At 36.9% G+C, this 72089-nt stretch overlaps 2 protein-coding genes and 2 long non-coding RNA genes across 5 annotated transcripts; 1 reads left to right on the forward strand and 3 right to left on the reverse strand.

Moving 5' to 3' along the window:
• Positions 1 to 17574: 17574 nt before the first annotated feature.
• LOC147523857 (uncharacterized) lies at positions 17575 to 18312 on the reverse strand. The gene has a single exon (XM_086572713.1). It carries the CDS (start codon positions 18310 to 18312, stop codon positions 17575 to 17577), a length of 738 nt encoding a protein of 245 aa, XP_086428839.1.
• A 16458-nt stretch (positions 18313 to 34770) lies between these two features.
• LOC147523858 (uncharacterized) lies at positions 34771 to 36269 on the reverse strand. The gene is made up of 5 exons (XR_015196804.1): positions 36167 to 36269; positions 35960 to 36035; positions 35782 to 35888; positions 35283 to 35594; positions 34771 to 35166 (listed from the first exon to the last, which is right to left on the reverse strand). It is a non-coding gene; the product is annotated as an uncharacterized LOC147523858 (long non-coding RNA).
• A 279-nt stretch (positions 36270 to 36548) lies between these two features.
• LOC147523859 (uncharacterized) lies at positions 36549 to 39765 on the reverse strand. 2 transcript variants are annotated; one of them, XR_015196806.1, is made up of 5 exons: positions 39536 to 39765; positions 39067 to 39152; positions 38527 to 38571; positions 37679 to 37846; positions 36549 to 36833 (listed from the first exon to the last, which is right to left on the reverse strand). It is a non-coding gene; the product is annotated as an uncharacterized LOC147523859 (long non-coding RNA). The 2 variants fall into 2 exon arrangements; XR_015196805.1 differs by having other exon boundaries at positions 39067 to 39765.
• A 25794-nt stretch (positions 39766 to 65559) lies between these two features.
• On the forward strand, positions 65560 to 65976 carry LOC147523860 (uncharacterized). Its single transcript, XM_086572728.1, has one exon. The coding sequence runs from the start codon at positions 65560 to 65562 to the stop codon at positions 65974 to 65976; it is 417 nt and encodes a 138-aa protein (XP_086428854.1).
• The last annotated feature ends 6113 nt before the right edge of the window (positions 65977 to 72089 follow it).

Consider the following 72089-nt stretch of genomic DNA (forward strand, 5'->3'; position numbering starts at 1 on the left):
AACATATATACAATGAGTAATACTATGGGATGAACTAGTAGGTCCGTTTCTGAAACTCGGAATAGCGTCCTTAAGTAGGTCCTCACATAAATGTCAAGACAAAAACCACTCTGATTTTTCTGCTCAAGTTTAGCTACTCCAGTGTGCAGTGGGCACACTTTACCTTACAAACTCAATGACACACAAGGAATTCGGAGTCGATCAAACACATCTACCACTTACTATCACACTAACCTATTCCTAATTGAGTTAGGGGTCTTTATTAGGTGTTGCAGGGATTAGGAGATGGTTTAAGAAGGAAATAGATATTCAAAGAGGACAAGTATGAGATAATAGAGTCTTCATATTATGTAACTAGAGAAAACCTTGTTCTTTACTTTTGCTTCTACACTTTGTTTCCATCCTTAGCCATATTTTCTTTTTCTTTGGCTTTTGACTCATTTGATTCTGTTTTTAGAGTTCTATCTCTTTATTTATTTGTTTTTTATTTATTTCTTATTTTTTTTATTTGGATGGAAACTTTCTTTTTTTATTTAAAGCGACTAACAAATTCTTGATTTCAAAGGTCTTTCTCTTTTCTATTCTTCATCTCTATTATCAAACTCATTCAAAGAATGGGTATGCTTATTTTTATTTTATTTTGTTTTGTAAAAGGTTAAAGGATTTTCGGTTCATGAAAGGCTAAAGAAAGGCTCAGAGGGGCGACTAGCGGAAAATAATTCATAGGGTTGAATTTCTAGCTATATCGATCCAAAGAGGGCCTAAATTCTTGCTTAAGATATGGTATAGTGATCAAGCAAGTGGACATGTGATTTCTCTATCCGGATTTTACTTCTCCCTTGTGTCATTTCTCAACTATTTCACTCATATAAGGCTTTAGGCTATATTCTCACTGGATTTGTAGAATAAGTACTCTAGCCTAGATTTCAAAAACGTATTGCCAAACAATCATAGATACTCATGTAATATATTTATAGAAAGATGCAAAGATTATTACCTACATATTAACCTAAGTTTCTAAAAACTATTCTAATGCAAAAGCTAATGTGAGACTTCTAGATTATTAAAAGCATAGAGAAATGAAACAATACTAATATTCCTAAGTGTATAGCATAAACTTTTTATTTATATATATTTTTTTTGAATTTTTGAAATTTTTAATAGAAAATAAGTGCATATTCTACATATCTATATCCTAACAGATGCCTTAAATTACACGTGTTTCTATGCCACCCCCAAACAAAAAGCATGCTTTGTCCTCAAAGTATTGAAATAAAAATGGTAAAAAAATGAAAATGCGTCCAATTTGGAACATCTGCAAAACAAGGTTAAAACATACTAATATAGATAAAGAAAAATAGACGCAACTCTATATGAGTTCCACACGTTATGGGGTTACAAGAAGAAAATTGCTTGGGACGTAAGCAGACACGAACTGAAACTAAAAACTTACCTTAACTCCATCGTTTAAGTATCATCCTCCTCCTCATATGACTAAGGCTCTTTTGCGTCCTGCCACGCTACGATAACTTGCCAAGCCCTTCGCCGTGTGTTGTCCACTAGTAGATGCCGCCAACCTAACTGCAAGATCCTGTCGCAGAACCAACCTCCGTAGGCCTCGCTTCCCAATAAGTCTTCGAAAGACTGCTCAGGTATGACCGTAGAAGATGTCATCACAATAACTACTCTCTAGAAGAGCTGCAAATGACCAGAGAAAACTCTCAAAAAATCAGAAAATTTTATGGTTTATGGAGGTCAGGGCACGGGGCGCTCAGAATTAGTCTTGCTAGGGCGCTGGTCGCGCTCCGTGTGTGAAGAACAAGGTGCAGTGAAAATCAAGAGGAAAAATTGGAGGTTTAAGGTGAGAGATGAAAGTGAGATGTGTGGGTTTTGAGTGTAGAATGAAAGAAGTATATATAGGGTTTTAGTTTCTAAAACAAATCGACAAGTTGCCAAAAAAATTTAAGCCAATTGCCGGAAACAAAATATTTCCAAAACTTAAAACGGAAACAACTCATATTCATTATTCTAAAACAAACCTAATATTTTTTAGATTGAATTTAGAATAGCAATTTCTTAACTCATTGAAATTTCATCCTACCATAATATCTAATCATAGCCATGCCCATATCGGTAATATTCCCAACAATCATCAAAATATTACTTCTAAAATGGTGGATCATATCAAAACAATGCTAAAAGAAATAATACCACCCCCAAACAATTCGGAAAGGTGGGATTAACGCAAAAATCATCGCATGTGTTGAAAATAACCAAATTAAATTAAAATCGAAATTCAAATAACAATTAACTACCGAATTCAAATTTAGCTACTAAATTCAACAACTTAACATCTAAACTAATAAAAACAATAAAAACAACATCGAAACAACAAATGCTCCTAAACCACTAGCCATGAGATGAAGATGGGCCAGAGTCAGTCGTCCTTCTTCGACGACGCTCATGCCTCACAGACGCCTCCTCCTCAGAAGAACCCCCTGGGGTGGCAAGTGTTCTAGCATTTCTACTCGAAACTTGCGTTGTACCTCCATAAATGCTTTCATCTCTTCCCAACGCTCATCCTCCCGCTGGGCACGAGTCTCATAATTCTGATGTATGATAGTCTGCCGAGTCTGGAGATCTTCACAAATGGTATTAAGATAACACATGCCACGATGAAGCACTGACATGCGTTCTACATCAGAAGTAAACTTCTCTAAGGCATCGACATCAAAACATCCCGTGTCCTCCTCCTCATCCGAACTAACAACCTTATCAGCCGGCAACCTCCAAGTCTTCTGGATACATTGCGTGTAAGTACTTGCATTTGAATGTGAGTTCAGCATAATCCGATCAGATTTCGGAGTAGCTCTCAAACTCATCATGATCTTTGTTATCAACACAGGGAGAGGTGCAATACTCTTCCCAACTCCTCTAATCATATTTATCAAAAACTCGAGGATATATAATTCATACTTCATCTCCTGGAGTATCCATAGAGCGTGAAGACAATTCAAACTGATGTCACTAACTTTCTCCTTGCCAATGACATTCCTACCAATCCACTAAGCTACAGCCAGCTGGTTGGTTCGCAGAGACGACTGGCGAACACAATGCGAACTCGCATTGTAGTTTCCCTCCAAAACCGTCTCTTTCATCAAAGGCTCGATCCCACCAATTTGGGATTCCTGCAATGTGGCTACTAGATTGCGTCCTTCCTCCATGCCGAAAATACGAGCCAACAAATTTCTATCAACTTATTTCCTTATTTTATTCACCTTCACAAAAATTTTATTACCATCCAACTCCCTCGTCTTATAGAATTTTTGGACCAAATCATCGTGATAAAAGTCGTTCGTCGAATAACACTAATGCGTCCAATCCCTATGAATCATCTCGTCACTGTAAAATGGCGCAAAGTGGTCGGCAGTAAAAGCTTGTTCCGGCAAAATTCTTCGTCTTTGCACCATTGAAGGTTGTAATCGGTTTGTGGGCTTGAATGCAATGTGGGGATGGAGTTTGAATCAACCTAACTCAAAAATTGGGAGTGTGCGCAGTGGTCGCGGTGGTGGTTCAAATTATTATTATTATTATTTATTTTTTTTTATTTATTTTATTTATTTATTTTATTTTTTATTTTTTTTTTTTTTTATTTTTATTTTTTTTTATGTTGTGGTGGTGCAAACTGCTAGAAATGGTGATGGCAATGTTGTGGAGAAGTTTTGAAGTAGGGGAATCCTAATTGGCGTGGTGGGGTTTTTTTTTTTAAGGTTTAAAAATCGTTAATGGCGGAATTGGGATAGATGAACTCGCGGTCTGTTTTTGGTTGAGAAAGGAGACGCACGTGCAAGGAAATTTTTTTGCGTTCAAGCCCAATTCGATTTTTTACATTTTTCGATTTTATGCGCGCAACTTCAAACTAAAATTGTTGATTCGTTACCGGTCCGATTTTTACGAATGAGATATGGAAATGATCAGAATAGAATTTCCAATCCAATGATCTATAAAACACTCTATTCTAACCATGGGTGACATATACAATGATAGAAAATGCCTCGAAGTGCGTGAATGATGTAAGTTATGCGAAAAAATAAAATCTAAATTTATAGATAATGTCAACCCGAATCAAAATACGATTAAATGGCATACGCAACACAAAAAATGGAAAGTTGAACAATCAAGGACGGAAAGACAAACACCCCACCCCCAAACAAATTTGATAGAATAGGGTTTAGAAAATTTGTTTTAAACGTGGGTCTTTTAAAGTCAGATTCCCGAGACTTACTAGATTACTATTTTTTTTATTTTAAAATTTTTTTACTTTTTATGAATGATATTTACTATAAGAAAAATGAAAAGCAATAAAGACATAATTCACACCATAGAGGAACATGACTCAAAAACCGAGAAAACATGCAAGAGTGGAAAACATGAATTATGTTAAACGTGGACTTAGGATCTGGTACTTACAGCCACACACTCCATAGAGAGGGCTCGGTTACCTGAATGGTGCACTAACCACTATATGGAAGTGATGGAAGTACACCCACAACAAAGGTCAGTCCTCATAGACAGGGTCCTGTAAAAGGACTTCCTCCACATCAGGGGACATTAACTCGTGAAAATGTTTTAACCGTTGGTCATTGACTTGAAAGGTACTGTTGTCCTTGGGATTTACCAAGGTGATTGCCCAGTAAGGGGTGACTTTAGTAACCAGAAAAAGACCGGACCAACGGGTTTTTAATTTCCCTAGAAAAATATGTAGACGGGAGTTGTAAAGCAAGACCTTTTGACCTACCACAAACTCTTTGTGCAAGATTTGCTTATCATGAACACGTTTCATGTTAGCTTTATAATCCTTCGCGAGATCATAAGAATCGCTACGGATTTCTTCAAGCTCATTCAATTGCAACTTGCGCTTCACACCCACCTTATCAAAATTGAAGTTAAGGCTTTTTATAGCCAACATAGCACGGTGCTCCAATTCAACGGGCAAATGATAAGGTTTTCCCAATACAAGTCTAAAGGGAGACATACCTATAGGAGTTTTGAAAGCAGTCATATACGCCCATAAGGCATCAGTTAGACGCTTCGACCAATCTTTCCTATCAGGATTTATAGTTTTTTCTAAGATTTTTTTTATTTCCCTATTAGAAACTTCTACTTGTCCGCTAGTTTGTGGATGATAAGGAGTTGCTACCGTATGTGTAACTCCATACTTTTTACTAGAGATGCAACAACTCTGTTGCAAAAATGTGTTCCACCATCACTAATGATGGCTTTAGGAATGCCAAATCGACAGAAAATGTATTCCTTAACAAAAAATACAACTGTCTTATGGTCATTGCTACGGCAAGCCATGGCCTCTATCCATTTAGACACGTAGTCCACAACAACTAGAATATATATAAAACCATGAAAAACATGAAAAGGACCCATGAAATTATTGCCCCATACATCAAAAATTTCTACCACCATGATTGGGTTTAATGGCATCATATTACGCTTAGTGATTCGCCCAAATTGTTGGCAATGAACACATGTCTTGCAATGCACTTGGGCATTTTTAAAAAGAGTAGGCCAATAAAACCGACATTTAAGAATTTTAGCAGCTATTTTCATACCACTAAAATGGCCACCACACTCTTTGTCATGGAAGAATGAGAGAACCTCATTATATTCCCACTGGGGAATACAACGATGAATAATTTAATCCGCACAATACTTAAAAAGGTAGGGCTCATCCCAGTAGTATAGCTTAACTCTTATCAAGAACTTCTTACGTTCATTTTTTGACCAATCATCAGGAAGAATATCAGACGCTAAATAATTCACAATGTCAGCATACCATGGTGCAGAAAAAAGAGCATACAGATGCTCATCAGAAAAAGAGTCCGGTATGGACTCAGAATCACTATAATCGTCATTTGTTAGTCTAGATAAGTGGTCAGCAACTACATTTTCGACCCCTCATTTGTTCTTTATTTCTAATGTGAATTCTTGCAAGAGAAGAATCCATCAGATTAATCTCTGCTTAGCATCCTTCTTTGCGAGAAGGTACCTAAGGGCTGCATGGTTCGTGTAAACTAAAGTCTTAGAACCAACCAAATAAGGACGAAACTTATCTAAAGCATAAACGACAGCTAAGAATTCTTTTTTAGTAGTTGTATAATTCCTTTGAGCACCGTTTAAAGTTTTACTAGCATAGTAAATGACAGTGTACTTATTATCTAGTTTTTGTCCCAAGACAGCACCAACGGCATAATCACTAGCATCACGCATGAGTTCGGAAGGTTTAGACCAATCGGGAGGCTGTATAATGGGTGCAGATGTTAAGGCAGCTTTTAAAGTTTCAAAAGCCTATTTACAATTAAAATTAAAATCAAAGATGGCATCCTTTAAAAGCAAATTAGTTAAAGGCCTAGCTATTTTTGAAAAATCTTTAATAAAACGCCTATAAAAACCTGCATGGCCTAGAAAGGCTCTGATATCACGGACAATCTGTGGTATAGGTAGAGACGCTAACTTATCTAGTTTGGCCTTATCTACTTTGATGCCATCACTAGAGATAATGTGACCTAGGCCAATACCCTTTTTCACCATGAAACGACATTTTTCCCAATTTAAAACCAGACTCTTCTCTTCACACCATGTCAAAACCTTAGACAGGTTAGACAGGTAGTCAGTGAAAGAGTCTCCATAGATAGAAAAATCATCCATGAAAAATTCCATGAAGCGCTCTACCATGTCACTAAATATATGAAGCATACACCGCTAGAAGGTACCAAGAGCATTACAAAGGCCAAAAGGCATTCGTTTATAGGCATACGTTCCAAAAGGACATGTGAAGGTAGTCTTTTCTTGGTCATCAATATCAATAATAATTTGAAAATAGCCAGAGTAGTCATCTAAAAATCAATAAAAAGCATGACCAGCTAGACATTCGAGCATCTGATCTATAAATGGTAAAGGAAAATGATCCTTTCGTGTCATGGCATTTAAACGTCTGTAATCAATACAGATCCTCCATTTTATAGGGACTCATGTGGAAGCATATTCCCCATTAGCATTACGTACCATGGTAACCCCCGATTTCTTAGGAATTACATGAATGGGACTTACCCAGTCGCTATCGGAGATTGGGTATATGATACCCGCATCGAGTAACCATAATACTTTTTCCCTGACCATCTCTTTCATGGCAGGGTTCAAGCGATGCTGAGGTTCACGAGAAGGCTTTGTGTTATCCTCTAAATGAATACGATGAGTGCAAACATTAGGGTCAATCCCCTTAATGTGGTCTAGGGACCAACCAATCGTTGAACGATGTTCCCTAATTACCCTAATCAACCGTGCCTCTTCATCCGTAGACAACAGAGAAGATATAATTACCGGAAGACTACCATCCGGATCAAGTTGAATATACTTTAACTCCAAAGGAAGAGGTTTAAGCACAGGGGTGGAAGGAATGTCGATAAATGCTTATAGAGGGTCCTCATCTTAAGTAATGAAGATTTGTTTAAGTAGTAGGTCTTCAAACTCTGTAGATGGAGCAATAGAAAGGTCTAAGGTAGGTGTAGACTAGAAGATGGTGTTGACTTCCTCTAAGTAGGAGTCATCGGCGAAATCTGAACTTCCAAAAGAAAGGAATTTATGCATTTGGTTTTCTGGAACTGTGTTATTAAAATAGTCTTGAGCTAAGCTCTTGATCATGCTAACCCATCCATCTATGGATGAATCTGGTAACTGTTTCATCATTTTAAAAACATTTACTTCAACAGAAAGATGGCCAAAAGACAAGGACATCGAACCATCGTGGCAATTTATAAACGCATTGGCAGTTGCCAAGAAGGGACGCCCTAAGAGCAGAGTTGTTAACGACTTCAGTATCGAGGATAACAAAATTAGCAGGATAGTAGAAATCCTGAACTTTAACAAGCACGCACATTTTCAACCACACCCTTAGGATACTTAATAGATCGATCCGCTAATTGCAACGTCATTTTAGTAGGTTGCATCTCTTATAGACCTATTTGTTTGTATAGATAATACGGGAGTAAGTTAACACTTGCCCCCTAGTCTAATAGCGCGGTCGTCGTGTGAGAATCTCCTAAGGTGCATTGTACAGTAGGACGACCAGGGTCTTTCTACTTAACAATTCTATTATGTTCTGATAAAGTTGGAAACTGTTAAGTTAAAAAGGCGTCTTTCGGATATTTGTCTTACGCCTAGTAGTACACAACTCTTTAAGAAACTTAGCATGGTGAGATAACTTCTTAATCGCTTCAAGAAAGGGTAGGTTTATCGTTAGATTTTTGAAAACTTCCCTAATCTCATCGAAATTTGTATCTTTGTTTAACATTGCTAATCTCTGGGGAAACAGTGGTTTCTCTCTATATTTAGCATATGGATCAACAGGATGTCTAACCTTGGCTTTCTATTTCTTAGGTTGTGGTTTAACTGGTATCCTCAATTTCTATTTCGGTATCTAGTTCAATATCCGGTGTAGGGACTACTAGTGGGGTAACTATAGGCATAGTTATGGCGTTATCAACCACTCTGCCAGAACGGAGAGTGGTGATGGCATTTAGCTCACGTACGTTTGCATTGTCCTTACTAGTATTACCGTTTACCTCAAAAGCTGTGTTTGTTGTTTTAGGATTAGGTATCGCTTGACCTGGAAACACACCTTTGGGTTGTACTTTCTCTAAGGCTAACTACTGTTGGGAAAATTAGATGGCTTGTAAAATCTGTTGTTAGGTTTGCATAAAGGCGTCGAAACAATCTGGTTGTGAATGAGTGTTTGATACAGGTTATGTGACAGGAACTATATCACATTGATTATTAACAGGTGGGTTGTGATAGTTATGATTAACCGAAACGATACCTCTATTAGCATTATAATTATTATTATTATAATTATTATAATTACCCTGACCTTGTCCTTGTCGTGGTGGAGCTTGGTTGTAATTGTTTGTTGGCCTAACATTTTGATTATTATACCCTTGAGGTGTAACTTGTTGATTATTTCTCCAACTGAAGTTGGGATGTTGTCTCCAAGGGGCGTTAGGAATAGCATAGCTATTAATAGAGCAAACATTATCTTGTTGTGATGTTTGTTGTTCATATGCGAGAGGACAATAGGAGTCGGGATGCTCAGGACTCAAACATAAATTACATGGATTAAAGTTGACATTCATGACGGGGATAAGCTTTTGTTTAACAGAAATAGCTTCTACCTTTTTAGTTAGAGATTTGATTAAAGTTTTAAGTTCAAGATCGGGTATAATCTCAAACATACCGGTGGCCTTAACTGTTGTAGAAGAACTAGCAGAGCGGGAGATATCGTCACTACCCCCCAGTTATTATTACGCTTTGTTTGAACTTCTAAAAATTTATAAGCCTCTGAGGCTCCTTTACTGAGGAAACAACCCCCATTCATTATGTCAAGGACCTCTTTATGGTAGTGTAACAGTCCCTTGAAAAAGGCACAAACTAACGTGTCTTTCGCAAGGTTATAATGTGGACACTCTATAAGAAGGTTAGTGAAACGATTCCAAGCCTCTGAAAAGGATTCATGAGGATTCTATCGAAAAAAATGAATCTTGGAAAGCATTTCATCTGTCTTCAGTGGTGGGTAAAAATGTTCCATAAATAGTTGAACAAGTTTGGCCCATGAGTCCACAGAATTAGGCGCTTGGGCAATTAACCAAGACGCCACCTTGTCGGCTAGGGTAAAAGAAAACACCTTCAGTTTAATGTGTTCACATTGAGGACACACCGTCAAATCAGCTTCAGTCTTATAATATAGCATACAATTATTTTCACATGCATCTATGCACTCAGCTTTCATTCCCAGATCTTTCAACATTGCCTTCATTGCAGGATACTTAGAAGGCAAAGTGTTTCCATCTGGCAACCACGTTTTCAACATAGACAAAAGTGCGGTCACACTATTTCCCGACCAATTATACTGGTTCTTCAAGTTATGGAGGTCCACAGCTGCTGAAAGGGTTGTGACAGGAACCTCACATAAGGGGTATAATTTTTCTTCTGCTTTTTTCTTATATTCATTGTACCTCTTACCCAAATCAGGTTCTAGAACAATAGGTGGTTCAACATCTTCGGCTTGACTTCCACCGCCTCCACTCAAATCACCCACTAATTCTTCATGCATGCCATAAGCAACATCAACAAAATTCCCTATCCCTAGTCCTTCTTCACTATTTTCTTCTTCAACTCGGTTTACCATTCGATCCTTATATGGGTTCTCACCATGTAAAACCCATACATGATATGTTGATTCTATACCATTATGAATCAAATGTTTTCCAACTATATCATACGCAAACCTTTTCCTATTTCGACATTTGTTACATGGGCAAGGACACGTGGTCGACGTTTTGTCTTTGCCACTAGCGAATAGAATAAAATTGGAAACCCCCTGCCTATACACACTCCCAAGTCTGTCATTTTCATTCATCCAATCTTTTGGAATCGGTTGAGACATTCTGCAAGTAGCACATCAAGTAAACACAAGGAACAAGTGATAGGGTCAATGCCATTTCCTACTAGCCCGGCTTTTAGCACTATCTGTTTATGAAAATTTGATGCATAACGTTCTATAAATATTGAACTATCTCGGTAAACAAGCTAAACGGTGCCTACATTTTAACCATTAAATTGCTAAACATGATCAGATATACTTCAATTGGTAAACATAATTAGATACGAACTACTTGGCACTACAAGGATTAAGTGTGGACTGATTTCAAACGCTTTACTTTGAAGTAGGGGTGGGCAATGGGCCGGGTCGGGCTAACCCGGCCCTAAACATTTAAAGCCCTTCAAATATTAGGGCCGGGTCAGCCTGGCCCTAAAGTCAGCATAGGGTCGGGTAGGGCCGGGTCACAAATCTAAACCTCAAGCCCTTACCCTACCCTAAGCCCTCTTTAAAGGCTTTAGGGCCGGGCTTTAGGGCCGGGCCTATATATTTTTTTTTTTTTTACTACATCAGTTTTAAAACTCATTTATATTACAAAAATGTACAATAATCTACAAACTCAAAGTCCAACCAATCTAGTAATAATCCCGTATAAGTCCAAAAATTTAAAATCGCATCCACAATCTAATGAACTCAAGTACATCGAGAGTTCGAATTTGTTCTTCCTTGTACTCAAACCTCACTAAAATTACATTTTAAATTGAAATACATAGACAAATAATTATATTATCATTTTAAAGGAAGAAGTAATAGATATAAAGAAGAAACATAATAGTTACGGTTAAGGGTCATGGAAGTTGTTAAACTATTTGTAATATCATAAATTATTTCTATAATAGATTCAAACAAATATAATATTACCTTTCTTCTAATTTAAAAGTGATTCAAGCTTTGTATATGGAAATGAAAATATTGGCTTTTGAACAAGTGATGGAGAAAGGTTTGAGATTACAAATGTCATTTTTCTGACAAAGGTTGTTTTTTGGTTTCTATGTTACAAATGTCTGCTCTGTATTTTGCTTTTATGGTGTGGAAGGAAATCTTTAGTTTTAGACTTGGCTTGGATGTGAATAAAAATATAATTTATAAGAAATAAGTGAGAAAAGAAATTGAGAATAATAAGTTATGGACTTTGACTTGATGATCAAAGGAATAAAGTCTTATTTTTTATTAGGCTAGTGCTCATTGTTCTTCATGGCTGTTAAGTTGACAAGTTTTTGTTATATAAGACAAGTTATTGGAAGTACCCTTGGGTGTAAGTGATAAATTACAAAAGACAATGTTATTTTAATTGAAAATATTTAACAAAGAGTTGGACAATTATGGTATGTGTATTTATAGTGAAAGTGTGAAACAGGGGCTGTTAGGGCTTGGTTAGGGTTGGGCTAATGAGGGCTGAATTAGGGTCGGGCCTATGTTTTAGAATCTTAGCCCTAGCCCTGCCCTAGAAGGCATTAGGGCCGGCCCGGCCCGGCCCTAAACTCTGTGAGGGCTTTAGTTGTGAGGGCTTTATAGGGCTTAGGGTCGGGTCTGTCAGGGCCGGGTTAGGGTCGTTAGGGCCAAATTCCCACCCCTACTTTGAAGGCATTATAACATATAAGCACATAATGCAAGACAAAATAAAAGACTTCTCATTCCCCCCAACACGCGCACACTCTACTCAAGATAATTACCTGAAATTCAGTCTTAAAAAAATATAAATATATACTATCGGTTTGCACATATATACAAACTCATGTAGTTCATTGTGGATTTTATTCCAAAGGCTCGACCAATAGGATGCGGACTGTCAAATCACTTCGATACAAGTTTGAAAATTTTGAACCTGCTTCAAATATGAGTATGAATTTCAAAAAGAGATACTTTGTGTGCTAGTTCAGATTTTATCTATTAAAACCCACAGTTACCAGAAACAAGACATGGGTTATTCTTTGTTTAAATATTTCAACCCATTCCAGCATGAACTCTAGAAAACCCTATCCACGCTATCTAACTAAAAAAAAGGGAGTTAGATACTACTAACAATCTAACAATCCACAAACCAATGCTGACAATGGGTAGCTTTAATCATGTTATGTGGGATGATAACTGGACGGTTGTTACATCAGATGGGAGTCTGTCATCTCAGTTCGAGCATACCTTGTTAATCACTCAAGACAGAGCTGAGATATTGACCCAGTGTTAGAATCATTCAACCAATGAAAGGGGAGGACACTAACAGATGATTCCCTTTTATTCAAAAATTTGTCATCAACAGGACTGGTGGCCTGATAAAGTACCCTGTCTAACAGGCACCAGTGGTGTTCATTGTTGAATTCAGTGGCTCACTTGGGATTTAAAATATACATATAGATTTATTGTTATGTCTGTGAAATAGCTGTCATGAAATTATTTTGACGACTTAAAAAAAACTAAATAAGAAAAGAAAATATTGAAGGACTGCCGTTGTGCCTTTTCATATTTGATCGTGTCCTTGATGAGACTTTGGGAGTACAAAAACCATACAGACCGTGTGTGTGTTTGCTAGCATGAATATTAATCTAACAATCCACAAACCAGGAAAAATATAAATCATAACATAACTAAAATAAGTAATTACTAATTACATATAGAAGAGCAAAATCAAACCACAAAAATCGAATTTTTTAATGAATAACACAAGTAATAAAAATTGCACCTTTGGTTATAACTGTAGCCAACTAACACCCAAGTTAATTTCAGTTGTGATATCACCTAGTAGTAGTGTGAAAAATTGAAAAAGAGATATGAGATGATGAAAAATAGAAAACCATAGAAGAAGAAGGCGAAGGAAGGACGTTACCTAATAGCAGCGACCGGTGCTGACTCCCAAAAGTTGTGGAACAATGAAAAATATGAGAGAGGAGATGATATAAGAGAGAGGCGATGAAAAGAGCATACAATATAAAGTTGTTCATTAGTAATCTTAAATAGGAAAGAAGAGTGCAATAATTTTGGTCTTTCCCTCTCACCGAAAATTCTTATGTAGAAATCTTAAATTCTAATTTAGCTATTATTTTAATATTATATTTAACATTCACAATTTATTTACGCTTTCTGGTCCAAGCAAACAATTTAAAAACGTGACAAATTAATTCTCAGATCTGGCAAAATTAACGTAACACTTTATATATAATTGTAACGCTTATAAAACGTTAGGAACCTAGTTACACTTTAAAACCGTTACTAAGTAAAAAACTAGAGCGTTACTAATATCCTGTTTTGGTGTAGTGTAAGGACTTGTTCAATCGTACGCATGTGCTGATAAGGTTTTTTATGGTCTAACCTATAAAAAACGGGTAACAAATTAAATATATTTGGGGGGATTCGGAAATCCCCCACTAGGTCTGCAAGAACGATGCAAGATTTCGGGCTATCGTTCAAGGCTTTGTAAAAGTCAAAGAGATGAGACTCTCTTTCTTTAGCCATTACATCAGGTGTAGTGTGTGGTATACTAGCTAGAGGTGTAGTGAGTGGTATACTAGATAGGCGTGTTTGTTGACGTTGACGTTTGATTACGTTAGGCATTTTTTTTTTACCTGACCTTAATCTCATACAAGGCTAAGACCAATCTTAACTAAACACGACAACTGTCAAAATAATCCTGATATGCTAGTATAAACCTCTAACAAGAGATGCGAGGAGTGGAAGAAAAAAGTACCTGAATGCCTCCTTGCTTCGCTTATGAATAACGTCTTGTATACACGAGCTCAGTGTGTGTAACAAGTTAGAAACACTGAATAACTTGAAGTAATGGAAGTTTGTACTAACCGAGAAAATTGGGCAGTTCAGAAGAGGGCGCGGGTCGCGCTCAGGGAAAACTTGAGTTCCAGGCGCTTCAGCGCCGGCGGCGCTCGAAATTTGCCTTGATAAGGCGCGGGTCGCGCTCAGGGCCAACTCAAGTTCCAGGCGCTTTAACGCTGGGGGCGCTCAAACTTAGCCTTGGACGGGCGCAGGGCGCGCTCAGGCTTGTTCTTGGATTTTTTTTTTTTTAACCAAACAATCACTGTTAGAACCAAACAAGGGTGGGTGGGTTTAATGGGACATTGGGAAGACTAACAATACTAATGAAAACAATTCTAAACGGAACTAAGATGGCAGCGACACCATTTGATAAAATGTAAAATGATAGTTTTACTTACGCCTCAACAACGAGACTCAACCGCAAGTAAAACTTAAACTGATTTACACTTAATATTATCAAAGTTTTCTACTCTCGATGCTATTGCAATATAGTTGGAATAGAAAATTCGTTCCACTCCTATTTCTTTAGAATTCAATGTTAACTACGATAATCAGTTCTACCAAAGTCAATGATAGTAATGGAATTAAATTTTAACTACTATGATGAATCAACAATCAAGATGATATGAATCAAACTACAGAAATACTAACTTGACAATATGAGGAGGAATTAGGGGAATTTGATTTCACCTTAACTCGACTTAATTTACTAACGAAGAATTGTCGTAATCCAAATTGTAATGCTTCCGCATAACAACTGGGTGTTTCTAATCTCTAATTGTTCATGGTAATCTCTACCAACTAATAACTAGCATGTGAAGCAATCAAACCCATTCTCATGGTAAAATAATTACTTTCTAGCATAGAATAAAATATTACGAACTACTCTACAGTAATCGAAATCAAATTTCATCAAGGCTTCATCAAACCCCTCTAGTAACTTTGAATCATTATACTATCATTTCTTAAACAAGAACAAATATAACAACTTATTATTGAATAAATGATTGAACTTTATAATCTAATTTAACAATAGTCTAAGATTCAAAATGGATTAAACTGAATTTAAAACTAATTTAGAACTAAGATTATGAATACTAATTATCAAATTAAAACAAACTAATTATGAATTTAAGACAACTAAATCTAAATAAGAATTGAATCAATAAACTAAATTGAAATGAAAAACTAATACTTTATTATAAAACTAAATATGATTCTAAATAATAATCTACTTTGTTCTAAAACTAATTAATTGAATGTAAAAACTAGATCTAAACAAATTATTGGATAATAGCTAACTAAAAACACTAGATGCTTCAGAGCTAAGTCTTGTGTCTTCAAATGGAGGAGACAAGATCCACTTTTTCGTGCATGGGTTGAGGAGCCATGTTTTGGGCCAAAAAATCGAGCCCAAAACCCAATTTCTTCAGTCCACAGAGGCCTTTTCAGCTGGATTTGACTTCAATAGCCTTTTTGTCCACTTCTGCTCCTTGGATTGAGTCAAGTCTTAGACTATTAGAAAGCTCTTTCCGAGCCGGTCATTTTGAAATAAGGTAGGCCCAATTCCGAGGTCTGAGTCCAAAGATACGGCTTCTAGAAGTTCAACTGACTTTTGTGCGCTATTTCTGCCCGCGTTGACTTTGACTTTTCAGCTTTGACCGGGCTTTAAAAAGGCTTTTTCTCCTTGAATCTTGGTCTTTAATCACAGAACTTCTTAGCAACCAGCCTTTGCTCCATTATCTCGCAAAAGGGGCGCATTTCTACACATATTCGACTCCAATGCCTGAAATACATAAGAACACGATAACAGTACTAACTCTTACTTATTAATCACATAATTGGTCAAAAAGCAATATTGTTAAAGGGTTAAAACTACAGTTTTGGGCTCTTATCAGGTCACTGGAGCAAAGCTCGACGGTTCCACAAACCTTAACAGACAACACTACAGCTGGCCTGGTCACCTTACATGCAAGTGAACATGAAGAGCTCCACACAATTCATTATTGACTGTTACTGGACAGCACCACCAGTGCTAATCAAGGTTAGCTAATACAAATGGTTGTGCCATGGGCAACCCTGGAAATGCTGGTTAGGCCGTTGGGGTGCCTTGTTAAAAACTCATATAGGAGATTTTGTAGAAACATGCATTGGAGGGCAAGGAATCATTATAGATTATGTCACGGGACCATTGCTATAGTGGAGGGCATATGCAAGGCCATCGAGCTAGGCTGGACTGCCATCTGGATAGAATCTGATCCATGACAAGCATTTCAGATTTTTGACTGAAAATGTTCATTGGAAAGCTAAGGAAGCTTGGAACAGGGTTAAGACTAAAACCAGATATATCTTCACTAGCACATCATGGCGAGAAGCCAATTTTGGTGCAGATTTATGCCCCAACAGAGGAGCAGCATTCGGGGCCGGCTCAAGGGTGGATGTGGCCTTAGACGATGATCCAAAGTGAGGCCTTTTTTTCTAAGCTCATTGACAAGTTTTTTTTTTTTTTTATTCCAACATTTCATATCCAATTCGTGCAAACACCATAAATCAATCATAATAAGTTGATTTCACAGTCTCAATACATTCACAAATAATTCCAATAAAAGACAAATATTGATGAGCAATAGCTTGAAAGAATGAAGCAGCAACGAGCTCAGCTAGACATATGCTTCATATTTCTGACAATCAGAGCACATTAAAACAACAAACTACCTCCTTGATCTCGTCTAGCCCATCATCCTACATGTCAGAGGTCCACAAAGTGAGGTTATCTCTTAGGAACTGCATAATTAAAGTGTTGTCCTTGTATGACTCCTCCCCTAAGGTATCCAGCTCTGCAATTGCTTCTTTACGTTCAACACCAGTTTTAAACTCAGCGAGATAACGATGGTAATCACCCTTCATTTTGAGATAAAAGACCTTCGAATCATTTAAAGTCTACTGAACATACAACAACACAACTGCAAAATGGGAAAAAAAAACATATCATAGCACTAGTAGCAAAACAGAAAAGGGAAATAAATATGAACCAACCCAAGCAAATCAAGGCATCATTTAAAGTTTATTTTTTTCACCTTTTGAGCTGCAAAGACATCAATTAAATTATCATAGTCAAGTTTTTCCAACATATTCTTTTCAATAGATAACATAGCTAAACCATTAAGTTTTTCTTGTGACATAGTGGATCTCAAGTAAAATTTTATCAATTTTAGTTTTGAAAAGCTCCTTTCACCAGAAGCAACAATTACAGGTATCGTCAATAATATTCTATATGTTGTGCAAGCATTCGGAAAACAATTAATTCTTTAGAAAAAACTTAAAGCCTCAATAGGCAAATTATTTTTAGTTTGTAAAACCTCTTTCGCAATGTATAACTCATGAAACAAATCTAGGCCATTAATATCAGAAACCATGTCATGTCTTAAAGAACTTTCAAGATTTAGACAATATTTTTTCAAACAAGTCTCATCCAATGCTTTCCACTTCTTTAAATCATACAAAAAACTAAATACATCTTCATGCCTAGTTTTAATGGAAGAAAGAGCTCGATCAACTATATATAGAAAAAAAAAAATAATTCTAAAAGCTTTTTCTGCTGATTTTGTTGCCTCGCCATTGTCATTTTCATCAAATTGTTTTTTCCTACGAATCTTACGCTTTTCACGAAATACAGGTTCTACTTCCATTTCAAGTGCAATCTTTTTAGCTGAAATCAGAGCAGAAGTAAAACCATTTTCCCTATATTTTTCAAAAAATAAAATAAGACCCTTTAACTGAGCTATAGCAATATCAATTTGCATGTCTTTAGATTGCAAGTTTTTCGAAACAGAATTAACAGCAAATAATATATCATACCAAATGATCATAACCAATAAAAACTCAAAGTTTTCAAGTTCATAAGTTGCTAGACACTCAGCTTCACTCTTTGTTTTAAGATCTTCACTAGTTTTTGCTAATTGCAATAAAACATTTCTTAGCTGAGAAGCTTGGTATTTTATTGCCTTAACACTGTTAACATGACTTAAGTGTGAAGCCTGGTACATTGTCTTTTCCTAAATTTTCTTCTAAGATTTTCCAACGCTTTGTCGAAGAAGAGAAAATTGTGTAAATACGTTGCACAACTCTGAAAAATGAAATTGCTTTTGGACAAGAGTTACCCATATCACAAAGCACTAGATTAAGACTGTGACAACCACAAGGCATATACAATGTTCTAGGATTTACTTCTAATAGTCTTTTTTATACTCCTCGTTCTTTCCCCTTCATATTAGCTTCATTATCATAGCCTTGCCCTCTTACATCATTAATATCGAGCTCAAGATTCTTTATTGCATTTGTAAGTTCATCAAAAAGTCATTTCCCTGATGTATCATCTACTACTAAAAATTCTAAAATGTGTTCTTCAACTTTTATTGGGATTGATGAAATATCCACACACAGTAGCACAAGAGACATCTATTCTTGATGGCTTACATCAGGAGTACAATCAAGGATTACTGAAAAGTACTTTGTTTCCTTAATTTTTTTAACTATCATAGTTTTAACCTCAAGTGCCAATGGACTTATCAATTCATTTTGTATATTGTGACCAAGATAATGAGTATGAATTTCACCATGTTGAAAACGACGAATATGTTCTTTTATTACACGATAAAACTCTACAATCATTTTAATCATGCTTAAAAAAGTTCCATTATTTTCTTCATAGAGCTTCTCATTTGTACCACGGAAAGCCAAGTTGTTTGTTGCAAGAGTTTTCACTAAGGCAATAATTCTCAATAGCACACCTCTCCAATGCTACCTCTCTATCTCAATTTGCTCTTGTACCTTTTTATCAATTGTTTTACCTTTTTTTCAATCTCTCTTTTAAATCTGCCCAAGCAATCATACAGTTAACGTGTTCCGTATTTAACTCATGTCTTTGGAGACTACTACTAATATTTTTCCAATCTTTACTTCCTTTACTAGCTAATTGACTCATGCTACTGTTAGAACTAAACAATTTGCAACAAAAACAAAACACTCTATCTAAGTCTTTTGAGTAGACAAGCCATGTCCTCTCAGGCGTGCCTCGACTATTTGGTTTTTAAGTATAATGTACTGCGGAAAAATGCCTAGCATTCTCATCTTTAGGATAATAAAACCAGACTCCTCCCTAATTGAAGCTCTTTCAACCAAAAAATCTCTCAAGTTTGTACTAACATTTTCCCAGTGCTTTGGATCATATATATTTGAAGGTCCAAATTCTGGATTGTCATTAAGACCTTCATTTTCTTCAGAAATATGTGAACTATGCAATTCATTATCGATAATAATATTTTCATCTCCATCAATTTGTTTCGGTCTTTCGTTATTTTCTAATTGTGTTAAATTGCTTGGTGGCTCATTTACTAACTCTTCAGTAGAACTAGTTGTCACGTTTTCTTTAGTTTTAGTGACATACTTAAGAAGAGCCCCTTTTTGCGATTGAATCAATTCTTCCTCTTTTCTCTTTCTTTTGAGTTTGGTATATCCATAATCAAATTTTCTTGACATACTTACAATAAAAGGACATCAAAAAAGTTGAACAAGAGAAAAGAACAAAATCACCTGATTTTTATGAGAAAATTAGCGCCCTTTTAATTTCTTTAGTGTGTAACTCTGCCAATAAGCGCCAAAATGCAAAGAATTTCTGACATTGACAACAGAGAATAATATGTAAATAATAGATTCATATCAAAAAAGAAAATTATCAATTTCACATAAAATAGTATAAATTGATTACCTTCCAAATACAAAAGTATTAAATACTAATTTGTGAGATTTTGAGAATGTGATTTTAAGATATCAATGGTTGGGAGTGAAACATGGAAGTAGTGAGAGAGAGAGAGAGAGAGAGAGAGAGAGAGAGAAGTTGAGAAAGAGATAATTGATATAGAAATTGGTAAATTTGTCTTTAATTAACTTAAGAAGAAGTGAGAAAGGAGCCATAGAATGTGGAGATTTTGCATCAACCGTGGGATTTTCCATTTTCATTTATTCTTTCCAGTTAAGAGGTCTAACTAGATGAGGACACTCCCACTAAAAATAAGACTACTATGTGTTTGTAGCCATTAGATTTGTCATATAGTTTTGAGATGCAAATTATGTAGTGGACCATTGGATATTATTTCCTTTAAACCAATTCAATTCCCGAAATTTAGTGTAGTGGGGAGAATTGGAGAAAACAAATAGACGACATTGTCCTTTTTTGTGTTTTGTTTGCCTTTTAAAAAAATGGTAATATCAAACATGCATGTGCAAGGAGAAACAAGGAAATTTTGAGGCCTTCCAAATTTGAGGCCTTAGGCAGCCGCCTAAGTTGCCTAATGGATGAGCCGACACTGGCAGCATTAACCGATGGAGGTAAAGCAAAGGAGATAAAGCAAAGAAACACCACACTACGTGTACAAGATAGTACGTCTATTTACCTACAACAAATTTTTAGCTTAATGTAAGGGAGGGTCCAAGATGAAGGCCCTCATATGCTATGGGAAATTTTGACGAATTACAAATAACAAAATCTTGCATTATTATTTGATACTTTTGGTGGATTTGATTACCTCAATGACTAAATATAGTGTCAACAATGTCCTAGTCATTTATTTTTTGGTAAATGTCTTAGTCATTTTATCTAGTAACTTTTCGTTCAATGGGAACAATAACAAAATCTTTGTTGGAGTTTCCCTCACATGAGGATGAGAAAGAAGTGTTGTTTGCGTGAAAGTAGGCACCATTGGCCGAACCACAGTATATCTTTGTATTGTGATATGCTTTATTTTCTTTGCATTATTATTTGTTGTTGATAGTTATTTAGATAGTTGGGCATGCTATGTTGGTTGTAGTGGGTATTTAGAATTTGTCTGGAGTAATAGTTGGTTCAAGTACAAGTTATATGTGTAGTGGGGATCGATTGGTATCGTTATTCCCTACCAATCTTGCATTGTTATTTTATATTTTTTGTAGATTTGATTATCTTAATGACTAAATATAGTGTCAACAATGTCCTAGTCATTCGATCCAATAACATTCCGTTTAATAAATATCAACTAATTTCGGTAACCTCAATCTATATAACAAAGAAGGGTGGTGCTGGACATCCAACACCACCCCCTAACCTTTGGATCTAGCTTCTGAGGTGGCAAATCCTAGGGCTTATAAGGTGTGGGTTGTTTAATAGTATGGAGCAAGAGTGTTGCATCATTATTGAAGTCAACAAATGCTGTTGAACTTTTAGTGGACTTTGGTTGGGCTTTTTTGGCAAGCTTTTAATGGGTTTCGATTGGAGTTTTTTTAGTCAGGCTTTGGTTGGAGTTTTTTTAGTACCGTGGAGCAGGTAAGGGCGTATCTATAATGTCGGGGGGGGGATGTGCATTGGGGCCCCGAAGGCACGCGTATCTATGCCATATGGCACGGGCAATAAACTTTTTTGCAACAAAAGAAATGGTAAGAATCAAATGCAAACAATGCAAGAAGAATACATTTTTTTTCTGGATTTTTCGTTACTAGTGACGTAGACAGGGTGCATCAAAGATGGATCAGTATTGGTTCAATTCATCCTTCACACTTACCATTTAAACAAAAGAAAAAGTTTGTTTCCTCAGACAATAATCACTCAAACAATTTATATTAACAAATTTAACAAATCTACTTATTTGATCAAGAAACAATACCAATAACAATAAGTTATAATCAATAATTCAAAACAATGAACAATACTAATATTTCCAGGCCTAGTCATTCATTCAATCTTCAAGACGAGGAGGAGCAAGATGGAGAATTAATAAAGAGCCAAATCATATCAACAAAGCCAATATTTGTAGGCCTATCATTCCTCTTAACATAACCTTTAGCTGCTTCTCCATCATACTCACACAATCCTTTCTCTCCACTATTTTTCCACAACTCCCCTACAAAACTTTTATGCCCAAAATAACCTTCAGCCTTAATGACTACCACGTTATTATTATTCCCCTCCTTTTTCACAACTTCCATAGCTAATCTCTTGTAATGGTTGCGACTCATTCCTTCTAACTTGTCCATACGACTTAGTCTGATTTCTGACACGACATATAATTCGCCAAAGTACACTATTGCTGTCTCCGGAATTTGTTAGGTTGAGAAGATATGGAATACCGTAGGGTCCACAAATGAGTGGGTATTTTTCTACGCTTCGGTATACGCCCAGGAAGGTAGCGTCGTTTGTTTGCATTAGGTTGTGATTTGGGAATCTCGTTTTAGTGTGCCATATACAAAGATCAAGAATCGTTCATTTTCCTCCCCCATATCTCTCTCACCTACTCTGTGGTTCTGTTTCTTTGTGATAGAACTGAGGGGTTGTTTGTTTTTTCAAGTTTCAGCAGTAAGAGGTGCTGAAACTTAAGTTTTCAGCATTTTAGAGCGCTCAAAGTTGTTTGTTTTTCTTGGTACTCTTTAGCGTTCCGCGATCTCTCTCCTCCTGAACTCTGAAACAAAAAACACGAAAGACTCCATTCCTCTTGCCGCTCATTAGCCACTCTCCCTTTTCTCCATCAAGTATGTTTAAGAACACCAATCTTCAATTTCTTGTTCAATTTCCAGCGAAAATTGAATGTTTTTTCTCAATTAAATTATTCTTTTTGCAGATAACTACTTCTCCTCATCACTTCTATCATTTTCAAGCAACAATCTTTAGGTTTGTTCTCTCTTTATTGTTACATTTATACTTTTTGTTGATCAATTGTATGTTTTCTGAATGGGCGTGAACATTTATTTTTCGAGCCTTTCAATTCATTATTGTTATTTTCCGAGTCTTTCAATTCATTATTTCTTCTTAAACAAAAGTCAAGTCCCTATTTTCTCAAGTTGATGTTGAATCATCGGGTTTTGATTAAGTTTATTTGTTAAGTTGGAAAAAGTTTGAAGCTGTTTGCGTCCACCAATTTTTTTGACCAACAAAATAATAATTTTATTGAAAACTAATATAATAAATGAAATAAAGGGAATTGCCCACTGTCATCGAACATAATAGCATTTTATCCAAGATTCCCGTTCTTGAAAATCAGCACTTTTCCAAATCCAGAAAACAGATGAAGTTCTAGGATTCCTCCTTGGGGCAAATACTTTTATGCATACCTCTTCCGGTTGATCCACACCATACTGTATTCTCGTAAGATGATACACACTAGCTAACAATCCGCCCGGGGCTACATCATATGTGCACTGGGAGTGTAGATAATTGTAACCATATACATATAAAATAACAGCAATGGAGTGCCAATCCTCGGGCTTTATTTGTAAAGTTTCTATTCCTTGGTAATCGAAGCCCAAAGATTTATGAACTAGCCAAGCAGACAAACGACCCCATTTTGTGGAAATATGGATGGATTTTGGTTTAGGATATTTGGATGTAGCATAAAAAGTTAGTGATTGGAATTCAAAGCTTTGAAATATTCATAACATTTATATATATAATTTGATTTTGTTTGGTAGTGTTTCACTAACCTTATTATTTATTACTTCTGAGACTAAAGAATATGTAATGAGAATTATAGATTTTCCCGAGTCAACTTACTATGTTGTGAGTCTGTAGTGATATTTGTATATTGCTTTGCCTTTGTTTGGTTATCTACTTTTATATGTATATTTTGATTTATGCATATTTGTATAAGTATGTCCTAGGTACCAATATGCACATCATATGTGTCTTTAAGGTATATATACTTTTCTTTGCATACTATTGTTTTGTTTGTGTACAATTCCTTAATTGATTCCTATTGAGTGACTTTAGGCATGCGTCCTTTTATCCTATTCCTTTTAGTTTTCTTTTTATCCTATGTATGCAATTTTCAGGTTACTTAACTAACTGTTGTTTGTTTTCTAGATTGTTTGTTTTTATAAACAATCAAGTTACTTAACTACTCTGACATTGGTCGAGACGGTTAAGTAGCTAGGTTGATCAATGAGTTGAGAAATATATTGCTTTGATTTTTAGGTTATGACAGGATTTATGTTTATGGAATGTTGAAAATTTTCTATATTGTGTGTTGTTATATCGTTTGTTTATAAACAATCAAGTTACTTAACTGCTTTGGCATTGGTACACTTTAAAAATCAAGTTACTTCACATTCTTTATAAACAATCAAGGTACACTTTAAAAAATGATCCAAGAATGCAACATTAGTTAAGATTAATTTAGTTTTGATTCAATTTTTGTTATATATACTAATATATTTTTTTTCCTATTTATTCTGTAGCAATGCCTCGAACAAAGAATGTGAAAAATGTAGCAAAAACCTTTTACACAGGTGCTAAGAAGTTGTTAGGTGGGAGGAGTAGTAGTTCAGGTCGCAGTGATGTGCCCGAGAAAAAGAAAGGAAGGGGAACAAACACCTCTGCATCAGTCTATAGAGGGAATCGAAAAGCGGATGATCCCAGTAATGTAGTTGCAAGTAGTGTAGAGTTAGGAAAGAAAAAGATAAGAAGGGGAAAAATTCTGATCCGAGTAATGTAAGTGAGAATGATACGAATAGTGATTATAATGTAGATTTAGAAGATGTAAATATGGATCGTGGGAAGAGTGTAGTTGTAAGTGAAGGTGATGGTGATGATGATGGTGAAAAAGATGACGAAGAAGGTGTTGATGATGGAGAAGAGGAGGATGAAAACGATGATGACAAGGAAGTCCCTGTACCTCCAGAGGATATTGTCAGAAAGTCCAAGAATGACTTGGAGTTCTAGAGAGGTGTTTATGGTGGTGGCCTTTATGGGACAAATCTTTTGTATGACTATGCGGTGCATGTGGCTCGCGATTTTTGGGAAGGGCACGTAATATCATATATTATCTATTAGTATTAAAGTTTTTTTACTACGAAACCTTGTGCATACATTAATACTGAGTTTTTGTTGTTTTAGGCGGGGCGAGGAGTGGTGAAGTGCAATGGGCACCTAAGCAAGTTGGTACAATGGGATATCGTTGGAGAATGTTCAGACTATGAAAATTTTCATGAGGAGCTTCAAAGGACTGACTTATGTGCTTTAGTCTTCGGTGTATACATGCATCAGGATCCTGTATTGGTCTCTACGTTTGTGGACATGTGGCATCCAAAGACCAACACCTGTCATATATTGTGGGGTGAGATGACAATCACGTTGGACGATGTTTTCCAACTCTTAGGAGTTCCGATTAGAGGCAAAGCAGTGACTGAGGACACTGATTTGAGTTTGGAACAGACTAAGAAACTCCTCCACAAAGGTCTTGGCATACCCATGGACAAGATAGATGCGGAGATGAAAGCCAATAAGTTAAATTCCAAAGTTAGGATGGATTTCTTGATAAAGCAGTTTGCTGGGAAGATGACGGATGAATATTTATATGATGGAAATGGGGTTGTTGTGAACAAGGCGTCAACCCAGAAAGAGTTGCAGTTTGCTATAAGAGCTTATCTGTTATTTTTCTTTGGATGTACCACCTTCACTGACACGTCTAGAACTGCAATTCCTGTTTGTTATTTAAGGCTACTTTTGAAATTTAACGAGATTAAAGACTACGTGTGGGGTGCAACCTTACTGGCATACTTGTATAGGGGTATTAGGACTACCACAAGTGCCAATGTGAAGGGTGTTTCAGGCTATTTCACTCTCCTACACATATGAGTAATTTTATCTTTATATTAGAATGTTAATTAGGTGTCTATATTAATCTCGACATGGATCTATGAGTACTTCCCGAGGTTCGGGCCATTCCCAAACTTGAAGTATAACTTGAGCTTGTCGCGTACTCATAGGTACTCAGTTACTCAGTTGAGTTATTGACGTTTTATGATTCTAGTATTGAGGGTGAGGTTCACCATAAATTGTTTGGAGCTTGAATGGTTGGGAGTTTTAGAAGGAAGGAAGGTAGTTTTCTTTTAGGACTTGTTTAATTAACTAGTTATATGAAGAACATTGGAAAGACTTGTTGAATGAAAGATTGGAAACACAAACATTGAAAGAAATAGAAAAATTAATTGCAAGAAAGAACAACAAGGAAGAATGATTGATTGATTGAATAACAAAAAGTAAATAACAAGATTGAAAATGAAGAACAAAAAGTAAATGACTTGAATGAAAAAAAATACTAGAAATAAATCCTACATGACACTAGAATAAGTCTAGGTGCATTCTCTCTCCCTAGCTTTTGGTTTATATACCCCTACTTTAACCTGTCAAATAGCATATGATTAAGGAAATCAATCATTAACCACGTACCCCAATAATCAATTAATAAATAAATTATTTACAACCCCAAATGCTTACATCGGAATAAGTCAAATTATCAAGTACCACTTAAGTATGATTCAATGCATCTGTTGTGTTAGCATAGTTGATCAGCTCCCAAATGTGCGTTTTATTACCCTTACATTATTGCATTATAGCTCTTCTTATGCATAATGAAAAGACAACTCATAGCTTTTATTGTCTTTTTCAGGTTACAGAGCAATTCAGACTACTTATCATAAAAGCTGCGTCTTAGCAACAAAACAAGCCTTAATTACGCTTATTATGACGACTCGAAGCTGTTATGAAAAAGTGCTAAAAAATTCAAAGTCAAAGTCAAGGTCAAAGTCAAAGGTCAAAGGTCAAAGGTCAAGGACTCATAACCAAAAAGCTAAAAATCAAGTCTTTAACTCAGAAGACCAGAGATAGATGTCCTTAACACAAAAGATGGTTTTCTCTAAAACCTATCTTGATCAAGAAGAAAAGCAAAAGGAAAAAGCAAAGGCATAAAACAAACTTGGTGAGGTGTCTCAAATATAATGAAGGAGGGCAAATCAGTCTATTATAAAAGTAGGAGTATATAAACCAAAAGCTAGGGAGAGAGAATGCACCTAGACTTATTCTAGTATCATGTAGGATTTATTTTATGGTCTTTTTTTCATTCAAGTCATTTACTTTTTATTCTTCATTTTCAATCTTGTTATTTACTTTTTGTTATTCAATCAATCAATCATTCTTCCTTGTTGTTCTTTTTTGCAATCAATTTTTCCATTTCTTTCAATGTTTGTGTTTCCAATCTTTCATTCAACAAGTCTTTCCAATGTTCTTCATACAATTAGTTAACTAAACAAGTCCTAAAAAAAACTACCTTCCTTCATTCTAAAACTCTTAACCATTCAAGCTCCAAACAATTTATGGTGAACCTCACACTCAACACTAAACTCATAAAACATTAAATGGCACTGCCATCATGGATTGAAGGAGCAAGGATGCTTGGTTGAGCATCTAAGGAGGGAAGCATCACTCTCACCTTTTCACTTCTCATTTCTCTAATTTTCATTGATTTATTTTGTTATTTTTCATTACTGATTTACTTTTTTTGCAAATCCAAGTTCAAGATCAACATGCTGGAAAGGAGCTGAACCTGCAGCTGGTGGACGGAGCAACTTTGCCATAACTCGTCGCGTGACCGCCCAACCACCTCCACACAGTGATACTTGATTTTTTTACAGTTTAGTTGTTTTCCGTGCATGGGTGCAACTAGAAGCTCAGATATTGTAATATAGAAGTATAAATCAGTGGACTTTGTTATAAGAGGTAGAGATAAAAAAAAAATAGAAAAAATAGAAAAAAAAAGAGTTTTGATTGATTAGTTATTTAGATTGATATGAGTTGAAAACTTGGTTAAAGTTGTGAAACTTACCAAGAGTTAGAGTTTTCATTGCCTTGGGAAGTTCAAGTGTGCAAGGCAAGTCGTGAATCATACGCTCGCGCACTTTGAATCAACACTCTAACTATAATTAACTCTAGTTAATCTAAGTAATCTATCCAATTAGTTAATCTATTAAATAAGTATTGGTGTTAGTTTACTTTTATGTTTTGGGCCCTAGAAGGCAAAGTTGTTTAATTGTCAAAAACCCAGACTGTGGGTTTTTTAAGTGAACCTTTTTTGTAACTAAAACAGGGAACGCTCGAACGGTTGGGCCTGATTCTTAGATCACGCGCCAACCAACATCGCCTTCTCCTCAAACAGTGTGTAAGCACAGCTTGAGAGGTAAATTCTAAACCTCCTCGAAGCCCATGTAAGAGGATACCTTGTGTGTCCAAGCATGCTTACGTAATTGTTTGAATTTTAATTTCCACACTATAATTTATATTCACGCATAAGGCTGAACCCGATCCACATAACAACCATTGGGAAGTCATGCCCCAATGTAGATAAATCAGACGTTGCTTGATTCTTAATGCCCTATACCAAAAAAATTAAATTAAAATCAATTAACTAAAGCCTAATGTAGTCACGCTCCTCCAAAAAAGGAAAAAAATATAGCCACGAGAATTTAGAGTAATCAGTTACCAAATTCCGGTGGACCAACTACCTTCCTCACTCCCCTCCCCCAAATTCATTGTGAGTGAGATTCTTGGTAGCACACCACTTAGTGAAGTGACTGCCTACTCTTTTGAGATATGTAGTAGACTCCTAGTCTCGCGCCCAATTGTTGCTGTGAACAGGGCATAATAAATTATAGACCAAGCAAAGTTTTCAAAACTCCATACTTGCAAAAATGAATTTCGATTTCTTGAGATACCTTGCATCCTTTGCGCATGTTAGGATAGTTTTGCTTTCTTGCTAAAAGTGCATGATACTGCATTCAGGCACTACAAGTATTAGCAAGAATAAAACTTACTCAATGAGGGAGAGCACGCCGCCCTAGACCATCTCCAATTTCGCCCTCCACCTACTAAGATGGCTGACGAAATAGTGCAAGCCGGAGAGCCTCTATCCAACTTCTACACACTGTTGCAAGATGGGCCTCCATCTTGTATACAACTTACACTGCTTATGAGCGACTTTCACATTCCACTAAACGTGTTCAATCTTCTACCCATATTCCACGGGTTTGAAGACGAGTTACTGTACGAGCATCTACACCAGATACATTAAGTATATAATACTTTCCAACATCCGAGAGTCACTGACGATCAAGTGAAGATACGAGTGTTTCCTTTCACTCTAGCTGGTAAGAGTCACTCTTAGCTTCTTTTTCAGATGCCTGATTCTTTCGATACATGGGAAAAGGTTATTGTGTTCTCCTTCATGAAGAAGTACTTTCCGCTGAAGAAAACCGAAGAGATAAAAAGTAAGATACAGTTCTTCGATCAGACAGAGTCTGAGTGAGACATTTTCTGAAGCATGGAATAGATTCTCTGACCTACTCCATTTATGTCCTCACCATAAACTAGAAAAATCCACTCTTGTCCAATGTTTCTTCGAAGGTCTTCTCTAAGAACACAAAATAACCCTCGACATCATGAGTAACAGTAATTTTTTGGATAGAGGTGCAACCGAAGCCTTAACCTTTCTTGAAAACCAAGATGAAAATAGTACTCATTGGGGTGATATAAACAATTCCATAACAACACAACCCAGTACATCTAAGGCTAGTGGAATTTTTTAGGTAAAAGTTGATCCTAAAATCAAAACTTTAATCGAAGCCCTCACAAAGAAGGTAGATGTCCTCACAACCAAACAAAAAGACCAAACCCCTCATCCTGTCATGAACATAAATACCTCACCATGCAATTTCTGTTTAAGCTTAAATAATATATATGTCATATGTCCCTTGATCACAAACCTATCATCAATTCAACTAGAAGAAGTATGTGCTTTCAATGAACCAAATGCACCATGGAGACAACATCCAAACTTTGCATAGACTAATATTCCACAAACCCAACCACCTCCAGGTTTTAACAAACCACCAACCACTTTCAGATGAGGACAATATACCTATAACAATCAGAACAAAACATTAGTTCCATCCCAGTTTAACCAAAACTACCAGAACCCACCTATCAACAACCAAAGAGACCTAATTTCCATTACACCATCAACTAGTGTCCAAATAGATAAACCCACTGAAATAATGTTATCTATCATACAACAACAAACCCAAATCCTAGCATCCATGCAACAATCTCTAAACTTGTTAGCCTAAGAAAAAACCCAAAAAGGTGTGTTTCCAGGACAAACCATTCCAAACCCTAAACCCACAAACACAGCCTTTGAAGCAATAAGTGATGTGAATGAAGTTGGAGCGCTAAAAACTCTTTCATGATCATCCTATCTAAGAGGATTAAATCCTCTTTTCCCCGATGTATTCCTTCTCCATTCCATTCCACCTTTCGCTTTAAAGGGAATACATTAATAAGGTAACCGGACCCTCCATTTGGTGTGTGTGGTTGTAAGTGCCGGAGTCTTAGTCCTCGTATATCTCGCATATTCTTTGTATGTGAACCTGTGGAGTGAGTATATAATTTTTCTTTTCCTTATTTTACATTTCTTTTTCAAAACAATTGTTTTCCTCTGTTATGTTAATGCTAGATTCTCGATACATCAATAGCTATGTAATTTCCAAAAAAAAAAAAAAAAAAAAAAGACGAGGCATCTCCAAACGATAATTAAACAAAATAGAGTAACCCAAAGTGATACTATTCTCTGTTTAATTTTATCTTTTGCCTCCACCTCTCTATTTGTCTTGAGAATCTGACATTAAAAGAATCAAACTTGTACAAATTTTCAAAAATTATTCCTTTCTTCTCAAAATCTTTCCCCCTTCTTAATCTCTATCTTTCTAAAAACCTTCAAAAGCTTTCAAAAATGTCTTCTATAACAAACAAAAACCCTCCACCTAGCAAAACTAGATTGATAAGTTTCAATGATCGTGTGCAAGCACTTCCTAGAGAACTGCGCGCAGCTAAAGATTTGGACACATATATCGAAAATCATTCCTGGTTTAGGTAAAAGTTCATATGCAAGTAAGAGAGGAGCTATAAGAGAAGGCTGGTGCTCGAACTTTCAAACACAAACTTGTCCTGATCTTCAACCTCATTGTGAAAACTCAGTTTTCGTCCACATTTATAGCTCTGATTTAGGCAAGGCTAGCTCTATTGGAAAGCTGATTCCGAGTTGATCATTTTGACATAAAGTAGGCCTAATTCCGAGGCTCAAGTCCAAAGATAATCTCATTTGAAGTTCTGATAGTTTTTCATCCTTTTTATACCCGAATTGACTTTGACTTCCCAGCTTTGACTGGGCTTGAAAAGAGCTTTTCTTCATGATTCTTGGGCTTTAAATGTAGAACTTCCTCAGCAATCATCTTGACTCGTTTTCCATGCAAAGTGGCATCTTTAAGCACATAAATAGCTTCAAGACCTGAAATACACAAAAACACGTAAACATTATTAACTCTTATTTATTATAAACATAATTGGCCTAAATAGAATACTATTAAGGGGTTTAAACTACACTTTTGGGTACTTATCAGCCACATGTTTGATCTAACTAAGGAGGTGGTGAGTGAAGCTATGGTGATTCCTCTGAAGACATATACTCAAATGGAACAGTCCCAAGGTAGCAAGACTATCGATGTGATGATGGCAGAAACGGTTATTGAGGGTAGGAGAAACCCCATGTCACACTGCGCATTTCAGAACTCTCTGCGAAGGAATTAGTTGGCGGTATCTCAATGGACAGCTTCAACTTGATAGGCTCAGCCAAGCCTTCTAATATTGGTAAGTCGATGCTCCACATCTTGTGAGTTCTTCAGGAATAGAAGAATAGCTTTTGCATCATTACCTTTGTTTGGGAGCAAATATGCAAACCCAGGAGGTCCACCGCCCCTCTACCAGTGTTGGTCACTAAGATCATGCAGCATTGGTTCGAGGCTATAGACACTTTAATGGAGGTAAGAGACGCTTCTATAGGTCCTATCTATGCCCATTGCGTCCAAAAACTCTAGCATCCACTTGCCGCCAGAGCCGCCAAGCAAGCATGCCCTGTCGAGCCAGTGGATTACTTCATTGAGTGCCACTCGACAGTTCACTAAGTGCATGGACGGAATTCATTTCCTCCATGAGGGCCAGAGATTTCTGTGCCAGCACATCCTCCACCTCATGCAAGGTCAACAAAATATTAGAGTAGCTCAGCAAAACCTCAGAGAGGAGCAGCAGTCTTTCCAGCAGGAGTAGTGACGTTTCTAGTTCAGTGTCACTAGAACACTTTAAAGCATTAGAGATGCACTCCCACGTAGCGATAGACACACTAGGACCCGACGTCAAGGAGAGGGATCTTCTTAACGTCGTGATGAGTCACGCACGGATTCTGACTAGGTAGCTCCCTAGTGTCCGTATAGATAATTTATAGTTTATGTTTTGATTCAGTTTATTTTCTGTTAAGCACTTATAACTAGTAGTGTAATTTTAATATTGTCTGCTTGTTTTGTTTTGTTTTCTTATGGATTTGGTATGAGTAGAAGGTCATACAAATACATCATGCCAATTTTTATTTTTATTTTCTGCATTTCATAAATTTTCAAAAATACAAAAAACCAAAAAAAAAAAAAAATCATAGTAAAATAATTATCCCTAGTATAATAAACCATGTATTTCTCGTTCTATATCAAACAACCCACACCCCAAACTTATTTGGGGGTGACATATTTTCATCATGAAGAATAGAATACAGATGTATCATCGTTTTTGCTCATGTTTCTATGGTAATCTCTTTCCTTATCTCTTCATACTTTGAAGACAAAACATATTTCTATTTGGGGGTGGTATAGTAACATTTTGCAAAAACTAAGCATTTTCTATAATAGATATAATAGTATATTTCTTTCTTAAAAAAATTTTTTTTTTTTTGAAAAAGACCAACAATAATTTTCTGTTTAGTATTAAAAAGTCTTGTTTTCTTTTTCTAGGATGAATAAAAAGTTTAGAAGTCTCATTATAGCAATAGAGTAAGGACTTGTTCTTCTTACTTAGACTAATATACATACAATAGTTTCAACATCTTTTCATGAATGGCATGCATAAGCATTTGATTGTATATAGTAGTGAGTTTCTGAAGCCAAGGTTAGAATAATTAAGTTCCATATCCTGTGAGAATCTAGCCAAAAAGCCTCATCTGAATGATTTTGAGTGATGACTCAAAATAAGTCTGGATAGAAAGACCACACATCTACTTGCTTGATCACCACGCCATATCCTAGGAGAGAATTTAGGCCATTTTTGGATCGATATAGCCAAATAAACGTTAAAATCCCAAAATCATAGTTTTCCTCTAGTTACCCCTTTTTTAGCCTTCACCATTTTCTAAAAGCCTTTTTAGTCTTCACCACAAATCCCTAAACCGTTACAACACATAATAAAAAGCTTACCCAGCTGACGAGTTGAGAATTGGATGGATATTAGAAAAAGAGAAGGGAATACCTTATACAAAAATAGATCAGTTAGTTGCTTCAAAAAGAAAAGAAAGACCTATCAAAAAGCCAAAACTCCAAAAAAAATCAGAAGACTCAAAAATCGTATCTCCTAAAAGTTCAAAATCAAAAGAAGACGATATCAAAAACAAAAGCAAAAAGAAACAAAAGGAAAGTTAGAACTCCCAAAATTCCAAATTATATGGAGTCACCAAGCCAAAGGGTTAAAGAATCACAATTCGAAGCAAAGAACAAAACGAGGTTCTTCTCTAGTTACAAGCATCTTGAAGACCAAATTTCTCAACTTATCACATTTTGTTTTTCCCTTCATTTTTCTTTCTAAACCATCACCCTAGCCTCGTAACTCATAATAAAAGACCTCTATCTCAATTAGGAATAGGATGGTGTGATAGTAAGTGGCAAGTGTGATCAATTGACCCCAGTTTCTTTAAACATCATTTGAGTATGGGAGGAATATAAGTGCCCACTGCACTTGAGAGAACAAAACTTGAGTGAATCTATCAAAGAGTTTGTGTTTTAACACATCTCTATGAGAACCCACCTTAAGGACGCTCTCCAAAAGCTTCAGAAACAACTTTGCGTTTGCATTTTATTGCTCATGTTTTGCACATTTATCTTTAGATGATTAAATTACTATACATATGTTATTCTAAGTTCAAAGGAGTTTGTCCTTATTCCCCGCTAATGAGATGTATAAACTTCTGACAATAAATAAGGAGACAATAGCCTTTGTACTAAATGGTAGAAGTTTGTGAGTACCTTCACTAGAAAACTCTCACGAGGCTTAAAGCTCATCCACTAGGGAATTTCTAGTGGTTTAAGGCCTTGTTGCATATGGTCAATGCAATTGCACTCTGCGAAACGAGATTAGTATAATTAATAATAAATCACTCATTTGTGATCTTAGTTTTTCTCTCATGCTTGCTTGAAGACAAGTAAGATTCTATTTGGGGGTGGTGATCAGCTGCCAAATGTGTGTTTTATTACCCTTATATTACTGCATTACAGCTCTTCTTACACATAATGAAAAGACAACTCATAGTTTTTATTGTTTTTTCCAGGTTATTGAGCAATTCAGACCACTTATCATAAAAGCTGCGTCTTAGCACCAAAAGGAGCCTTAATTACGCTTATTATGAAGACTCAAAGCTGCTATAAAAAAAAGTGTTGAAAAAGTCAAAGTCAAAGGTCAAATATAATGAAGACTCCACTTTCGCAGCGCAGTACAGTCAACCGTTTTCCATTACATAATCCATCTCTTGGCACAATATTCCTAAGCAACATTATAGGGAAACCTTCTTTCAACTGGAGATTAAACAGTGGCAAGTTTGAAGGATCGAGGGAATTTAATAAGTCGCTTGGGTATCTAAATCCATTGTTTTCAGAGTTTGTAACATCATCGACAACTCTATCTGCTACTAAGTAAGATTTTTTTTCCCAGGGAACAAATTTAGGGCAGCTTCGGTGACGACACTTACATCATCTCGTGCAGCTAGAATGGTTCTTTCAGTTAAATAATCTGGGGTTGCTGCCTCCTTCAAATCCAAATTTGGATAAACTAACGAAATAAGACCTATGTTTGTGCAGTTTCGTATCCCTGGTGCCAACTCCACGATATCTTCAGAACTCGTTCCAATCTAGAAGTTTTTATGAGAAGTGTCAGTTACTATGCACAATTTTCAATGATTAAATTTTCTTATGATCTTACACTATTAATATAAGAAATTAGTGATGATTTTAATTAACAAATTACCTTGACCAAATATCTGCAAAGTTGGCATTATCAGGCTCTGACAACTCTAACCTCATGTTTTCAACCAAGTGTAGGACTTGCACATGTCTCCAAAGTTGGGATCTCCTCAATGAAGCTGCGACAAATTGTTCTCTGACACCTTTTGGTATAATAGGCAGTGTTTGTCGGAAATCTCCACCTAGGACAACAATGATTCCTCCGAAAGGCTTTGTATTGTCCGGGATATCGCGAAGCGTTCTTTCGACTGCTTCGACACAATATCTGCTGTATCCGGGATGCCTTGGAAATATGAACCAATTCTTTCACACGTTTCTGAATCAAGTATTCGGCAATTTTATCAAAAGCTACAAATGTGGTGTCTATGAAGGAATCATTAACAGTCATTCGATGCATATACCCGCATCATAATGTTTTGGTTTCCATAAGAGAATTAGATTGTGTACAATGAAAAAAGACGAAAATTACTTCATGGAAAAGGAAGAAAACTTATTTTGCACACCTCTCTACCATGCCTACAGCACATTCTGCACATACTGTTCTTGCTCAGAATGGTTGCCAGATTGAACAGAATCCCCCAGTCCAACCACTATTTTTGTCGTTTCAAAGCTGTAAAATAAAGGATATTAAGTAGTGTGGTGAAATCTACTTGGCAACTGCAAAATAAAGGGTACCATTACTTGAAGTCCTTCACATCGTTAATATCCATGTTTATATAATTTTTTGTGGCACTAATAGATGAGAGACTAATCCGGCCTACACCACAAAAAATTTCAATTAAATATTCAGTTGGTCAGTTAAACGAACAATATATGAAGATTAATATAAACGAAATAATAAAAGAAAAAATAAATTTCAGAAAAATGAAAAGCACAATGCAAAATAACCTTGATAGTTGTTTGGTTTTAGTGAAGTCACAATGATTACTACATTTTGTTGTTCCATTAAGTCGTCAGGAATAGCTGATGGCATAACTTCCCACAAAGCAAGTATCATCTCTGATACACTAAAAAAAAGAGGGAAATCCTCATTAGAGTCCAACATAATACATACGATGCATTGTGAACAAAATAAAAAATTAGAAATACAGCCTTCGTCACTTACCTTTTATTCATGAGTATGATTTCTCTCAGAAGTTTCCCACCAACTTTTTTAACTTTCCCGATCTTTTTCAATACACCAATCACAGCTAAAAAATAGTATTTGTTAGAACATTTATTATCGAGTAAATGTTGTGGTATATTTGTATAGATAACTACTCACATGATAGAAACATTATCAATCTATAGTGCTTTGCTGGGAATGGTGTCAAATTCGCTGAATTTGAACACGTGCTTTGATATGTCGTCACCCTCCCCCATCTGTTGACTTGGTCAATGTCTCTGGTTTGAAAAGGATCTTGTAGGCATGCTCAATAGGGCGATAGTCTTTTGCAAATACAACGACAAACTTTTCTAAGACGTAGACACTACCCTCCTTTACGAAGTCCTCTTTCACAATATTATCGAAGTAATGAAAGTCTTTTTCATACAGAACCACATGTATTGGAGTACCCTGTTGCAAACATGGAAATTAATAGTGGGGGATTTTCTTGATGGACTGAGCTCCTAATTAAACCATATGACACGATGTAATTTTTTATACAACCACTGAAGTCGCACATGCAACACCAATGCATATCAAATAGAACCAATTACCAAAAAGGGTGCTATGGAAAAGCCAAATTAAACTAATGCAGATGTAGAGTAAATAGAAAAAAAACATGAATTTCATGGCACTTATTTGGCAGATAAATAAGTGTTAGAGACCTTGCTGAAACCTAGAATGATATGCACAAGATTGTTAAAGATGATCGAACAATTAAAGTTAGAAAAGGCTGGAAATTAATAAAGGGAGATTTTCTTGCTGGGCTGAACTCCTAAAATAATGAATTTTCAGTTAAAGACATCCCATATGACATGCCATAATTGTTAATTAAACCACTGAAGTACCAATACATATTCAAGCACATGCAATACCAATACATATTCAAGCAAAGCCAGGGAACACAGGTTAAAAGAGATGGTAGAGAAATTTCAGGTTGCGGATCCACCTCCAAAGATCACTAAGGACTGAATGCAGGAGCTTACATCGGTCTAAAAAAGATTTGGAGCTGGAATGGAGGAAGAAACAGGTGCATTACGCTTCTGCCATGGATGTAGCACTTAAAATTTTCCAGCCCACAAAAGTGCATTGAAGCATTAAAGGAAAATAACAAATAATTAATTCCATTTCTTTGTAGATAACATTAAATCTATAATGAATTCACAAATATGTTAATGAATTCACAAATATATACTTTCTCCATGCTCACAACCCAAGGAAAAATTAAGAAGGAAATACACAATTCTTTTCATTACCTTAATATCGACCAGTGCAAATTCAATGTTAATCGCACATCTTTTCTTCAAATTCAGGGGTTTCCACATCCTTATGAAACGGGCCTGGGCTCTGATCCTCCACTGGTCCGTTCTTGTGTGGAGTTCGTTGAGATCATTGAATTGTGGATCCTTCATTTTCTATGGAACCTGTAATATGCATGGAAACTGAAATCTGTTAAAATGAGAGATGAACATGCAGTTCAGAAAATTGATTAGATCATTTCAAATGTGGCATAATTGATTAGTTCATAAATTTTAATGAAGAACTGCCTAAGTTACCAATCTGTTTACCTATACAGAGGCTGAGGCAGTTATTGAATTATATTATACTATCCTTTCAAAAATGGTTCAAATCCCATGATGAAGTTAGTAAACTACATGTTTCTTACACATGCACCCCAAACACACCCACTTTATATGCCGTTTTAAGTAAACACATTACAGGCAATCCACACTTATTGAACTTCATACTATCCTTCCAGAAATGGTTCAAATGTTATGATAAAGTTAGTAAACTATATGTTTCTTACACTTGCAAGAGAACCATTCAGTCACAAGAGAATCAACAAATAAAAAGAAGAGAACCAACAAATCAGATGTAATAACAAAAAGTTTCCCAGCGTTGGGGAGATTAGAAGTTAAAAATGGCTAAGCAAGTCAAGGATTAACATTAGCGAAGTTTATGACCAAACACATAAAGTCAATTTAGTTTTTCTATTACGAACCGTAAGTTTTATTTTACATCAACAATAATAAGGGAAGGGGAAATTCAGGGAAAAAGTAAAAGTTTATAAAAGAGAGAGAAGAGTGAATAAACCATGACTGACCTCTTTAAAAAGCTTGAAGTCGCCTTGTTCAAGATAGGAGACAATCTGCAATACAATCAAGTTCTTGAAATACTCTTAGTAACCAAAATGGTGCCAAACACACAGTTATATGGGGGATGGCTACATCAAGTAGCCTTGTTCAAAGTGTTGAGGAGAAAGGTTGCCTACTCGAGGGTTTTATACTGGTAGAGTTGAGAGAACAAATCGGAAACATTACTCAATCCTTTACTTTGTAACCTACTACTTTTATTCTTATGAATTTATTAGGTAGAAAATTCGGACGAAGACGGAGGCTTGATGAAAAATGGAGTTATTTTATTTTATTTTTTTAGAGATGGAATTAATTTATTGTAGAGCATGGTGTTAATACAAAGCCATTGCTAACTATTATATTGATGGCACAATGCTTATGGAGTAATGGTTCGGAAAGGGTAAGGGAGAGGAAGAAAGGGCAAAGACATAACACACCCAAATAGCAAAGACATAACACACCGTAAATTCAGGATTGGGGGGATAGAGAATGGCAAAGACATAACACACCTCTGACATTGGACATTTGAGAGCATCTTTAAGTTGGCATGCCAAGGCCATCCCACCTTTGCATGAAAGCACCGAGTAAAGCCAAACTAATGAACCAAAGATTTATTTATAGACCCAAAATCAGTATATTTCTTATAGGTAATGCGGGAGAAATAATGAAATTTATCCTGAAACAAAAACCATGGATTGTCTAACGATTTCCATAATAAATTAAATCCCAACACCCTTAAAAATGCTTATGCCATGGCTGTAAAACTGGTTGAACCCTTGCAATGTAGAGAAAATATAATTATCATTTCATTGAGGTGGAAATGTGAACAGGCATTGCAACAATGTAAGCAAAAAAATAAAAGATATGCTGCTAGAGAAACACACATGAGAAATTACCTATTCAAGGGATCATGTGTGTATTCAAGAATATAACATATAAGATCACAGTTAAATTAAATAAAATGGAAGTGGGAACAACCATTTTCGATTCAAGAGTATCAACACAGAGCTAGATTGGGATCTTTTCTTGCGCTCCAATCAAATTTGATATGAGAATCCTATCATATTAAAGCTTGGTTAAGCGATAAACACTATAAAATATAGAAAAACAATTTCTTACAATTAGACATATCATGGAGATGAGAAGGCAACTTATCTAACTACTTTGCAAAATTTAGTTGAGTTTTTGCTTCTCGCATGTGTCTCCGAACACCTGACAAAAAATACATATAAAATAAATTTAGATATGAAATGTTCATTTCCCAAACAGGGGTAAGAGAAAATAGAGAAGATAGATGGCTAACCCAAGCTTACCTAAAAATGGCAAGAGTAACAAACCAAGTGAGAATTGGGGAGCCTGCACTTGAGAGACTGAAACACTCAAATTGTTCTTCCTATTTCTTCAGGAAAAATACCTTCAACCTTAACTTTGCAGGCCACGGGTGGTTTGACTGATTAAGATCGATCAGACTGCCTTTTTGTATGTATTAAAGTGGAGAAATATTTGATTTGGGAAGACGCCTAGTTGAACCATTTAAATTAAATTAGGGGTTTAATTACAACTTGAGACCGGGCAGTGGGTACATTTAAAAAAGGACCTTGCTTTAAACCGGTTTTGACCGTAGACTCTTCTCTCCAAAAACCTCCTCCCATTGTATTATGCGTTATTTAGAAACCCAAGCGCAATAATTATTTTACAAGCCATTTAATTCATTTATAAAACATTTAGTTCATTAAGTAATACATTTAAATGGTATTGAAAAGGAGTTTCAAAATGCTCTAGATCGTACATCTGCCCCAATCTAACTCAGATCTCCAGACGATCCCGACCACCCGATGTCTTGCCATTATGTTTTATTATAATAGATGGTCATTTATAGTGGAAGGGACACTTTTGGGGCTTTTTTTTTTGCCTAGGGCCAAGTATTGGCTTGAGCCGGCTTGAATGTAGAGTGTCAATTTGTTGCACACGGTTTATGTGTGTTTGCTAACACTTTCTCCGACACATTTTAAGTTGTTCCACATCAGTATTTGACTATAATAAATAAATTAAAACAAATTAAAATGGGATAAAATAGAGATACAACTCATGGGACAAGAAAACGAAATGGAGTTTATGGAACTCAAGGCTAAAGCTGAAAATGATTGGCTTGACTATGGCGACAAAAGAAATGCATTCTTTCATCAAGCAATAAAAGAAAGGAGGAACCGGAATTTTGTGTGGTCTGTATCAGATATGAATGGAGTTAAACATGAAGGTGTAACACAAGTTTCAAATGCTTTCATCAGTTTCTTTCAAGAGCTTATGGGAGTTGAGTCTCAGACGATGAGTACTGATTTGTTGTTAGAGGAGATTTCAGTAAGGGGTGTTGTGGACTCTGACTTAGCAGTAAAGTTTCTAAAGAGGTCACAAATGGGGAAATTACACAAGCATTGTTTGCTATGGATGACTTTAAATCCCCAGGTCCTGACGGCTATACAACTTTCTTCTTCAAAAATTCATGGGACATTGTTGGAGGCAATTTCCTAAGAGCTGTTAAGGAAATTTTCTGTAACAACAAAATTCATAAAGGTACTAATGCAACATTTCTATGTCTATTTCCTAAAAAGCATGTTGAATCCCAGGTTGATGAATTTCGTCCGATTGCTTATTGTAATATTACTTACAAATGTATTGCCAAGATTTTAAGCAACAGGATGAAGCCCTACATAGACCAGTTGATCGCACTTAACCAATTAGCATTTGTTCCTGGAAGATGTATACAGGACAATCTTCTACTGGCTCATGAACTACTCAGAGAGTACAACAGAAAGCATGGGCCACAGAGATGTACTATCAAAGTTTATATCCAAAAAGCTTATGACACTGTCAGCTGGGACTCTCTCATGCTGGTGCTCAAGAGATTCAGGTTCCCCGACAAGTTTATCGGTTGGCTATCTATGTGCTTCACTTCTCCTTATTATTCAGTCCTCGTCAATGGTAGTCTGTATGGTTTCTTTGAAGGGAAAAGAGGGTTAAGGCAAGGTGATTCTCTGTCTCCGTATCTGTTTGTGCTGGTAATGGAACTGTTAGGTGGTCTACTGAGGTAAGGTCTCCAAATGAAAAGCATTCGGCCACATTCCAGATGTAAAAGACTTGCAATTACTCACTTGAGTTTCACTGATGATGTGCTACTTTTCTGTAAAGGGGAGTCTGGCTCTATTTTGGCTGTTAAGGCGGTCATTGATTATTTCTCTTCTCTCATGGGGCTGATGATAAATACCCTGAAGACGACTATCCTCACTGGCAGTACGAATAAAGAAGATGGGCTTGCTATTGCAGGCTTATTAGGGGTGCAGCTAGTCACCCCTCCCATTAAATATTTGGGGTTACCTCTCACTACAGCTAGAATAAGTACTAAGGAATGTCTGCTACTGATTGAAAAAATCACCATGAGAATGTCAAATTGGAAGAATAGGTCCTTATCTTATGCGGGCAGGTTACAGCTCATACAGTCTATTCTCTCGTCTTTTCATATTTATTGGGCGAAGACTTTTATCCTTCCAGTAGGTGTATTGGACAAGGTTGCTAAACTCTGTAACAGATTTTTGTGGGCTGGTGATTCTTTGTAAGTGAAGATGCATAAAGGTAGCCATGAAACTTTGAGGTTGCACAAAGAGGAAGGTGGGCTGAGTATAATTGACCCTAGGGTATGGAACAAAGCAGCTTACTATGCGTTGGTGTTCAAGGTTGCAACTAAGGATGAAACTCTTTGGACAAAATGGACTTAGGAGTACCACATTCGACAGAAACATTTCTGGACTATGAAGATTCCTTCGGATTGTTCGTGGGTTTGGAGGAGTATCCTGAAACATAGGAAGATTGCCTGGAAGTATATTATATGCTTGATTGCGAACGGGGAAGGTACAAGTTTCTGGCATGATCGTTGGATATCCTCTATGTTGCTTCTTCATAATGCACAGGTAATAAGAGCCCAAAACTGTAGTTTTAACCCCCTAACAATAATACTTTTAGACCAATTATGCGAGTAATAAATAAGAGTTAATGCTGATTACGTGTTTTTATGTATTTCAGACATTTGAGTCAATTATGTGCAGAAATGTGTCACTTTGGCGAGATAAAAGAGAAAGGGTTGGTTGCTAAGAAGTTCTGTGATTAAAGACCAAGATTTAAGGAGAAAAAGCCTTTTTAAAGCCCGGTCAAAGCTGAAAAGTCAAGGTCAACGCGGGCAGAAATAGTGCACAAAAGTCAGCAGAACTTCCGAAGGCCATATCTTTGGACTCAGACTTCGGAATTGGGCCTACCTTATGTTAAAACGATCGGCTCAGAAAAAGCTTTCCAATGGTCCAAGCCTTGACCCAATAAGAAGACAAAAAGTGGACAAAAAGTTTGTTGAAGTAAAATCTGGCTGAAAAGGGCCCTGTGGACTGAAGAAATTGAGTTTTGGGCTCGATTTTCCGGCCCAAAACATGACTCCTCAGCCAATGCACGAAAATATGCATTTGGTCTCCTCCATTTTGACACACAAGACTTAACTCTTAAGCAATCCTTAGTTTAGGTAGCAAGTAGCCATTGGAGAATAGTTCGAGATATAGTTTTCTCTCCATTAATTAGTTTTCATATTTTGTTTTTAGATCTAGTTTTACCTTTCAATTAATTAGAGTTAGAACAAGTAGACTATTATTTGAAAATCATATTTAGTTTTATAAATAAGTATTAGTTTTTAATTCCGATTTAGTTTATTGATTAAAGTCTTATTTAGTTTTAGTATTGTGAAATTCATAAATTAGTTTGTCTTTATTTCATAATTAGTTAATCATAATCTAGTTTAATTATTAAATTCATTAGAGTTAATTTCAATCTTAGTTGTTAATCATTTCATAGTTATTAGGGGGAATTCTTGATTAGTTCAAATTAGTAAAGTTAGAATCTTTATATTATGTCTTGTTTGAATTCAATTGAAAATGATAGCATAATGATTCTAGGCTAAACCTCCATTAGAGGGGGTTGAAGAAGCCTTGATGAAGCTTGATTTGTGTTAGCGTAGAATAGTCGTGATTTTCCATTCCATTCTAGAAAACGATTAGTTCACCATGAGAATGGGTTTGATTGTTTTCACATGCTAGATGTTAGTTGGTAGAGATTACCATGAACAACTAGGGATTAGGAAGAACCAATTGTTATGCGAAAGCAGTTCAATTCGGATTACTACGATTCTTCATTAGTAAATTAAGTCGAGTTAAGGTGGAATCAATCCCCCCTAATTCTTTATCTAGTATCAATTTAGTATTTTGTAGTTGAGTTATTCGTATCTTGTTTAGTATTAGAATTTGCATCATAGTATAAATTCCCATCATACTCTCATTAATTTTGGATAGATTGATAATCTTAGGAAACGCAAATTCTAAAGAACTAGGAGTGGAACGAATCTTTTACTCCAACTCTATTTCGATAGAATCGAGAGTAGAAATCTTTGATAAACAAATTAGACACGAAAATAGTTTTAGTTTTACTTATCTATGCGTAATTGTATTCGTAGGTAAAACTATCATTTTACTTATCTATGAGTTGGTTGGGAATAAAATTTTTGTAAAGGTGAATAAAGTAAGGAGAGAAGTGGATAGGAATTTGTTGGCTCGTATCTTCGGCATGGAGGAAGGACGTACTCTAGTAGCCACAGTGTAGGAATCCCAATTTATTGGGATCGAGGCCTTGATGAACGAGACGGTTTTGGAGGGTCAATACATTGCGAGTTCGCATTGTGTTCACCAGTCGTCTCTGCGAACCAACCAGCTTGCTATAGCTCAGTAGATTGGGAGGAATGTCATTGGAAAGGAGAAAGTTAGTGACATCAGCCTGAATAGTCTCCATGTGCTTTGGATACTCCAGACAAGAGAGTATGATTTCTGTATCCTCGAGTTTTTTATTACTATGATTAGAAGAGTCGGGAAAAGTATTGCACCTCTCCCTATTTTGATAACAAAGATCATGATAAGGTTAAAATCGACTCCAAAGTCTGATCAGATTTGGTTGAAAGACCACAAAAATCCTTCTATTTATACGGAGTGCATCCAAAAGACGTGGAGGTTGCCTGTAGAGAGGGTAGTTGAAGAGGAGGAGGAGGAGGATGAGGAGGACACAACATGTTTGATGTCAATGCCTTGGAAAGGTGTAAGTCTGATGCAGAACGCATGTCAGTGCTTCATCGTGGCATGCGTTCTCTCAATATAATTTGTGAAGACCTCCGGACTCGCCAGACTGTCATACATCGTAACTATGAGACTCGTGCCCAGCGCGAGGATGAGCGATGGGAGGAGATGAAGGCCGAGATAGAATCTCAGTGAAAGTTCCGTGAAGATATGCATGAATGCTTCCCACCCTAGGGGGGTTCTTCTTCTGAGGAGGCGTCTGTGAGGCACGAGCGTCGTCGCAGAAGGACGGATGGCTCTGGCCCATCGGGAGCTCAGGAGTCATCTCTTTCTCATGTGTCATCCACTACCAGCAGCGCGTTATTTAGGGATATTATGAGTTGATGTTGTTTTGTATTTGTTTTTGTTTAGTTCGGATGTTAATTTTTGAATTCCGTAGTTAAATGTTGTTAGAATTTCAATTTTAATATAACGTGGTTCTTTTCAAATTGTGCGTTGTTTTTATTGTTAATCCCACCTTCCCGAATTGTTTGGGGGTGGTATTATTTATTCTGGCATAATTTTTATATGATCCTCAATTTTAGAAGTTGTTTTGGAGTGATTGTTGAGAATATTGCTGATATTGGCATGCCTATGATTAGATGTTGTGGTAGGATGAAATCTAAAAGAGTTTAGAAGTTACTATTCTAAATTCAATCTAAAAGATATTAGGTTTGTTTTAGAATCAAGAATATGGGTTGTTTCTATTTTCGGTTTTGGAAATTTTTTTGTTTTCGGCAATTGCCTTAAAGCTTTTTGGCAACTTCCTAATTCGTTTTGGAAACTTAAACCTATATAAACTTCCTTCATTCTACACTCACAACCCACACTATATCTCACTTTCATCTCTCACCTTTCACTCCTAAGTTTCCCCTTTTTTTCACTTCAAGATCAAAGAAGCTCGGAGCGCCAAGGCTTCAGTTGAGTGCCACCTGCACCCAAAAGATCGATCCATTTGCTCTCGAAGCGACTTCGTCCTCCTACCGGACCAATTCTGAAGCCACCACCCGCCCATAACACTATACATCTGATTACTCCTGAGTGTGACCCGCGCCTATACAAGGCTTAGGTTAAGCGCCCCCTGCGCCCTGACATCCAAAGGTATGAAAAATTCTAATTTTTTGTGGGTTGTTCCAGGATCGTTCCAGCTATTCTAGAGAGTAGTTTTGTGATGGCATCACCTATTGTCATACCAGAGCAGTCTTTCGAACACTTGTTGGGAAGCGAGACTTATGGACATTGGTTCCGCGATAGGATCTTGCAGTTAGGATGGCAACATCTATTGGTAAGTGATGACGATTCGTATTCACCTCAGCTTACTGCATTTTTCTACAATAATATTACCTTCTATAGTAACCAAGACGGAGAACAAAAAATTTCCCTTGCAATTAATAACACAACAATGGAATTCAGTAAGTCTATGCACATGTGGGGATATATGACCGATAATGCATACCTCTATAACTATACATATTCCCATGAGTATTATGGGGGAGGGGTGTTTCGTATAATGGACCAAGGGCGTTATAACATAGCCCTTGGTAGCCTGTCCCTCAATGTAGGCACCACCATGTTATTCATCTTGATGAATATTTTAGGGGAGTGGCAGTTTAATTCTGCAAATAGTACTGCTGGTGACATTTTCCTTGCTTTAGCTGAGGGACGTCGCCGATATGACATTCCCCGAGTATTAGTGGCTAGTCTTAAGAAAGCTCAAAGCATGAGGCATAAGTATCTTCTTATGCCTATTTTAGTTGGCCGTATCATGCACAGTTGTTTACCTGATTTCTGTACCCAGTTCACGGATTGGAACAGGGTTGAAGTCATGAGACCCACCAATTGGGTGGTTCGCTCATTTCGAGTAATGACTTGGCTGGGATGGCAGGTGCAACCTCATTTGGTTGCTCCTTACACCCCATCAGACATAGTAACACTCAACATGTTAGCACGTGTTGATGACACACGGTGACGGGCTTAGCAAGTTATCATGGCATGGTAGGACGTGAAGGAACCTCATCTCTTTAAAGAGAAGGATGACGATTAAACGGGAGATGAGGTAAGTTTTTAGTTTCAGTTAATGTCTGTTTATGTCCCAAGCAATTTAATTCTTTTTAACCCTATAACGGGTGGAACTCCAATAGAGTTGTGTCTGTTTTTCCTTTTTCTATATTAGTATGTTGTCACTTTGTTTTGCAGATGTTCCAAAATTTCACGTATTTCCATGGTATTTTTCTACCCTTTTTATTTCAATACTTTGAAGACAAAGCATGTTTCTTGTTTGGGGGCATAGAAACACGTGTAATTAAGGCATCTGTTAGGATATATATATATGTACAGTATGCACTTGTTTTCTAGTAAAAATTCAAAATTTTCAAAAATATAAATAAAAAGTTATGCTATACACTTAGGAATATTGGTATTGTTTTCTTTCTCTATGCTCTGAATAATCTAGAAGTCTCACGTAGCTTTTGCATTATAATAATTTTTAGAAACTTAGGTTAATATGTAGGTAATAATCTTTATATCTATCTATAAATATATTACATGAGTATCTATGATTGTTTGGCAGTAAGTTTCTGAAATCTAGGCTAGAGTACTTATTCTACAAATCCTGTGAGAATATAGCCTAAGACCTTATATGAGTGAAACATTTGAGAAATGACACAAGGGAGAAGTAAAATCCGATAGAGAAATCACACGGCCCACTTGCTTGATCACTATACCATATCCTAAGTGAGAATTTAGGCCCTCTTTGGATCGATATAGCCAGAAATTCAAACCTTATGAAATTATTTTCCGCTAGTCACCCCTCTGAGCCTTTCTTTAGCCTTTCATTAACCGCAAATCCTTTAACCTTTTACAAAAACAAAACAAAATAAAAATCAACCGACCCATTATAGAATGAGTCTGAGAATAGGATGAGTGAAGAAAAGAGAAGAGAAAAACCTATGCAAACAAAAAAATTAGTTAGTTGCTTCAGAAAAGAAAAAGAAAAGAAGTTTCCATCCAAAGAAAAGAAAAGAAAAGAAAAATAAAAATAGAAACAAAATAAAACTCCAAAAAAATAGAATAAAAGAGTCAAAAAGCCAAAATAAAAAGGCTAAGGATGGAAATAAAGTGTAAAAGCAAAAGAACAAGGGTTTCTGTAGTTACGTAATATGAAGACCCTATTAACTCAGACTTGTCCTTTTTGAATATCCATTTTCTTCCTTCTTAAACCATCTCCTAATCCACTCAACACCTAATAAAGACCTCTAGCTCAATTAGGAATAGGTTAGTGTGATAGTAAGTGGCAGATGTGTTTGATCGAATCCGGCTTCCTTGTGTATCATTGAGATTGTAAGGTAAAGTGTGTCCACTGCACACTGGAGTAGCGAAACTTGGGCGGAAAAATCAGAGTGGTTTGTCTTGACATTTATGTGAGGACCTACTTAAGGACGTTATTCCGAGTTTTCAGAAACGGACCTGTTAGAGCATTTCATAGTATTACTCATTATATATATGTTTATTCGTAGATGATTGATTATTATGCACATATTAACTTAGGTTTCGACTTGATTATTCTGTATTCATTGCTAGTGGATGTATAGATAATTGAGGCATAAATAAGGAAACAATAGTTTTATTTCTTAGTCGTTGTAGTATAGATAAAGTTTGTGAGTACCTTCACTGGAAAACTCTCACGAGGCTATAACTCGTCCACTAGGGAATTCCTAGTGGTTTAAGGCCTTGTTGCATATGGTAAATGCAATCGCACTCGGCGAAATGAGAGTAGTTACAACTCCATTTTTGGTCACTTATTCTAATTTCTCATATTTGTTTGAGGACAAGCAAAATGCTGTTTGGGGATGGTTTGATAAGAGCCCAAACTTGTAGTTTTAACCCCCTAACAATAATACGTTTAGACTAATTATGCAAGTAATAAATAAGAGTTAATGCTGATTACGTGTTTTTATGTATTTCAGGCATTGGAGTCAATTACGTGCAGAAATGTGTCACTTTGGCTAGATAAAAGAGCAAGGGTTGGTTGCTAAGAAGTTATGTGATTAAAGGCCAAGATTCAAGGAAAAAAAACATTTTTAAAGCCCGGTTAAAGCTGAAAAGTCAAAGTCAACGCGGGCAGAAACAGTGCACAAAAGTCACCAGAACTTTCAAAGGCCATATCTTTGAACGCAGACCTCGGAATTGGGCCTACCTTATGTCAAAACGACCGACTTGGAAAGAGATTTCCAATAGTCCAAGCCTTGACCTAATCAGGGGAGCAAAAGTGGACGAAAAGTCTGTTGAAGCAAAATCTGGTTGAAAAGGGCCCTGTGGATTGAAGAAATTGGGTTTTAGGCTCGATTTTCCAACCCAAAACATGGCTCCTCAGCCCATGCACGAAAATGTGGATCTGGTCTCCTCCATTTTGACACACAAGACTTAACTCTTGAGCAATCCTTAGTTTAGGTAGCAAGTAGCCATTGGAGAATAGTTCGAGATCTAGTTTTCTCTCCATTAATTAGTTTTCATATTTTGTTTTTAGATCTAATTTTACCTTTCAATTAATTAGAGTTAGAACAAGTAGATTATTATTTGGGAATCATATTTAGTTTTATAAATAAGTATTAGTTTTTAATTCCGATTTAGTTTATTGATTAAAGTTTTATTTAGTTTTAGTATTGTTAAATTCATAAATTAGTTTGTCTTTATTTCATAATTAGTTAATCATAATCTAGTTTAATTATTAAATTCATTAGAGTTAGTTTTGATCTTAGTTATTAATCATTTCATAGTTATTAGGGGGAATTCTTGATTAGTTCAAATTAGTAAAGTTAGAATCTTTATATTATGTCTTGTTTGAATTCAATTGAAAATGATAGCATAATGATTCTAGGCTAAACCTCCATTAGAGGGGGTTGAAGAAGCCTTGATGAAGCTTGATTTGTGTTAGCGTAGAATAGTCGTGATTTTCCATTCCATTCTAGAAAACGATTAGTTCACCATAAGAATGGGTTTGATTGTTTCACATGCTAGATGTTAGTTGGTAGAGATTACGATGAACAACTAGGGATTAGGAAGAACCAATTGTTATGCGAAAGCAGTTCCATTCGGATTATGACGATTCTTCGTTAGTAAATTAAGTCGAGTTAAGGTGGAATCAATCCCCCCTAATTCTTTATCTAGTATCAATTTAGCATTTCGTAGTTGAGTTATTCGTATCTTGTTTAGTATTAGAATTTGCATCGTAGTATAAATTCCCATCATACTCTCATTAATTTTGGATAGATTGATAATTTTAGGAAACACGAATTCTAAAGAACTAGGAGTGGAATGAATCTTTTACTCCAACTCTATTTCAATAGAATCGAGAGTATAAATCTTTGATAAACAAATTAGACACGGAAATAGTTTTAGTTTTACTTATCTATGCGTAATTGTATTCGTAGGTAAAACTATCATTTTACATTTATCAACAGGCTAGAAATCTCATTCATGTTCCAGATGGTGCTAAAGTGAGTGATCTGATTACTAACGGATCATGGAATGATATGGTTCTTAATTTTCCAGACGGTGAATTAAAAACTAAAATCCTGCAGACTTCCATCAATGTCAACATGGCCCAGGACTTGGTAGTGTGGATTGCTACAAGCTCAGGTAGGTTCTCCACAAAGTCAACTTATATGTCCATCTAAAAGATGAGAGAAAAGGTTGTATGGTACAAATTGGTGTGGGGTAAGTACAATGTTCCAAAACACTCTTTCATCACCTAGCAACTATTTTCGAGCTGCCTTGCTACCCAAGATCGACTGATTCACAGGAAGGTTCTTTCTCATTCAGAGTGTTGTCTGTGTGACGATCATCATCCAGAAAACTCAAAGCATCTCTTCTTCAACTGTGCATTCACAAAAAAGATTTGGGTTGTAGTAAAAGAAAGATTGGGGCTGGGAGTGGCGCGTGAGTCCTCTGTTGAGTGGCAGTTTCTTCTGCGCTTAACTAGATCAAACTTGATATCGAGTAAGATAGTCAGAACTATGATTTGTGCAACTGTGTATGGGATTTGGAACGAGCGGAATAGCAGGAGGTTCAGGAACAAAGATCACAATGCTAAGTCAATAAACAGGTATGTCATAAAGAAGATGAGAACTTATTTGCAGCGAGTTATCAAGATCACTGATGACTCCTCTCCTGCGAGTAGTAGAATGATTACAAGACTCGGTATTGATATCATTTTAAAGTAGAGAGTGCACGAACTAGTTAAGTGGACTAAACCACAACTTGGGTTCATCAAAATAAATGTTGATGGGTCGGTGATTGATGACTGTGCTGGTTATGGCGGTATATTGAGGAACCATGAGGGTTTTCCCATACTATTATACATGGGTAATGCTAACCTACGATCGGTGATTATCCAAGAATTAAAAGGTATAGAGGCAGGTCTTCTGGCAACCCTCAGTGTGAACTATAATATGATTTTGGTTGAGTCCGATTCTATGAGAGCTGTCCAAGTGATTAACAGAAAGGAGGTAAGTCATTGGTACTGTCTCGATACAGTTGAAGCCATCTGGAGGCTCATGAGCCATTTTGGTTTGGTTAGTGTGTCCCATGTTTATAGGGAAACAAATAGAGTGGCAGATTTGTTGGCTAAGTCTAGTACTACTCTGGATAGAATTATAAATCCAGGAGTTACCTTGGTTAGCGTTCCCCCACTCACGTATGAGCTTAATATAATAGTGGAGGAAGATGCTATTGGTAAGTTGTACCAAAGAGTTTGATCAATACAGGTTGGGGTCTACCTAACCCCAAATAATCGTTTAAAAAAAAAAAAAAAAAAAAAAAAAAAAAAAAGTGATAAAAGTTTTCTCCCTCCATTATGTGTGTCGTCACTTAGCAATTTAGCATTCTTCATTATTTTTAGTTTGGTTTTATTGAATTTTCATCAACACTCATCCTCATCTCTCTGAGACATCTCCACTCACTATTGCCAATTCCCATCAATTTACCCTATAATCTTTTCGAGCTAGTTTCTTTGTAAGTGATCTTTATGGTAAATTTTCCCTTTTTTTTTTCTCAAACTACAACTTTTTTTTTTATTATTATTAATTTTTTCTTTGTTCAATGTGTTGTAAATGAAATAAATATATTTGACATTGATATATTACCTTCTTTTTTTAGATGGATGGTGAAGGTTTCCAGATCCTCTTTAATTTTGCTAATAGTCCCGAGGCTTTTGACATAACATGTTTGGGGAATATATGGTGATGATACAGCTAAGCATGATGAATATAACTTAGAAAGTAGCATCTTGGCAGAGGAAGATTCCAAAGTTAGGATGGAGTTTAACACTACAAAAGAGGAGGCATACGTATAATTACTATAATCGCTACGCAATAGTTGTTGATTTAGTATTTGGAAACGGAGGACAAATAGAAGCAAGGGTGGCCCTGAGTTCTTAAGGGCCCTAGCCAAACACTTAATGTGAGGACCCTACCTTTGAGATCTAACAAAAAACCTATATAGAGAGTTGATTCAAATGAGCTGAATTGATAGGTTGGAAAAGAAGAAAGTACATTTGTGCAGTACGCTTTCAGTCTTGTGAGCAAACTAGTGGTTTTCTTAGTCGGTAGTGAGAAAACATAAAATGTGTAGTAATAATTGTCACTGAATTTGGGGCCCTAGTTATGAGCAAAAAATATGGGGCCCCAACTACTAGCCTCTCTCGGTTTAGGGTTTAAGGTTTCGGGTTTTGATGACTGAAAGAATTACTGTTGGATGTCACTTGAGATGGCCGGTCGTGTGCCTCGAAGGGGTGGTCGCCCATCGTGATCCAGCAAAACTCCTCCAGCTTTTCTCTGGTGGCCCATCTTGATGAGTAGATTCCAACTTCGTATCTGTATTCGTAAACACACTAATCAGTAGTGAGTATAACAGAAAACAAAACTTAGAACAAGAAAAAAATATGAAGGGGTGAGAAGGATGCTCCATTTCTTAGATTTGAATCATTATCTGTTCAAGAGGTAGATCTGTGACGGTGGCGCCATTTGATGAGTTATTTTAATTTAGTGTGAGATTTATAGAAATTCGCCAATGATGTCCTAATAAACTATGAATGGTTCTTATGAAATATTAGGGTGTGAAACTTTCTTTTTGTGGTTTTAACTTTGTATAATGATTAACTAAATGAAAATATTGAATGATGTTTGAAAGATTAAACTAATGATTTAAAACATGTTTTGAATGGTTTGTATGGAAGACTAGTAATCAAAACATAATAGTAATGGTTGTAATGAATGAGAAAATGCTTAAGAACAAGTTATAATCATTTGATGGATTTGCAAATGATTAGAACATGTGTTATGTGAAGAAAAAATGTTTGAAAACAAGTTGTAGTCAAGAACTAATGATTGAAGCAATGTTGAAATAAAGAAAAGAACTTTGTATTTGAATAAAACTTGAAGCTTGAAATGATAACAATGGAAAATAAGAGAAAACAAATAAAACTTAAATCTACTCTAAACCGGCCTACTCCTACTCCTATCTAATTTACACTACTCCTAAAAATATAAAGACTATTTTCTCTCTCCATATTTTTCCTTTTTGTAAGGAACCTTTACATGATTACAGATTTGCCATCTTCCATCATCTTTGTGAGAACACATCTATTTGTTTTTGTTTTTGCTTTTGCTTTATAGATTACTTTTCAAATACAAACACTAGATAAGATCAAATGAATTCATCTTGTAGACTTTTAAGATGAGTAAAAGTCTTCTAGGCCTTTGAGAATTAATCTTTAGTCTTTGGTCCTCGGTCCTTTAGTTGACTTTGACAGTTAACTTTTTTGTCTTCTTTTCCAATAAGTTTTAGTCTTCGTAAGATGTCATATTTAGGCTACTTTTGGTGCTAGAATTCATCCTTTAAGATATTTGATCTGAAATAGGCTTGTAACCTGAAAAGTCAATAAGAACATAAGTTTCCCATATTATTGATCATATAATATGACTAAAATGAAGCATTATAACTGGGTAAAAATGCATATTTGAGGTCGGATCCCCAAACAATATTTTGTTTGTCCTCAAGCAAATATGAGAAACTAAAACAGAAAAAGTCAAATATGTGATTATTATATATACTAATCTCGTTTCGCGGAGTGCGATTGCATTGACCATATGCAACAAGGTCTTAAACTACTAGAAATTTCGTAGTGGACGAGCTTAAGCCTCATGAGAGTTTTCCAGAGAAGATACTCGCAAACTTCCTTTATCTAATACAACAGGTCTTGTCTCCTTATTTATTATCAGAAGTATATACATCTTATTAGCGGGAAATTATGACAAGTTCCTTTGAACGCATGATAACATATGTAAAGTAATTTAATCATGTAAAGATAAATGCGCAAACATGAGCGATTAAATACAAAAGTAGAGTTGTTTTCAAAACTTTTGGAGAGCGTCCTTAAGTTGGGTTCTCATAGGGATGTGTTGAAACACAAACTCTCTGATAGATTTACTCAAGTTTCTCAAGTGAAGCGAGCACTTATATTCCTCACATACACAAATGATACGATGTCCAAAGAAACCGGGGTCGATTGATTACAATTGCCACTTACTATCACACTATCATATTTCTAATCGAGCTAGAGATCTTTTATTAGGAGTTATGGGGCTAAGGTGGTGGTTTAGAAAGAAATATTGAACGAAAAAACAAAATATGATAAGTTGAGAAATAAGGTCTTCAAGATATTTGTAACTAGAGAAGAACCTCGTTTTGTCATTTGTTTCCGAATTGTGTTTCATTTTTTAGCCCTGTGGCTTTGTGACTCCATATGTTTTTGATTTTTGGGAGTTATAACTTTGCTTTTATTTCTTTTGATATCGACTCCTTTTGATTTTTGATGGATCTTTCTTTTCTTTTCTTTTTGAAGCAACCGATTGTTCTATTTTTGTACAATGTCTTATCTTCTTTTTTTGTTGTTCATCCTATTATTAACTTGTCAGCTGGGTAAGCCCTTTAATTTATTGTGTGTAACAACAGGTAAAGGATTGATGGCGAAAAATAAAAAGGCTAATATGAAATTGAAGGCTAAAAAAGGGAAACTAGAGGAAAAATAATTTTTTGGGTTTTTAACGTGTATTTGGCTATATCGATCCAAAATGGCCTAAATTCTCTCCTAGGATATGGTGTGGTGATCAAGCAAGTGTATGTGTGGTCTTTCCATCCAGACATATTTTGTGTCATCACTCAATAATCATTCAGATGAGGTTTTTGGCTAGATTCTTATAGGATATAGAACTTAAATGTTCAAACCTTGGTCTCGAAAACTTACTACTTTATACAATCAATGATATTTATGCATGTCATTCATGAAAAGATGCAAAAACTATTGTATGTATATTAGTCTAAGTTCGAAAAATGAATATTTACTCTATTGCTATAATGAGACTTTTAGATTATTTATTCATGCATAACAAAAAGGAAACAAGACTTTTCAGTACTAAACATAAAAGATTTTTGGTCTTTTCGAAGAAATTTTTAAAAAGAAATAAATATATTTAATATACCTAATATAAGAAATGCCTAGTTTTTACAAAATATTATTATACCACCCCCAAACAGAAATATGTTTTGTCTTCAAAGTATGAAGAGATAAGGAAAGAGATTACCATAGAAACATGAGCAAAACTGGCAGTACCACTTGTACGTTGTTCTTTGTTGAAAATTTACCACCCCAAAACAAGTTAGGAGCGTGGGTTGCTTGAAATAGAACAAGATATACCTGGTTTATATGAATAGTAAGTTACGTAATTATTCTACTATGAAAATTTTGGGTTTTTGGATTTATTTTTGAAATCATGTATAATGTAGAAAATTTGAAGCTGAGTAATACGTCCAAGCTGTTGGCATCTAATGCACGCTTTGCAATGCTCGTGTGCATCTTGAAAGAAGGTGGGCTAGTAAAGACCACATTGTAGAACTTTGTCAACTATTTTCTTGCCACTGAAATGGCCATCACAAGATTGTTCATGGCAGAAGGATAACACTTCGTTGTGTTCCCAATTGAGAATGCATCAATGAATGAGTTGGTCAGAACAATACTTGAAAAGGTATGTAGGGCGAGCTCATCCCAGAAATAATATTTCATTCACATTGGAGAAGAAGCTCTTATGCTTGAAAAGTTCATGATGAAAAATTATGGTGGGTGCAGAGAACCAATACCAATTGGCTTAAGTTTGGAAAATGTTGCACTAAATTTTATTTCACACATGTTAATGCTAAAAAGTGCAACAATGAGATTTCATATCTCAATCTTCTAGGTGGAGGCTCTACCACAGATAGGGATACCATACAGGATTTGATCTTCAATCACTTTAAAGAAATCTATACTCGCCAAGACTGTAATGGCTCAGGCATTGATCTCATTCCCATAACGCCTCTAGTTACTGATAGTGACCTTGTCATCTTAAATAAATATGTCAGTTTTAGAGAAACTCGGAATGCTTTTTGGAAAATGGATCCCAATAAATCTCTCGGACCGGATGGCCTCAATGGATTGTTTTATTGTAAGTGTTAGCACATTATTGGCCCACAGATCCATGCAATTTTTAACCATTTTTTTTCCAAATTGGTTACCTGCATCCTCTTTTGAATCAAACAAACATTGTCCTGATTCCTAAGATTAAACACCCGATTGCGGGTACTCAATTTCGACCTATTGGTCTTTGCAACGTAGTTATTCGAGTTAATCGAGTCAAGCCCATTCTCAAAAAGATTATTAGGCCTTTTCAGAGAGCATTTATTCAAGGGAAACATATCACTGATCAAGTCCTTGTTGCTCACGAGATCATACACACTATCCGATCTACCAAATGCAAACATGGCCTGATAGGTGTTAAGTTTGATTTAGAAAAGGCTTATGACCATCCTGACTGGGATTTCCTTACTCTTTGCCTAAGAGAATTAAGATTCAAAGGAAAATGGGTTGAACTTATGACAAAGTTTTTTACTTCACATAATCTCTCCATTTTGATCAATGGTAAACCAAGTGCTTATTTTAAACCCACTCGTGGTCTTCAACAAGGGGACCCATTGTCCCCATATTTGTTTATCATCGCTATGGAATATCTCTCTAGCCTCTTTACATCTTGGATCTTCCCTACCAATGAACTGGGTATCAAAATTGCCCGAGATACACCTCTAGTTAGTCACATATTGTTTGCGGATGATTCCCTTTTGTTTGGTACAGCTACACTAGTACTTGAAGAAATTTACCAAATGCATGTTATTATTGACCACTTCAGTCTAGCTTTGGGACTTCATATAAACATCAATAAATCTAGTATGATCATAAGCCCCCATGTCAATGTAGCAACCTAACATGCCTTAGGGAAACAAAAGTAATGAACATTGCCAAGTTTAATAAAAAATGATAAATACCTAGGCATCCCTCTCTTCTCAGGAAGACCTCTCAAGAGTGAATTCGACTATATCCTTACCAATATGAAGATAAATTAAATGGATGGCAATGCAAACTTTTATCTAGCTAAACCAGGTCGGGTAACCCTCTTGAAACATGTTCTTAACTCTATTGCCATGTACCATATGCATTGTTTTATTATTCCTAGGAGCATCACTAAACTGATAAAGTGTTTAAAAAGTGTATTTTAACCTTTAATTACATCCCTTGTTAGTCCCACTTAGTGAACTAATTATGCTTGTAAGTTAGATTTTGTTACTTTACATGTGAAAACGAGATAATTGCAAAATATTGTAGTTAAAGGGGTAAAAGAGAGCAATTTGGAGAATTAAAGATGACATGGAGCTCATGGACTATTATGGAAAAGGCCAAGGTTTACAAACTTATGAAAAGAATGGACTTGGACATGTTTTAAAGCTTATTTGGTAGCCCAATGTATTGGACTTATTGATTGGAACAAAACCCACAAAACTAGATCTTTTTAAAAGCCTTGTTGGATGCCAAAGACATTGATGAGAAATTTGTCCAAATGTTCTCCATAAAACATTGTAATGTCATATACTGTAGTGTAGAGCTCGTCGCGGAGATTCTTTTGATAGGTCACATGTCTCAAATGGACTTACGGTTCAAAAGATACGCTAGCTTTACAGATTTGCATCTAGTTTGAAAAAGTCAATGTGTCCAAACGCCTGAACCACACTATAACTACACCTCTTCATTGCTTTTGGAAACATAAGTTGGAATCTGACGAAGGTCAATATGTAATAGGAAATTGGACCTAAAAGCCTATGTTTTACATGCTTCTAGAGCTTATTGTAACCCCTATATAAAGAGCACCTTAGTGCCAAACGTAACTTGCCAATTCACATTATTCTTGTCTCTAGAACTTGAGGCAAATAGAGGTTAATAATATAATATTTAGTTTTCACTAGCCAAGTCTTAATAAAATAATCTCTCTAGTCTTATGTTATTCTTTTATTCTTATTCTTGTTCGTCCTCTTCTATGGAAGACTAATTTTCTCCTTCAAGAGAGGAGATGAAGCGAGTGCTTAGGGTTTGGTGATTCTTTTGGTTCATGGTGTTCTCCAATCAGGTTAGTTCTTTATCTTTGTTTAGTTATTAGTTCCATTACCCAAACCAGGGAATGAGAGTATAGATTAGGGTTTTATTTATTGCAATTGAATATAATGCTAGAATAGAGTTTTATTTATTGTAATTAAATATTATGCTACTATTCTATATATATATATATATATATATATATATATTATTATTATTTTCTAGTTGTGTAATGTTTTAGAGTATGAGAAGTATTCCTTGTATTTACTTTAGATGGTAATTCATTGAATATCTGCCCAAACTCACATAAAAAGAAAGAAGATATTAATAACACATGCATAGGAATAACAACATCGAAGTAGAAATAATTGTTTAATAATCTTTCACCCAAAAAGACATCAATACTTGCTTGATAGCCCGATTGTAGTCTACTTGTGAGAACAACATGAAACAAAAGGTTTGTGAATCAAAGGTATTGGTGGATTTGAATCTCTCTCTCTCTCTCTCTCTCTCTCTCTCTCTATTTTTCAAATTCTTTAGTATTTAGTTTAATTAGTTTAGTTTAGTTAGTAATCTTCAATATCTACAGTATTAGTTTTTAATCCCTCAAAACAACCTTTCCACTCTCGTCCTTCATAAGTAATATAAATCAGAATCAGATTGATACCCTACTCATCCTTTACTTTGGATGGATATTAAGTTTTGATCTTGTATGGTTTTAACCAACGACACCCATCATCATTCATATTCTCTTCCCATCTCCACATCCATAAAACCCACGCTAGTCAGAAGTGATCGATAGAATCATAAGGGATTTTATTTAGGGATCTACTTGGAAGAAAAGACAGCTTTAATTACATGGTTAATTGGGATACAGTCACCCTCCCAAATGATATTGGCGGTCTTGGTGTCAAATATGCAAAAGTTCTTAATGATGCATGCTTGGCCTTTCTTGCCTAGAGATTTTATAAAATGAAAGATTCCATTTGGGTTTCTATTTTCAAATCAAAGTACCTGAAAAGAAACAAAAACTTTCTCTCATGTAGAAAAAAAACCCGTCGGGGTCTTGGGCATTGAAAAACGTTCTCCATGGAAAAGATATTTTCACAGGTAGCTTAAATTGCCACATTGAAAGTGGACTTGACACAAAGTCTTGCACTTCACATGAACACCTCATAAACTTATGCCATGCTACACCCCCAAATGATCTCATTAAGAAAGAAGTATGTTTCTTTTATAACCATTAACTTTTACTATGGACTGGAACTCTAATCTTTTAAAACAATTCCTACCACCTAGTATTGTTTATAACCTTCGCCACACCATCCTTCTCTCTAATCCGCAAGATATATGGGGAAGACTCCATGGTCTAGTCTTATTCGGATGATGGCAATGTCACAATAAAAACGATGTATAAACATCTAGCCAAAAACTTTGATAATGCTGGACCTCTTCACTTACCAAAAATCCCATCTTAACCTAAGAAGGTCAACTTCTTCTTGTGGTTGTGTTTTAGAAACTCGGTTTCAACCACAGAATTCCTCCATCATCATTCTATCATTTAATCTCATGTCTGTCCCTTTAACTGTAACCAAAGTGAAGACTTAATCCATTTGTTTTGGCACTGTACTAATGCCATTGATGTCTGGAACTCTTTTCCCATAGCCCAGCAACCACCACCTCATGAAACTCATGATTTCAACAAGTGGTTCTTGAGTGAAGAGTATAAATTGCAGAATATAATTACTTGTTGTCACATTTGGAAAAGGTGTAATAAAAGAGTATTTGAGAATACAACCATGCCAACCAATATTGTTTATACTCACATTGTCTCTGACCTCACAATCCTCAAGCTACCATCCAAACTAAATTGTGATGGTGCTAGTAAGGGCTACCTTGGACCCTCGGATTATGGAGGCCTTGTGAGGGAGTAATATTCACATCTAATGAATATCAAGCACGTGTCCAGCTTAAACAGAACTACCAACCGACCTCAAGTCCTCATCCTCAGAGCTTACTTCATAGTGACTCGACTCAGGCAAACGATATGTTCAACCAAGTGGATACCAACCGATCTCAAGTGTTCATCTACAAGCTCGCTTCAAAGTGACTCGGGTCGGATAGACGACCTCGCCCAGAAGCGACCTCCATAGCCCTCACTCATCCCGTTCCATAACGGCTTGTAACGTATGTCTTTATTGTTGCTTTCAAGACCGAAGCTTCAGGCACGCACCTCATTGATTCTCCATAACTCGCCATCATGGCTCGCCAATAAGGTGGAGACCTGAACCTAACCTGACGTGGGAGAGCAGGAGGCGTGGGCATCTTGCCTATATAAAGAGGATAAGGAACTACGTCTGACCTAATTCAAGTTCCCCCCCCCCCAAAGAGAGAGAGCTTGATACGTAGGCAGTTTGTCCATATGAACTCGGTCATATCCAATTAACAATCCCCTTCTCCCCAAATTGCCGACGTTAATAAGGTTAACAAAATCAAACCTTTATATTGGCGTAGTCTGTGGCTCAATTTCTTGAGAAAACCACAACCAATCTTCCAACCAACAAACCTCAAGCCCACGAAACATGGAAAGCCTCCAAGAATAGGTGAAGAATTTGGTAAGCCAGATTGGTACGATAAGCGGCAGCATCTCCCTGCTCCAGCATGAAAATGTTGCACTGAAAAATTAGGTTGCAACTCAGAACCTGAACGGAATCACCACTGAGGACGGCATGAACGAGGTGAATCAACATATCAACAACCTCTCCTAGCGGATCGAACAGAGCACTGTGAAGAAGGACGCCAATCAAGTCATCTAGAAGATGCATAAGACGTATCGAGCGTCCCCCTTCACAACTGAGGTACTCAATAAACCCCCAGACTTCATTCCGCCAAGGTCTGCAATGTATGACAGCAGCACATGCCCTGGTCAGCAAATAGCTTGCTACATTCAGAGCCTAGCACTCTACAGTGCACAAGAGTTCGACCACTTGCAATGTCGTTTGTTCCCTGCAAGCTTGAAGGACGGAGTGTTCGATTGGTTCTACTCCCTGGAGCCGAACTCGATAGATAGCTTTCAGAAGCTAATTGATCAGTTTGCCAGCCAGTACGTCCACAATAGACATAAAAAAGTCAACCTTGATTCACTCTTCTAGCTGTCCCAGAAGAGTGATGAGCCAATCCGCTCCTTTTTAGGGCGATTCAAGACAGAGCTACTGTCCATGGAGAGCGACCTGAAGGAGTCGTTCGCCACCTTCGCCTTCACCAATGCGATCCGAAAAAACACTAGTCTCTCCCGGTTTCTAATGAAAGAGCGTCCTGAGACACTAGCCGAGCTGTACGCCCAGGTGGAGAAATATATTAAGCTACAAGAATGCATGGAGCGTGAAGGCCTGAAAGAAGAAGAAGAGGTCGCCGCGATCTCAGGCGTCGCCCCATCTTCTAAGAAGTGAACCAGGCAGTAGGGTCAAAACCCAACACCAGAACTCATACTAGAAGAGAGTTCGTTGTGCTCACCAGATCTCCAAGTTACATACTGGAGAAAATTAAAAAAGCTTCCTATTACCGACCCGAGGTAAAACAGCCAGAGGACACCCCAGGGAAGCTGTATTGCGTTTTCCATAAAGCAAAGTGTCATGAGACCAACGAGTGCCGAGGGCTAAAGCATTATCTACAAGACCTCGTTGAAGCGGGGCATATCAAACCCTATACTGATATTGCTGATGGTGACCTCCGTCATAAGCTGATGGCTCGTAGAGAGCGAAGCCGAACTCCACCTCGCAACAACAACAGAGCTCGCTCTCAGGCTAGAGGTCGCTCCAGAGAGCGATCCCATCATGAGTGTTGCGAGCACTCCTCTGACAGAGATAACAATAGAACCATCAACATGATCACCCTCCAAGACGATTATGTCACGTCCTCTAGGGAGAAAAGGAGATGAGTAGGCACCCTCCAGGAAATCTACCAGTTCTCCTTGCAAGCGGCCCCCATCCCACGCACAATTGATCGTAGCTCAGGAGACATAACCTTTATAGAGGCCGACATGAACAAGGTATTCCTACCACACAATGACGCCCTGGTTGTCCACATCAAAATCAGCGACTGGACAGTCAAACGCGTCCTGATCGACCCAGGCAGTTCGTGCGACATCTTGTTCTACCAGACTCTCAAGGAGATGAACTTGCCCATCCAATTGCCCCCCTATATGGCTTCAACAGATCTCAAGCTGACCCAATTAGAGACATCCTTCTACCTATCTCAGTTGGGCCGCATGAAGACAAAGTCAGCATCAACATGCGCTTCAACGTTCTGGATGTCAACTCATCCTACACTGCCATCCTTGGACGACGTTGGATCCACAAAATGCAAGCAGTGCCATCAACACTCCATCAAGTGTTGCACTTCCCTGGCCCCAGAGGTATGATGGAGCTTCACAGCAACTAGCTCGATGCTCACAACTGCAATCAGATACTCTCAATCAACAAGCCCACTAGGGCTTCAATCAAAAATAAGGGAGAGATCGCCAAAGTCAAGATGACAGAGGACTTCATCGCTGAAGTCAAGACCCTACCTAAGGCTCCTCGCACCGACTTGCCAAAGGCTAACACTAGGGACTTGGTCAAGGAAGTCGCTTCACAAGCCAAGATCCCAGAGGTCGCCTAACCTCCTCAGGTCAAGGAGGCATCATAAGAGACCACGACCCCAGAGGTCGCTTAGCCCACTAATATGGCAACTCAGACCGAGCTCAAGGAGAAATTCAACCTAGGAACTGAGGAAGACCCCAAATATGTTTACGTAGGAGCTAATCTTAATCCTACTCTCAAGGCACAACTTGTAAGCTTTTTATCATTAAATAAAGATTATTTTTGTCATACATCGATGTCCCTGGAATAGATCCTAATATTGCATGTCATAAATTAAATGTCAACCCAAATGCCAAGCCAGTTCGCCAACGACCCAGGAAACTATCCCATAGATTCCAAAAAGCAATAAATGACAAGATCGACAATCTAAAAGAAGTTGACTTCATTAGGAAGGTTAAGTACCCCGAGTGGATTGCTAACATTATAGCAGTCCCAAAAAAGAATGGCACTATTCGACTCTATGTTGACTTCACCAATATGAATCAAGACACCGGTAAGGATAGTTTCTCCTTACCAAGAATCAACCGACTTGTCGACCAAACCTATGGCCATGAGCTTCTGTCATTTATTGACGCCTACAGCGGCTACAACCAAATCTCATTGGAAGAGGAAGACCAAGAGAAAACCTCATTTGTAACAGAACAAGGACTTTATTGCTACAACGTCCTCCCATTCGGTCTGAAGAACGCTGGAGCGACCTACCAACGACTCGTCACAGAAATGTTCCAGGACATGTTAGGCAACACCATAGAAGTCTACATAGACGACATGGTCGTCAAAAGAAAGAAAATAGAAAATCACTTAGATCACCTTGAGCAGGCGTTCTCCATGCTACGCCGAACTCAGATGAAACTAAACCCCGAGAAATGCTTTTTTGGAGCGTCCTCTGGGAAATTTTTGGGATATCAGGTCTCACAAAGAGGGATCGAAGTTAATCCGGACCATATCCGAACATTCCTAGACATGCCCGACCCAAAGACAAAGAAATAGATACATACAATGTCAGGAATGGTGGCAGCTCTAAACCGATTCATATCGAGAGCTTCAAATAAATGCCGACCTTTCTTACATATTCTCAGAAAGGGAGAACAGTTCTCATGGAACAAGCAATGCCACCAAGCGTTCTCCACTCTCAAAGACTACCTGTCAACACCACCCGTCCGTTATGGTGAAACCAACAGATGGTGAAATAATAGGGCTATACCTAGCCGTATCTGACTTCGCTATCAGTTCGGTCCTCTTCAAAGAGGATAAGGGTGCAAAAAAACCAATCTACTTCACAAGCAAAACACTGTTACCAGCTGAGCAAAACTATTCTCACCTCAAAAAAACCATTCTGGCATTACTATACTCAGCAAAAAAGTTCAGACCCTACTTCCAAGTGCTCACCGAACTCCCACTAAAGAAGTTCCTCCTCAAAGCTAACAAACAACTCGCATGGCAATGTGGGTAGAAGAACTCAGGGAACATCACATTGAGTTCATCCCGCGAACTTCTCAGAAAGGCCAGGTCGTTGCCGATTTCCTAGCTGACTTTCCTGTTGACGACCTGAACTAGAGCCAAAGATCGACGTCCCATCCACTAAACCACAAGACACGTTTGTCTAGTCGCTTTTCATGGACAGAGCCAACAATCCACGTGGAAGCAAAATCGGAGTAGTCCTAGTGTCACCAGATGGCACTATGGTTGAGAAGTCAGTTTGCATAGATTTTGCGACCTATAACAATGAGGCTGAGTATGAAGCTTTAATCATGGGGATCCAATGACGTTACAGCTCGATGTCCAGGAGATCACAGTCTTTAGATACTCACAGCTAGTAGTTCGCTAGATCGCTAAGGAGTACACCACTAATGAAGGTAATCTTTCTAAATACCTTCAAGTTGTGCATAAAATTCTTCCATCATTTAAGAAAGCTACCATACACCATTTCCTACGGGAAGAGAATCGCCATGCTGACAGTTTGGCTTACCTTGCTACCCCAAATGCTGAACTGCAAGCCCAGGCAATTACTCATCGAAATAATTGACCGACCTGCTTATCAACTGAGCACGTCCTAGAAATCGGTAACTTATGCCCACTTTCTGACACCCAGATGAGTCAAACATGGATGCAACCTATCATAGATTATATCCAGCTAGGGAAAACACCAGCATATTGTATCAAGGCCAGATAGGTTCAATACCAATCAGGTCGCTACTGCCTTGTAAACAACAAACTTTTCAAAAAGTATGCTAGAGGACCCTATCTGAGATGCATAAGCCCAGAACAGGGTCAGATTATTTTTGCAGAGATCCATGAGGGACAATGTGAATCACGCAGGAGGTCGCTCTTTGGCACACAAAGCGATCTCCCAAGGATACTTCTGGCCAATAATGCAGATCGATGCCAAAAAGTATGTACTCAAATGCATAAAGTGCAAAACATTTGGCCACAACATCATCCAGCCAACTCGCAAACTGATCAACATTTTCATATGTGGGGAATGGATATCATGGGTCCATTCATCCCACAAAAAAGCACAGGCTTTTGGTTCATACTAGTTGCAACGGATCACTGCACCAAATGGATGGAAACGATCCTATTGGCTCATGTCAAAGAGTCCAACATTAGGAATTTCATCTGGACCAACATAATCACCTGGTTCGATCTACCCACATGCTGGTCATGGACAATGGCTCTCAGTTCAAGGGCAAAATAGTGAAGGAGTTCTTGGCAAAATGGAAGATCGTGCACACGTTCTCCACTCCCAAGTACACCCAAAGCAACGGTCAAGTAGAAGCAACTAACAAAGCAAATTTGGAGAATTTAAAGAAAAAGATTGAAAGAAACAAAAGCCAATGGCCAATGCAGCTGGAGAACATTCTATGGGCATACAAGATAACATCTCGCTCTAGTATAGGCAAGTCACCGTTCTCACTATGCTACGACACAGAGGCTGTCATTCCTTTCGAGCTGACAATTACAAAGACTCGATCAGAGATCGTTGAATCTGGGCAGAACGAGTCCATTCTCTCTCGCAAAGTTAACCTATTGGAAGAACGTCGTGACCTCACCGCTATTCGAGTGGCAACTTACCACTAGACTTTGAGGAAGTCCTCTAACAAACGAGTAAATCCTCGATGTTTCCAACCTAGTGACCTAGTCCTGAAGAAAACCAATAATGAATCAAAGTTGGCGCCAACATGGGAAGGCCCTTACATAGTGGAGCGAGTCGTTGGCAATGGAGCGTATTGGATCCAAACTCAGGACGGTCAATTAAAGTAGACTAGTTTCGAGTATCTAAAAGATTTTGATGTAGTTCACCATAGCTTGTTTACAGTTTGAATGTTGGGAGTTGAAGAAAGGAAGGTAAACTTTTAGTTTAGGACTTGTTTAGTTTTTAGTTTGTGAAGAACATTGAAAACTTAAGTTGTTTTGAAGATTTAAATGACATGAACATTGAAAGAAAGTATTGAAATGAAGATTGAAATAAAGAACAACAAAAGAAGATTGATTGATTGAATAACAAAGCAAAATAACAAGATTGAAATGAAGAACAATAAAGTAAAATGACTTGAAAGAAAAAAGACTAAAAAATAAATCCTACATGACACTAGATTAAGTCTAGGTGCATTCTCTCTCCCTAACTTTTAGTTTATATACCCCTACTTTATGTCTTTTACTGATTTGCCCTTCTCCATTACATTTAAGACACCTCACACTTTACTTTATGCTTTTGTTTTTTGATTTCTTCTTAATCAAGATAGGTTTTGGAGAATGCCATATTTAGTTATAAGGACTTCTATCTCTGGTCTTCTTAGTTGAAGGCTTTGACCTTTGACTTTGGCTTTTTCAACACTTTTTCATAGCAGCTTCTGGTATTCATAATAAGCGTGATTAAGTCTCTTTTTGGTGCTAAGATACAGCTTTTATGATAAATGGTCTAAATTTCTCTATAACCTGAAAAAGATAATAAAAGCTATGAGTTGTCTTTTCATTAAACGTAAGAAGGGTTGTAATGAAGTAATATAAGGGTAATAAAACACATATTTGAGAGCTGATCATCAACCATTACCACGTCCTTGGAATACTTATTTATTGAAGAAATTTTATCAATAAAGATTTTCATTTACTTGAGTTCTTACTCTTATCACTATTTCCATCCACACAGTCCTTGTTTGTATATATACGTGAAATGCTTTTCTTAAAATTACAAGTGAATGCTCCCTAGAGCCACAACATTCTCTATAGCAAAACGCCACTTGAGCTCAAATGCTCTCAAGAGCAAAACGCTCACTCTAGCTCAAAGGCTACATTGCTCAAACACTTCTCGCTAATTGAGGACCTACACTTGTAGGATCAATTCAGTGCAGAACGCTCTCTAGAGCAAAACGCTTACTCAAGCATAAAGGCTACATAGCCCACCACTTCTCACTTGTTGAGGACCTATAATTCTGGGATCAACTCAGTACAGAACGCTTACTAGAACATCTAACTCACTCGATTCCCAAGCTCACTAGAGAAGCACGCTTTCTCGAGCCACAACACTACCTTGGCATACAAATGCCTCACCAAGTCGAGAACCTAAGATTCCAACTTGGCCCAAACAAATAGCTGCAGAACTCCCTAGAGCCACAATCCACTCAGATGTCATGCCATACATCTCTATGAACAATGCAGAGTTGTATATCAATCAAAGCAATAAGCAAAAGCAATACGCAGAAGAAAAGGAAAGCAATAAAGTAAATTTGTATATTAGAAAAAGGAAAACACGAACCACTTGAACCAACTCAGGGAACCAATTCCATAAATATACCGAGCTACCACATACATATGTGGAAACCAGCTCGCAAGTATCATCATACCCAAACTGCCTGAACCAACTCAGGAACCAATTCTAAATTCACAAAATGGCGAACTGCCCAGGTCGCCCTAGGTGCTCTTAATGTATCTGGCCCATGCCACAACCATATTAAAGCAAGCTGCCTGGGCAAGCCCAGGAAACCAGCTCTATTGTATCACAACCACTTTCTAGAACAAGCATAAACTACCAAGAGAAACAGTGAAAAACCTCACAACTCTCAAGAAGAAAAAGAAATCAGACAACATTGTTTAAAGTTTTTGTCTGTAGAGGATCCAAGTACTCAGGTGTAATAGTCTCAACATCAGTAGGAAAAACGGCAACAGGAGTCTCTAGGACATCGGCAACCTCTTCAGGTTGCTCAACAGGAACAACAACATTGGCGGACGGAGCATTACTAGCATCTCCAGGTATATTAATCACACTTGTACCTCGAGCCCCACTTTCTTGCTCTTCTTTCAGTTGAAAGTACATCTGCTCCAGTTCGTCATAGTCTTGACCCAAAGCGTCACAAGCCTGCTAAGCTATCTGAGCAACCCCTTTGCATATCTTGGCATACTCTGTAACAGTAACCAGCCTCTCTTTTAGCTCTTCCATAGAGTTGCCCATCACCGATTTCTCCAGTACGATACTATTATACATCTTCTTCACCTCCTCCAGTTCTTTCTTCTCTGCCACCTGAATAACATCCCGCACATTGACTAATTCCTCTTTCACATTCTCAAGCTCTCCCTTCTCAAACTCGCTTATTTGAGCCATCAATTTCAGCTTCTGATAACAAACTAGAAGCTACAAAAAAAAGAGTTTCAGCTTCTGATAACCACTTACATGGCTAGCCAACTACGAGAAAAGACGTACCAAGCAATGGGCTAGATCCATCACCCTCAGATTCTCATCTAGTTCCTTAGCATCAAGATCTTTCTTGTCACCATCCAAAACAACCCCATCTAGTAGACATACAGCAATAGGCGCAGATTTATAACTACAATCTAACCTCTTCACCGTCTTCTTCTCGGGTTTTCGAACTAACATATACAAGGTTCCATCCGGATCGTCATCCCCACCCTTCGGGAGAGTCGTCTTACCTACTTCCATGGCATGGACCTTCCCATCCCTTTACCTTCCATATCAACAACCGGACTCAATCCGCTTTCAAAATCTGTCAAGGTCGAGTATGCTCGGTCAAGCCCTCATCGACCTCATACTCCTCTTACCTCTAGTTTACTCACGTGCGAAGACTGGAACCACTACCATTAGAGCGGTCCACAATCTTACCCAGATTGGCAACCCTGGATCGTGCACATCCACCTTCTCGCTTGCGGTGCTTGGTGATAAGAGCGAAAATTGTAGTTTTAACCCTTTAACAATATTTTTTTTTAGACAAATTATGTGATTAATAAGTAAGAGTTAGTACTATTATCATGCTTTTGTGTATTTCAGGCATTGGAGTCGAATATGTCAAAAAAGGCTTCCCTTTTGCTAGATAAAGGAGCAAAGGTTGGTTGCTAAGAAGTTTTATGACTAAAGGCCAAGATTCAAGGAGAAAAGCCTTTTTAAAGCCCAGTCAAAATAGAAAAGGCAAAGTCAACGCGGGCAGAAATAGCACATAAAAGTCAGCAGAACTTTCGAAAGCCGTATATTTGGACTCAGACCTCGGAATTGGGCCTACCATATGTCAAAACGACCAGCTCGGGAAAAGATTTCTAATGGTTTAAACCTTGACCCAATTAGAGGAGCAAAAGTAGACAAAAAGACTATTGAAGTCATTTCCAGCTAAAAACCCCTTTGTAGACTGAAGTAATGAGGTTTTGGGCTCGATTTTCCGGCCCAAAACATGGCTCCTAACCCATGCACGAAATTGTGGATCTAGCATCTTCTATATAAAGAGACTAAGACTTAGCTCTTAAGTAACTTAGTTTTTATCTAGTTAATTATCAATAAATTAGTTTTAGAACATTAAATTTAGTTTTGAGAATCAATTACTTAGTTTATATTTCAAGTTTTAGTTTATAATTCAATACTTAGTTAGTTTTAGTTTTGTCTTAATTTCATAATTAGTTTAGTCATAAACTCAAGTTCTAAATTAGTTTTAATTCAATATTAATTCATTTCGAATCATTAGATTATTGTTCTCTTAGATTTATAAAGTTTAATTACTTATTCTATAATGACTTGTTCTTATTGTTCTTGTTTTAGAAATGATAGTTTAATGACTCAAGACTAAAACCTCTATTAGAGGGGTTTGAGGAAGCCTTGATGATGATTTGAGTTTTTATTAGCTTGGATATAGTTGTACTATTCTATTCTACTCTAAAAAGTAATTAGTTTACCATAAGAATGAATTTGATTACTTCACATGCTAGTTATTAGTTGGTAGAGATTACCATGAATAATTAGGGATTAGAAATACTCAACCTTTACGTGAAAATGTAAAGATTAGGATTACAATGTATTCTATGCTAGTTTATTAAGTCGAATCAATGTGGAATCAAATTCCCCTAATTCATTCTCATATTGTCAATTTAGTATTGAATTGTCGTCGTTTGAGTTATCACATATTGATTAGTTAATTCACGATCATAGTTAAATTCAATTCCATTACTCTCACCGACTTTGTTACCTTTACACCTAACTAGGAAACTTCACATCTAAACGAACTAGGAGTGGAACGAATTCTCTACTCCAAACATATTGCATTGATAACGAGAGTAGATAACTTTGATATATAAGCCGCGAAAATAGTTTTAGTTTTACTTACATTTAAGTTTCATCACTTATTCAGAGGTAAAACTATCATTTTTCCTTTTTATCAAATGGCGCTTATATCTTAGTTGTGTTTAGTTACATTTCCCTTAGTAGTGTTAATCCTACCAAACTCCCATTAAACCCACCCACCCTTGTTTGGTTCTAACTATGATTGTTTGATTCAGAACTGATTTTTTAGTAGAAATACACCGAAGCACTTCCAGCCAAAGTGCCTAGACATCGTCGAAAGACGCGGCGAAGCGCCTCAAGGCAAATTCAGGCAAATTCAGAGTGCACCCCGCGCTAAAGTGCATGGACATCATCCAAGGCAAGAGCGCACTCCCCTTTGTTAGGCAAATTTGAAGTGCACCCCATGCTAAAGTGCCCGGACTTGAAGGGGCAAGAGCACGCGACTTGCGCTTTGAAAAGGCAAAATCTAAGCATGCCACGTGCCCTCTTCTGAATAGCCTGATTTCCATAGGTTAGTACAAACTTCCATTTCTTCAAGTTATTAAGTGTTTCTAACTTGTTAAATACACTGAGCTCGCGTATACAAGACGCTATTTATAAGTGAAGCAAGGAGGCATTCATGTACTTCTTTCTTCCACTCTTCGCATCTCCTGTCAGAGGATTTATACTAGCATATCAGGGTTGTTTTGACTGTTGTCATGTTTCTTTAATATTGGACTTAGCCTTGCATGAGATTAATGTCAGGTAGAGAAAAACGACTAATGTAATATATCGTGAACGTCAACACACTCAGCTAGCTAGTATACCACACACTACACCAAATAATGGTCAAGAAAGAGAGTCTCCTCTCTCTGATTTTTACAAATCCCTGAACGATAGCCCTAAGTCTTGCATCGTTCTTGCAGACCCAGTGGGGGATTTCCGAATCCCCCCGAATATATTTAATTTGTTACCAATTTTTCATGGGTTAGACCATGAAAAACCTTATCAGCATATGCGTAGGATTGAACAAATTCTTACCACATTCTATCATCCTACGGTAGGTGCGGAACATATTAAACTGAGGGTGTTTCCTTTCACCCTAGCCGATAAGGCGGAGTCTTGGTTAACTGGCCAAACGCCTAATTTTGTGGACTCATGGGCCAAACTTGTTCAATTATTTATGGAATATTTTTACCCACCATCGAAGATGGATGAAATTCTTTCCAAGATTCATTTTTTCTGCCAGAATCCTCATGAATCCTTTTCAGAGGCCTAGAATCGTTTCACTGATCTTCTTATAGAGTGTCCACATCATAACCTTGCGAAAGACACATTAGTTCGTGCCTTTTTCAAGGGGCTTTTACACCATCACAAAGAGGTCCTTGATATAATGAATGGGGTAGTTTTCTCGATAAAAGGAGCCTCATAGGCTTATAGGTTTTTAGAAGATCAAACAAAGAGTAATAATAACTGGGGGGTAGTGACAATATCCCCCGCTCCGCTAGTTCTTCTTCAACAATTAAGGCTACCAGTATGTTTGAGGTTAAATCCGATCATGAGCTTAAAACTCTAATGAGTCCCTCACTAAAAGGTAGAAGCTATTTACGTTCACCAAAAGCCTACCTCCGTCATGAATGTCAACTCTATTCCATGTAAT

The sequence above is a fragment of the Coptis chinensis genome, chromosome 1 (assembly GCF_015680905.1).
Source record: "Coptis chinensis isolate HL-2020 chromosome 1, ASM1568090v1, whole genome shotgun sequence".
Lineage (NCBI taxonomy): Eukaryota > Viridiplantae > Streptophyta > Magnoliopsida > Ranunculales > Ranunculaceae > Coptis > Coptis chinensis.

What these genes read in the sequence shown, in the direction of transcription:
- LOC147523860 (XM_086572728.1), top strand. Translation starts at nt 65,560, where the DNA reads ATGGACAATGGCTCTCAGTTCAAGGGCAAAATAGTGAAGGAGTTCTTG.
- LOC147523857 (XM_086572713.1), bottom strand. Translation starts at nt 18,312, where the DNA reads ATGTACCAGGCTTCACACTTAAGTCATGTTAACAGTGTTAAGGCAATA.